Raw genomic sequence first — 71,287 nt, forward strand, 5'->3', positions numbered from 1 at the left:
TGTTGGTACTGCAGTTGTGGTTGCAGGTTTTTCTGCAAAAGTTGTTGATCCTGCAGTTGTCGATGTTACTTCAGCAGTTGTCGTTGTTGGTCCTGCCGTTGTTCTTGCAGTTTTCACAGTTATAGTTGTTGGTCCTGCAGTGGTTTTTGTTAGTCCACCTGTTGTCGTTATTGGTGTGGTTGTTGCTGTTGTGGGTCCTGATGTAGAAGTTTTTGATTCTGAGGCTGTTGTTGTTTTTCCTTCAGTTTTTGTTTTGGGTTCAGCAGTAGAAGTGATAGTTCTTGCCGTTTTTGTTAGTCCTACAGTTGTTGTTGGTACTGCAGTTGTGGTTGCAGGTTTTTCTGCAAAAGTTGTTGATCCTGCAGTTGTCGATGTTAGTTCAGCAGTTGTAGTTGTTGGACCTGCCGTTGTACTTGGAGTTTTCGCAGTCGTAGTTGTTGTTCCTGCAGTTGTTGATGTCAGTTCAGCAGTTGTCTTTTTTTTTCCTATTGTTGCTTTGGGTCCTGCTTTAGTAGTTGTTGGTACAGCAGTTGATGTTGTTGTTACTGTTGTCGTTTTTGTTATTTCTGCAGTTGTTGATTTCTGAACTGCAGTTAAAGTGAGTCCTGCTGAAGTAGTTGTGGGTCTTGCATTTGTAGTTATTGGTCCTGATGTAGAAGTTGTTGGTTCTGAGGCTGTTGTTGTTTTTCCTTCAGTTTTTCTTTTGGGTACAGCAGTAGAAGTGATAGGTCCTTCAGTTTTTGTTGGTCCTGCAGTTGTTGTTGCAGGAATTTCTGCAAAAGTTGTTGATCCTGCAATTGTCGATGTTAGTTCAGCAGTTGAGGTTGATGGACCTGCCGTTTTTCTTGGAGTTTTCGCAGTCGTAGTTGTTGGTCCTCCAGTGGTTTTTGTGAGTCCACCAGTTGTTGTTGTTGTGGGTCCTGTTGTAGAAGTTGTTGGTTCTGAAGCTGTCGTTGTTTTTCCTTCAGTTTTTGTTTTTGGTACAGCAGTAGAAGTGATAGATCTTGCAGTTTTTGTTGGTCCTCCAATTGTTGTTGGTACTGCAGTTGTGGTTGCAGGTTTTTCTGCAAAAGTTGTTGATCCTGCAGTTGTCGATGTTACTTCAGCCGTTGTCGTTGTTAGTCCTGCCGTTGTTCTTGCAGTTTTCGCAGTTATAGTTGTTGGTCCTGCAGTGGTTTTTGTTAGTCCACCTGTTGTCGTTATTGGTGTGGTTGTTGCTGTTGTGGGTCCTGATGTAGAAGTTTTTGGTTCTGAGGCTGTGGTTGTTTTTCCTTCAGTTGTTTTGGGTTCAACAGTAGAAGTGATAGGCCTTGCAGTTTTTGTTGGTCCTACAGTTGTTGTTGGTCCTGCAGTTGTGGTTGCAGGTTTTTCTGCAAATGTTGTTGATCCTGCAGTTGTCGATGTTAGTTCAGCAGTTGTAGTTGTTAGTCCTGCCGTTGTTCTTGCAGTTTTCGCAGTTATAGTTGTTGGTCCTGCAGTGGTTTTTGTTAGTCCACCTGTTGTCGTTATTGGTGTGGTTGTTGCTGTTGTGGGTCCTGATGTAGAAGTTTTTGGTTCTGAGGCTGTTGTTGTTTTTCCTTCAGTTGTTTTGGGTTCAACAGTAGAAGTGATAGGCCTTGCAGTTTTTGTTGGTCCTACAGTTGTTGTTGGTCCTGCAGTTGTGGTTGCAGGTTTTTCTGCAAATGTTGTTGATCCTGCAGTTGTCGATGTTAGTTCAGCAGTTGTAGTTGTTGGACCTGCCGTTGCACTTGGAGTTTTCGCAGTCGTAGTTGTTGTTCCTGCAGTTGTTGATGTCAGTTCAGCAGTTGTTTTTGTTGTTGGTCCTGTTGTAGAAGTTGTTGGTTCTGAAGCTGTTGTTGTTTTTCCTTCAGTTTTTGTTTTGGGTTCAGCAGTAGAAGTGATAGTTCTTGCCGTTTTTGTTAGTCCTACAGTTGTTGTTGGTACTGCAGTTGTGGTTGCAGGTTTTTCTGCAAAAGTTGTTGATCCTGCAGTTGTCGATGTTAGTTCAGCAGTTGTAGTTGTTGGACCTGCCGTTGTACTTGGAGTTTTCGCAGTCGTAGTTGTTGTTCCTGCAGTTGTTGATGTCAGTTCAGCAGTTGTCTTTATTTTTCCTATTGTTGCTTTGGGTCCTGCATTAGTAGTTGTTGGTACAGCAGTTGATGTTGTTGTTACTGTTGTCGTTTTTGTTATTTCTGCAGTTGTTGATTTCTGAACTGCAGTTAAAGTGAGTCCTGCTGAAGTAGTTGTGGGTCTTGCATTTGTAGTTATTGGTCCTGATGTAGAAGTTGTTGGTTCTGAGGCTGTTGTTGTTTTTCCTTCAGTTTTTCTTTTGGGTACAGCAGTAGAAGTGATAGGTCCTTCAGTTTTTGTTGGTCCTGCAGTTGTTGTTGCAGGAATTTCTGCAAAAGTTGTTGATCCTGCAATTGTCGATGTTAGTTCAGCAGTTGAGGTTGATGGACCTGCCGTTTTTCTTGGAGTTTTCGCAGTCGTAGTTGTTGGTCCTCCAGTGGTTTTTGTGAGTCCACCAGTTGTTGTTGTTGTGGGTCCTGTTGTAGAAGTTGTTGGTTCTGAAGCTGTTGTTGTTTTTCCTTCAGTTTTTGTTTTGGGTTCAGCAGTAGAAGTGATAGTTCTTGCCGTTTTTGTTAGTCCTACAGTTGTTGTCGGTACTGCAGTTGTGGTTGCAGGTTTTTCTGCAAATGTTGTTGATCCTGCAGTTGTCGATGTTAGTTCAGCAGTTGTAGTTGTTGGACCTGCCGTTGTACTTGGAGTTTTCGCAGTCGTAGTTGTTGTTCCTGCAGTTGTTGATGTCAGTTCAGCAGTTGTTTTTGTTGTGGGTCCTGTTGTAGAAGTTGTTGGTTCTGAAGCTGTTGTTGTTTTTCCTTCAGTTTTTGTTTTGGGTTCAGCAGTAGAAGTGATAGTTCTTGCCGTTTTTGTTAGTCCTACAGTTGTTGTTGGTACTGCAGTTGTGGTTGCAGGTTTTTCTGCAAAAGTTGTTGATCCTGCAGTTGTCGATGTTAGTTCAGCAGTTGTAGTTGTTGGACCTGCCGTTGTACTTGGAGTTTTCGCAGTCGTAGTTGTTGTTCCTGCAGTTGTTGATGTCAGTTCAGCAGTTGTTTTTGTTGTGGGTCCTGTTGTAGAAGTTGTTGGTTCTGAAGCTGTTGTTGTTTTTCCTTCAGTTTTTGTTTTGGGTTCAGCAGTAGAAGTGATAGTTCTTGCCGTTTTTGTTAGTCCTACAGTTGTTGTTGGTACTGCAGTTGTGGTTGCAGGTTTTTCTGCAAAAGTTGTTGATCCTGCAGTTGTCGATGTTAGTTCAGCAGTTGTAGTTGTTGGACCTGCCGTTGTACTTGGAGTTTTCGCAGTCGTAGTTGTTGTTCCTGCAGTTGTTGATGTCAGTTCAGCAGTTGTCTTTATTTTTCCTATTGTTGCTTTGGGTCCTGCTTTAGTAGTTGTTGGTACAGCAGTTGATGTTGTTGTTACTGTTGTCGTTTTTGTTATTTCTGCAGTTGTTGATTTCTGAACTGCAGTTAAAGTGAGTCCTGCTGAAGTAGTTGTGGGTCTTGCATTTGTAGTTATTGGTCCTGATGTAGAAGTTGTTGGCTCTGAGGCTGTTGTTGTTTTTCCTTCAGTTTTTCTTTTGGGTACAGCAGTAGAAGTGATAGGTCCTTCAGTTTTTGTTGCAGGAATTTCTGCAAAAGTTGTTGATCCTGCAATTGTCGATGTTAGTTCAGCAGTTGAGGTTGATGGACCTGCCGTTTTTCTTGGAGTTTTCGCGGACGTAGTTGTTGGTCCTCCAGTGGTTTTTGTGAGTCCACCAGTTGTTGTTGTTGTGGGTCCTGTTGTAGAAGTTGTTGGTTCTGAAGCTGTCGTTGTTTTTCCTTCAGTTTTTGTTTTTGGTACAGCAGTAGAAGTGATAGATCTTGCAGTTTTTGTTGGTCCTCCAATTGTTGTTGGTACTGCAGTTGTGGTTGCAGGTTTTTCTGCAAAAGTTGTTGATCCTGCAGTTGTCGATGTTACTTCAGCTGTTGTCGTTGTTGGTCCTGCCGTTGTTCTTGCAGTTTTCACAGTTATAGTTGTTGGTCCTGCAGTGGTTTTTGTTAGTCCACCTGTTGTCGTTATTGGTGTGGTTGTTGCTGTTGTGGGTCCTGATGTAGAAGTTTTTGATTCTGAGGCTGTTGTTGTTTTTCCTTCAGTTTTTGTTTTGGGTTCAGCAGTAGAAGTGATAGTTCTTGCCGTTTTTGTTAGTCCTACAGTTGTTGTTGGTACTGCAGTTGTGGTTGCAGGTTTTTCTGCAAAAGTTGTTGATCCTGCAGTTGTCGATGTTAGTTCAGCAGTTGTAGTTGTTGGACCTGCCGTTGTACTTGGAGTTTTCGCAGTCGTAGTTGTTGTTCCTGCAGTTGTTGATGTCAGTTCAGCAGTTGTCTTTTTTTTTCCTATTGTTGCTTTGGGTCCTGCTTTAGTAGTTGTTGGTACAGCAGTTGATGTTGTTGTTACTGTTGTCGTTTTTGTTATTTCTGCAGTTGTTGATTTCTGAACTGCAGTTAAAGTGAGTCCTGCTGAAGTAGTTGTGGGTCTTGCATTTGTAGTTATTGGTCCTGATGTAGAAGTTGTTGGTTCTGAGGCTGTTGTTGTTTTTCCTTCAGTTTTTCTTTTGGGTACAGCAGTAGAAGTGATAGGTCCTTCAGTTTTTGTTGGTCCTGCAGTTGTTGTTGCAGGAATTTCTGCAAAAGTTGTTGATCCTGCAATTGTCGATGTTAGTTCAGCAGTTGAGGTTGATGGACCTGCCGTTTTTCTTGGAGTTTTCGCAGTCGTAGTTGTTGGTCCTCCAGTGGTTTTTGTGAGTCCACCAGTTGTTGTTGTTGTGGGTCCTGTTGTAGAAGTTGTTGGTTCTGAAGCTGTTGTTGTTTTTCCTTCAGTTTTTGTTTTTGGTACAGCAGTAGAAGTGATAGATCTTGCAGTTTTTGTTGGTCCTCCAATTGTTGTTGGTACTGCAGTTGTGGTTGCAGGTTTTTCTGCAAAAGTTGTTGATCCTGCAGTTGTCGATGTTACTTCAGCCGTTGTCGTTGTTAGTCCTGCCGTTGTTCTTGCAGTTTTCGCAGTTATAGTTGTTGGTCCTGCAGTGGTTTTTGTTAGTCCACCTGTTGTCGTTATTGGTGTGGTTGTTGCTGTTGTGGGTCCTGATGTAGAAGTTTTTGGTTCTGAGGCTGTGGTTGTTTTTCCTTCAGTTGTTTTGGGTTCAACAGTAGAAGTGATAGGCCTTGCAGTTTTTGTTGGTCCTACAGTTGTTGTTGGTCCTGCAGTTGTGGTTGCAGGTTTTTCTGCAAATGTTGTTGATCCTGCAGTTGTCGATGTTAGTTCAGCAGTTGTAGTTGTTAGTCCTGCCGTTGTTCTTGCAGTTTTCGCAGTTATAGTTGTTGGTCCTGCAGTGGTTTTTGTTAGTCCACCTGTTGTCGTTATTGGTGTGGTTGTTGCTGTTGTGGGTCCTGATGTAGAAGTTTTTGGTTCTGAGGCTGTTGTTGTTTTTCCTTCAGTTGTTTTGGGTTCAACAGTAGAAGTGATAGGCCTTGCAGTTTTTGTTGGTCCTACAGTTGTTGTTGGTCCTGCAGTTGTGGTTGCAGGTTTTTCTGCAAATGTTGTTGATCCTGCAGTTGTCGATGTTAGTTCAGCAGTTGTAGTTGTTGGACCTGCCGTTGCACTTGGAGTTTTCGCAGTCGTAGTTGTTGTTCCTGCAGTTGTTGATGTCAGTTCAGCAGTTGTTGTTGTTGTGGGTCCTGTTGTAGAAGTTGTTGGTTCTGAAGCTGTTGTTGTTTTTCCTTCAGTTTTTGTTTTGGGTTCAGCAGTAGAAGTGATAGTTCTTGCCGTTTTTGTTAGTCCTACAGTTGTTGTTGGTACTGCAGTTGTGGTTGCAGGTTTTTCTGCAAAAGTTGTTGATCCTGCAGTTGTCGATGTTAGTTCAGCAGTTGTAGTTGTTGGACCTGCCGTTGTACTTGGAGTTTTCGCAGTCGTAGTTGTTGTTCCTGCAGTTGTTGATGTCAGTTCAGCAGTTGTCTTTATTTTTCCTATTGTTGCTTTGGGTCCTGCATTAGTAGTTGTTGGTACAGCAGTTGATGTTGTTGTTACTGTTGTCGTTTTTGTTATTTCTGCAGTTGTTGATTTCTGAACTGCAGTTAAAGTGAGTCCTGCTGAAGTAGTTGTGGGTCTTGCATTTGTAGTTATTGGTCCTGATGTAGAAGTTGTTGGTTCTGAGGCTGTTGTTGTTTTTCCTTCAGTTTTTCTTTTGGGTACAGCAGTAGAAGTGATAGGTCCTTCAGTTTTTGTTGGTCCTGCAGTTGTTGTTGCAGGAATTTCTGCAAAAGTTGTTGATCCTGCAATTGTCGATGTTAGTTCAGCAGTTGAGGTTGATGGACCTGCCGTTTTTCTTGGAGTTTTCGCAGTCGTAGTTGTTGGTCCTCCAGTGGTTTTTGTGAGTCCACCAGTTGTTGTTGTTGTGGGTCCTGTTGTAGAAGTTGTTGGTTCTGAAGCTGTTGTTGTTTTTCCTTCAGTTTTTGTTTTGGGTTCAGCAGTAGAAGTGATAGTTCTTGCCGTTTTTGTTAGTCCTACAGTTGTTGTCGGTACTGCAGTTGTGGTTGCAGGTTTTTCTGCAAATGTTGTTGATCCTGCAGTTGTCGATGTTAGTTCAGCAGTTGTAGTTGTTGGACCTGCCGTTGCACTTGGAGTTTTCGCAGTCGTAGTTGTTGTTCCTGCAGTTGTTGATGTCAGTTCAGCAGTTGTTTTTGTTGTGGGTCCTGTTGTAGAAGTTGTTGGTTCTGAAGCTGTTGTTGTTTTTCCTTCAGTTTTTGTTTTGGGTTCAGCAGTAGAAGTGATAGTTCTTGCCGTTTTTGTTAGTCCTACAGTTGTTGTTGGTACTGCAGTTGTGGTTGCAGGTTTTTCTGCAAAAGTTGTTGATCCTGCAGTTGTCGATGTTAGTTCAGCAGTTGTAGTTGTTGGACCTGCCGTTGTACTTGGAGTTTTCGCAGTCGTAGTTGTTGTTCCTGCAGTTGTTGATGTCAGTTCAGCAGTTGTCTTTATTTTTCCTATTGTTGCTTTGGGTCCTGCTTTAGTAGTTGTTGGTACAGCAGTTGATGTTGTTGTTACTGTTGTCGTTTTTGTTATTTCTGCAGTTGTTGATTTCTGAACTGCAGTTAAAGTGAGTCCTGCTGAAGTAGTTGTGGGTCTTGCATTTGTAGTTATTGGTCCTGATGTAGAAGTTGTTGGCTCTGAGGCTGTTGTTGTTTTTCCTTCAGTTTTTCTTTTGGGTACAGCAGTAGAAGTGATAGGTCCTTCAGTTTTTGTTGCAGGAATTTCTGCAAAAGTTGTTGATCCTGCAATTGTCGATGTTAGTTCAGCAGTTGAGGTTGATGGACCTGCCGTTTTTCTTGGAGTTTTCGCGGACGTAGTTGTTGGTCCTCCAGTGGTTTTTGTGAGTCCACCAGTTGTTGTTGTTGTGGGTCCTGTTGTAGAAGTTGTTGGTTCTGAAGCTGTCGTTGTTTTTCCTTCAGTTTTTGTTTTTGGTACAGCAGTAGAAGTGATAGATCTTGCAGTTTTTGTTGGTCCTCCAATTGTTGTTGGTACTGCAGTTGTGGTTGCAGGTTTTTCTGCAAAAGTTGTTGATCCTGCAGTTGTCGATGTTACTTCAGCCGTTGTCGTTGTTGGTCCTGCCGTTGTTCTTGCAGTTTTCGCAGTTATAGTTGTTGGTCCTGCAGTGGTTTTTGTTAGTCCACCTGTTGTCGTTATTGGTGTGGTTGTTGCTGTTGTGGGTCCTGATGTAGAAGTTTTTGATTCTGAGGCTGTTGTTGTTTTTCCTTCAGTTTTTGTTTTGGGTTCAGCAGTAGAAGTGATAGTTCTTGCCGTTTTTGTTAGTCCTACAGTTGTTGTTGGTACTGCAGTTGTGGTTGCAGGTTTTTCTGCAAAAGTTGTTGATCCTGCAGTTGTCGATGTTAGTTCAGCAGTTGTAGTTGTTGGACCTGCCGTTGTACTTGGAGTTTTTGCAGTCGTAGTTGTTGTTCCTGCAGTTGTTGATGTCAGTTCAGCAGTTGTCTTTATTTTTCCTATTGTTGCTTTGGGTCCTGCTTTAGTAGTTGTTGGTACAGCAGTTGATGTTGTTGTTACTGTTGTCGTTTTTGTTATTTCTGCAGTTGTTGATTTCTGAACTGCAGTTAAAGTGAGTCCTGCTGAAGTAGTTGTGGGTCTTGCATTTGTAGTTATTGGTCCTGATGTAGAAGTTGTTGGTTCTGAGGCTGTTGTTGTTTTTCCTTCAGTTTTTCTTTTGGGTACAGCAGTAGAAGTGATAGGTCCTTCAGTTTTTGTTGGTCCTGCAGTTGTTGTTGCAGGAATTTCTGCAAAAGTTGTTGATCCTGCAATTGTCGATGTTAGTTCAGCAGTTGAGGTTGATGGACCTGCCGTTTTTCTTGGAGTTTTCGCAGTCGTAGTTGTTGGTCCTCCAGTGGTTTTTGTGAGTCCACCAGTTGTTGTTGTTGTGGGTACCTGTTGTAGAAGTTGTTGGTTCTGAAGCTGTCGTTGTTTTTCCTTCAGTTTTTGTTTTTGGTACAGCAGTAGAAGTGATAGATCTTGCAGTTTTTGTTGGTCCTCCAATTGTTGTTGGTACTGCAGTTGTGGTTGCAGGTTTTTCTGCAAAAGTTGTTGATCCTGCAGTTGTCGATGTTACTTCAGCCGTTGTCGTTGTTAGTCCTGCCGTTGTTCTTGCAGTTTTCGCAGTTATAGTTGTTGGTCCTGCAGTGGTTTTTGTTAGTCCACCTGTTGTCGTTATTGGTGTGGTTGTTGCTGTTGTGGGTCCTGATGTAGAAGTTTTTGGTTCTGAGGCTGTGGTTGTTTTTCCTTCAGTTGTTTTGGGTTCAACAGTAGAAGTGATAGGCCTTGCAGTTTTTGTTGGTCCTACAGTTGTTGTTGGTCCTGCAGTTGTGGTTGCAGGTTTTTCTGCAAATGTTGTTGATCCTGCAGTTGTCGATGTTAGTTCAGCAGTTGTAGTTGTTGGACCTGCCGTTGTACTTGGAGTTTTCGCAGTCGTAGTTGTTGTTCCTGCAGTTGTTGATGTCAGTTCAGCAGTTGTTTTTGTTGTGGGTGCTGTTATAGAAGTTGTTGGTTCTGAAGCTGTCTGTTGTTTTTCCTTCAGTTTTTGTTTTGGGTTCAGCAGTAGAAGTGATAGTTCTTGCCGTTTTTGTTAGTCCTACAGTTGTTGTTGGTACTGCAGTTGTGGCTTGCAGGTTTTTCTGCAAAAGTTGTTGATCCTGCAGTTGTCGATGTTAGTTCAGCAGTTGTAGTTGTTGGACCTGCCGTTGTACTTGGAGTTTTCGCAGTCGTAGTTGTTGTTCCTGCAGTTGTTGATGTCAGTTCAGCAGTTGTCTTTATTTTTCCTATTGTTGCTTTGGGTCCTGCATTAGTAGTTGTTGGTACAGCAGTTGATGTTGTTGTTACTGTTGTCGTTTTTGTTATTTCTGCAGTTGTTGATTTCTGAACTGCAGTTAAAGTGAGTCCTGCTGAAGTAGTTGTGGGTCTTGCATTTGTAGTTATTGGTCCTGATGTAGAAGTTGTTGGTTCTGAGGCTGTTGTTGTTTTTCCTTCAGTTTTTCTTTTGGGTACAGCAGTAGAAGTGATAGGTCCTTCAGTTTTTGTTGGTCCTGCAGTTGTTGTTGCAGGAATTTCTGCAAAAGTTGTTGATCCTGCAATTGTCGATGTTAGTTCAGCAGTTGAGGTTGATGGACCTGCCGTTTTTCTTGGAGTTTTCGCAGTTGTAGTTGTTGGTCCTCCAGTGGTTTTTGTGAGTCCACCAGTTGTTGTTGTTGTGGGTCCTGTTGTAGAAGTTGTTGGTTCTGAAGCTGTTGTTGTTTTTCCTTCAGTTTTTGTTTTTGGTACAGCAGTAGAAGTGATAGATCTTGCAGTTTTTGTTGGTCCTCCAATTGTTGTTGGTACTGCAGTTGTGGTTGCAGGTTTTTCTGCAAAAGTTGTTGATCCTGCAGTTGTCGATGTTACTTCAGCCGTTGTCGTTGTTAGTCCTGCCGTTGTTCTTGCAGTTTTCGCAGTTATAGTTGTTGGTCCTGCAGTGGTTTTTGTTAGTCCACCTGTTGTCGTTATTGGTGTGGTTGTTGCTGTTGTGGGTCCTGATGTAGAAGTTTTTGGTTCTGAGGCTGTGGTTGTTTTTCCTTCAGTTGTTTTGGGTTCAACAGTAGAAGTGATAGGCCTTGCAGTTTTTGTTGGTCCTACAGTTGTTGTTGGTCCTGCAGTTGTGGTTGCAGGTTTTTCTGCAAATGTTGTTGATCCTGCAGTTGTCGATGTTAGTTCAGCAGTTGTAGTTGTTGGACCTGCCGTTGTTCTTGCAGTTTTCGCAGTCGTAGTTGTTGGTCCTGCAGTGGTTTTTGTTAGTTCATCAGTTGTCTTTATTGGTCCTGTTGTTGTTTTGGGTTCTGCTTTAGTAGTTGTTGGAACAGCGGTTGATGTTGTTGGTACTGTAGTTGTTTTTGTTATTCCTGCAGTTCTAGATTTCTGTACTGCAGCTGAAGATAGTCCTGCTGAAGTAGATCTGGGTCTTGCATTCGTTGTTATTGGTCCTGCAGTTGTCATTGTTCGTCCTGCTCTCGTTGTGGATGTAGATCCTGCAGATGTTGTTGTTGCTACTGCAGTTGTCACAAGTTCGGCAGTTGTTGTTTTTCGTCCTTTTGTTGATGGTCCTGCAGTGTTTTTTGTTAGTCCACCAGTTGTTGTTGTTGTGGGTCCTGTTGTAGAAGTTGTTGGTTCTGAGGCCGTTGTTGTTTTTCCTTCAGTTTTTGTTTTTGGTACAGCAGTAGAAGTGATAGTTCTTGCAGTTTTTGTTGGTCCTCCAGTTGTTGTAGGTACTGCAGTTGTGGTTGCAGGTTTTTCTGCAAAAGTTGTTGATCCTGCAGTTATCGATGTTACTTCAGCAGTTGTAGTTGTTGGTCCTGCCATTGTTCTTGCAGTTTTCGCAGTCGTAGGTGTTGGTCCTGCAGTGGTTTTTGTGAGTCCACCAGTTTTTGTTGTTGTGGGTCCTGTTGTAGAAGTTGTTGGTTCTGAAGCTGTTGTTGTTTTTCCTTCAGTTTTTGTTTTGGGTTCAGCAGTAGAAGTGATAGTTCTTGCCGTTTTTGTTAGTCCTACAGTTGTTGTTGGTACTGCAGTTGTGGTTGCAGGTTTTTCTGCAAATGTTGTTGATCCTGCAGTTGTCGATGTTAGTTCAGCAGTTGTAGTTGTTGGACCTGCCGTTGTACTTGGAGTTTTCGCAGTCGTAGTTGTTGTTCCTGCAGTTGTTGATGTCAGTTCAGCAGTTGTTTTTGTTGTGGGTCCTGTTGTAGAAGTTGTTGGTTCTGAAGCTGTTGTTGTTTTTCCTTCAGTTTTTGTTTTGGGTTCAGCAGTAGAAGTGATAGTTCTTGCCGTTTTTGTTAGTCCTACAGTTGTTGTTGGTACTGCAGTTGTGGTTGCAGGTTTTTCTGCAAAAGTTGTTGATCCTGCAGTTGTCGATGTTAGTTCAGCAGTTGTAGTTGTTGGACCTGCCGTTGTACTTGGATTTTTCGCAGTCGTAGTTGTTGTTCCTGCAGTTGTTGATGTCAGTTCAGCAGTTGTCTTTATTTTTCCTATTGTTGCTTTGGGTCCTGCTTTAGTAGTTGTTGGTACAGCAGTTGATGTTGTTGTTACTGTTGTCGTTTTTGTTATTTCTGCAGTTGTTGATTTCTGAACTGCAGTTAAAGTGAGTCCTGCTGAAGTAGTTGTGGGTCTTGCATTTGTAGTTATTGGTCCTGATGCTAGAAGTTGTTGGCTCTGAGGCTGTTGTTGTTTTTCCTTCAGTTTTTCTTTTGGGTACAGCAGTAGAAGTGATAGGTCCTTCAGTTTTTGTTGGTCCTGCAGTTGTTGTTGCAGGAATTTCTGCAAAAGTTGTTGATCCTGCAATTGTCGATGTTAGTTCAGCAGTTGAGGTTGATGGACCTGCCGTTTTTCTTGGAGTTTTCGCAGTCGTAGCTGTTGGTCCTCCAGTGGTTTTTGTGAGTCCACCAGCTGTTGTTGTTGTGGGTCCTGTTGTAGAAGTTGTTGGTTCTGAAGCTGTTGTTGTTTTTCCTTCAGTTTTTGTTTTGGGTTCAGCAGTAGAAGTGATAGTTCTTGCCGTTTTTGTTAATCCTACAATTGTTGTTGGTACTGCAGTTGTGGTTGCAGGTTTTTCTGCAAAAGTTGTTGATCCTGCAGTTGTCGATGTTAGTTCAGCAGTTGTAGTTGTTGGACCTGCCGTTGTACTTGGAGTTTTCGCAGTCGTAGTTGTTGTCCCTGCAGTTGTTGATGTCAGTTCAGCAGTTGTCTTTATTGTTCCTATTGTTGCTTTGGGTCCTGCTTTAGTAGTTGTTGGTACAGCAGTTGATGTTGTTGTTACTGTTGTCGTTTTTGTTATTTCTGCAGTTGTTGATTTCTGAACTGCAGTTAAAGTGAGTCCTGCTGAAGTAGTTGTGGGTCTTGCATTTGTAGTTATTGGTCCTGATGTAGAAGTTGTTGGTTCTGAGGCTGTTGTTGTTTTTCCTTCAGTTTTTCTTTTGGGTACAGCAGTAGAAGTGATAGGTCCTTCAGTTTTTGTTGGTCCTGCAGTTGTTGTTGCAGGAATTTCTGCAAAAGTTGTTGATCCTGCAATTGTCGATGTTAGTTCAGCAGTTGAGGTTGATGGACCTGCCGTTTTTCTTGGAGTTTTCGCAGTTGTAGTTGTTGGTCCTCCAGTGGTTTTTGTGAGTCCACCAGTTGTTGTTGTTGTTGTGGGTCCTGTTGTAGAAGTTGTTGGTTCTGAAGCTGTCGTTGTTTTTCCTTCAGTTTTTGTTTTTGGTACAGCAGTAGAAGTGATAGATCTTGCAGTTTTTGTTGGTCCTCCAATTGTTGTTGGTACTGCAGTTGTGGTTGCAGGTTTTTCTGCAAAAGTTGTTGATCCTGCAGTTGTCGATGTTACTTCAGCTGTTGTCGTTGTTAGTCCTGCCGTTGTTCTTGCAGTTTTCGCAGTTATAGTTGTTGGTCCTGCAGTGGTTTTTGTTAGTCCACCTGTTGTCGTTATTGGTGTGGTTGTTGCTGTTGTGGGTCCTGATGTAGAAGTTTTTGGTTCTGAGGCTGTTGTTGTTTTTCCTTCAGTTGTTTTGGGTTCAACAGTAGAAGTGATAGGCCTTGCAGTTTTTGTTGGTCCTACAGTTGTTGTTGGTCCTGCAGTTGTGGTTGCAGGTTTTTCTGCAAATGTTGTTGATCCTGCAGTTGTCGATGTTAGTTCAGCAGTTGTAGTTGTTGGACCTGCCGTTGCACTTGGAGTTTTCGCAGTCGTAGTTGTTGTTCCTGCAGTTGTTGATGTCAGTTCAGCAGTTGTTTTTGTTGTGGGTCCTGTTGTAGAAGTTGTTGGTTCTGAAGCTGTTGTTGTTTTTCCTTCAGTTTTTGTTTTGGGTTCAGCAGTAGAAGTGATAGTTCTTGCCGTTTTTGTTAGTCCTACAGTTGTTGTTGGTACTGCAGTTGTGGTTGCAGGTTTTTCTGCAAAAGTTGTTGATCCTGCAGTTGTCGATGTTAGTTCAGCAGTTGTAGTTGTTGGACCTGCCGTTGTACTTGGAGTTTTCGCAGTCGTAGTTGTTGTTCCTGCAGTTGTTGATGTCAGTTCAGCAGTTGTCTTTATTTTTCCTATTGTTGCTTTGGGTCCTGCATTAGTAGTTGTTGGTACAGCAGTTGATGTTGTTGTTACTGTTGTCGTTTTTGTTATTTCTGCAGTTGTTGATTTCTGAACTGCAGTTAAAGTGAGTCCTGCTGAAGTAGTTGTGGGTCTTGCATTTGTAGTTATTGGTCCTGATGTAGAAGTTGTTGGTTCTGAGGCTGTTGTTGTTTTTCCTTCAGTTTTTCTTTTGGGTACAGCAGTAGAAGTGATAGGTCCTTCAGTTTTTGTTGGTCCTGCAGTTGTTGTTGCAGGAATTTCTGCAAAAGTTGTTGATCCTGCAATTGTCGATGTTAGTTCAGCAGTTGAGGTTGATGGACCTGCCGTTTTTCTTGGAGTTTTCGCAGTCGTAGTTGTTGGTCCTCCAGTGGTTTTTGTGAGTCCACCAGTTGTTGTTGTTGTGGGTCCTGTTGTAGAAGTTGTTGGTTCTGAAGCTGTTGTTGTTTTTCCTTCAGTTTTTGTTTTGGGTTCAGCAGTAGAAGTGATAGTTCTTGCCGTTTTTGTTAGTCCTACAGTTGTTGTTGGTACTGCAGTTGTGGTTGCAGGTTTTTCTGCAAATGTTGTTGATCCTGCAGTTGTCGATGTTAGTTCAGCAGTTGTAGTTGTTGGACCTGCCGTTGTACTTGGAGTTTTCGCAGTCGTAGTTGTTGTTCCTGCAGTTGTTGATGTCAGTTCAGCAGTTGTTTTTGTTGTGGGTCCTGTTGTAGAAGTTGTTGGTTCTGAAGCTGTTGTTGTTTTTCCTTCAGTTTTTGTTTTGGGTTCAGCAGTAGAAGTGATAGTTCTTGCCGTTTTTGTTAGTCCTACAGTTGTTGTTGGTACTGCAGTTGTGGTTGCAGGTTTTTCTGCAAAAGTTGTTGATCCTGCAGTTGTCGATGTTAGTTCAGCAGTTGTAGTTGTTGGACCTGCCGTTGTACTTGGAGTTTTCGCAGTCGTAGTTGTTGTTCCTGCAGTTGTTGATGTCAGTTCAGCAGTTGTCTTTATTTTTCCTATTGTTGCTTTGGGTCCTGCTTTAGTAGTTGTTGGTACAGCAGTTGATGTTGTTGTTACTGTTGTCGTTTTTGTTATTTCTGCAGTTGTTGATTTCTGAACTGCAGTTAAAGTGAGTCCTGCTGAAGTAGTTGTGGGTCTTGCATTTGTAGTTATTGGTCCTGATGTAGAAGTTGTTGGCTCTGAGGCTGTTGTTGTTTTTCCTTCAGTTTTTCTTTTGGGTACAGCAGTAGAAGTGATAGGTCCTTCAGTTTTTGTTGCAGGAATTTCTGCAAAAGTTGTTGATCCTGCAATTGTCGATGTTAGTTCAGCAGTTGAGGTTGATGGACCTGCCGTTTTTCTTGGAGTTTTCGCGGACGTAGTTGTTGGTCCTCCAGTGGTTTTTGTGAGTCCACCAGTTGTTGTTGTTGTGGGTCCTGTTGTAGAAGTTGTTGGTTCTGAAGCTGTCGTTGTTTTTCCTTCAGTTTTTGTTTTTGGTACAGCAGTAGAAGTGATAGATCTTGCAGTTTTTGTTGGTCCTCCAATTGTTGTTGGTACTGCAGTTGTGGTTGCAGGTTTTTCTGCAAAAGTTGTTGATCCTGCAGTTGTCGATGTTACTTCAGCCGTTGTCGTTGTTGGTCCTGCCGTTGTTCTTGCAGTTTTCACAGTTATAGTTGTTGGTCCTGCAGTGGTTTTTGTTAGTCCACCTGTTGTCGTTATTGGTGTGGTTGTTGCTGTTGTGGGTCCTGATGTAGAAGTTTTTGATTCTGAGGCTGTTGTTGTTTTTCCTTCAGTTTTTGTTTTGGGTTCAGCAGTAGAAGTGATAGTTCTTGCCGTTTTTGTTAGTCCTACAGTTGTTGTTGGTACTGCAGTTGTGGTTGCAGGTTTTTCTGCAAAAGTTGTTGATCCTGCAGTTGTCGATGTTAGTTCAGCAGTTGTAGTTGTTGGACCTGCCGTTGTACTTGGAGTTTTTGCAGTCGTAGTTGTTGTTCCTGCAGTTGTTGATGTCAGTTCAGCAGTTGTCTTTTTTTTTCCTATTGTTGCTTTGGGTCCTGCTTTAGTAGTTGTTGGTACAGCAGTTGATGTTGTTGTTACTGTTGTCGTTTTTGTTATTTCTGCAGTTGTTGATTTCTGAACTGCAGTTAAAGTGAGTCCTGCTGAAGTAGTTGTGGGTCTTGCATTTGTAGTTATTGGTCCTGATGTAGAAGTTGTTGGTTCTGAGGCTGTTGTTGTTTTTCCTTCAGTTTTTCTTTTGGGTACAGCAGTAGAAGTGATAGGTCCTTCAGTTTTTGTTGGTCCTGCAGTTGTTGTTGCAGGAATTTCTGCAAAAGTTGTTGATCCTGCAATTGTCGATGTTAGTTCAGCAGTTGAGGTTGATGGACCTGCCGTTTTTCTTGGAGTTTTCGCAGTCGTAGTTGTTGGTCCTCCAGTGGTTTTTGTGAGTCCACCAGTTGTTGTTGTTGTGGGTCCTGTTGTAGAAGTTGTTGGTTCTGAAGCTGTCGTTGTTTTTCCTTCAGTTTTTGTTTTTGGTACAGCAGTAGAAGTGATAGATCTTGCAGTTTTTGTTGGTCCTCCAATTGTTGTTGGTACTGCAGTTGTGGTTGCAGGTTTTTCTGCAAAAGTTGTTGATCCTGCAGTTGTCGATGTTACTTCAGCCGTTGTCGTTGTTAGTCCTGCCGTTGTTCTTGCAGTTTTCGCAGTTATAGTTGTTGGTCCTGCAGTGGTTTTTGTTAGTCCACCTGTTGTCGTTATTGGTGTGGTTGTTGCTGTTGTGGGTCCTGATGTAGAAGTTTTTGGTTCTGAGGCTGTGGTTGTTTTTCCTTCAGTTGTTTTGGGTTCAACAGTAGAAGTGATAGGCCTTGCAGTTTTTGTTGGTCCTACAGTTGTTGTTGGTCCTGCAGTTGTGGTTGCAGGTTTTTCTGCAAATGTTGTTGATCCTGCAGTTGTCGATGTTAGTTCAGCAGTTGTAGTTGTTAGTCCTGCCGTTGTTCTTGCAGTTTTCGCAGTTATAGTTGTTGGTCCTGCAGTGGTTTTTGTTAGTCCACCTGTTGTCGTTATTGGTGTGGTTGTTGCTGTTGTGGGTCCTGATGTAGAAGTTTTTGGTTCTGAGGCTGTTGTTGTTTTTCCTTCAGTTGTTTTGGGTTCAACAGTAGATGTGATAGGCCTTGCAGTTTTTGTTGGTCCTACAGTTGTTGTTGGTCCTGCAGTTGTGGTTGCAGGTTTTTCTGCAAATGTTGTTGATCCTGCAGTTGTCGATGTTAGTTCAGCAGTTGTAGTTGTTGGACCTGCCGTTGCACTTGGAGTTTTCGCAGTCGTAGTTGTTGTTCCTGCAGTTGTTGATGTCAGTTCAGCAGTTGTTTTTGTTGTGGGTCCTGTTGTAGAAGTTGTTGGTTCTGAAGCTGTTGTTGTTTTTCCTTCAGTTTTTGTTTTGGGTTCAGCAGTAGAAGTGATAGTTCTTGCCGTTTTTGTTAGTCCTACAGTTGTTGTTGGTACTGCAGTTGTGGTTGCAGGTTTTTCTGCAAAAGTTGTTGATCCTGCAGTTGTCGATGTTAGTTCAGCAGTTGTAGTTGTTGGACCTGCCGTTGTACTTGGAGTTTTCGCAGTCGTAGTTGTTGTTCCTGCAGTTGTTGATGTCAGTTCAGCAGTTGTCTTTATTTTTCCTATTGTTGCTTTGGGTCCTGCATTAGTAGTTGTTGGTACAGCAGTTGATGTTGTTGTTACTGTTGTCGTTTTTGTTATTTCTGCAGTTGTTGATTTCTGAACTGCAGTTAAAGTGAGTCCTGCTGAAGTAGTTGTGGGTCTTGCATTTGTAGTTATTGGTCCTGATGTAGAAGTTGTTGGTTCTGAGGCTGTTGTTGTTTTTCCTTCAGTTTTTCTTTTGGGTACAGCAGTAGAAGTGATAGGTCCTTCAGTTTTTGTTGGTCCTGCAGTTGTTGTTGCAGGAATTTCTGCAAAAGTTGTTGATCCTGCAATTGTCGATGTTAGTTCAGCAGTTGAGGTTGATGGACCTGCCGTTTTTCTTGGAGTTTTCGCAGTCGTAGTTGTTGGTCCTCCAGTGGTTTTTGTGAGTCCACCAGTTGTTGTTGTTGTGGGTCCTGTTGTAGAAGTTGTTGGTTCTGAAGCTGTTGTTGTTTTTCCTTCAGTTTTTGTTTTGGGTTCAGCAGTAGAAGTGATAGTTCTTGCCGTTTTTGTTAGTCCTACAGTTGTTGTCGGTACTGCAGTTGTGGTTGCAGGTTTTTCTGCAAATGTTGTTGATCCTGCAGTTGTCGATGTTAGTTCAGCAGTTGTAGTTGTTGGACCTGCCGTTGTACTTGGAGTTTTCGCAGTCGTAGTTGTTGTTCCTGCAGTTGTTGATGTCAGTTCAGCAGTTGTTTTTGTTGTGGGTCCTGTTGTAGAAGTTGTTGGTTCTGAAGCTGTTGTTGTTTTTCCTTCAGTTTTTGTTTTGGGTTCAGCAGTAGAAGTGATAGTTCTTGCCGTTTTTGTTAGTCCTACAGTTGTTGTTGGTACTGCAGTTGTGGTTGCAGGTTTTTCTGCAAAAGTTGTTGATCCTGCAGTTGTCGATGTTAGTTCAGCAGTTGTAGTTGTTGGACCTGCCGTTGTACTTGGAGTTTTCGCAGTCGTAGTTGTTGTTCCTGCAGTTGTTTGATGTCAGTTCAGCAGTTGTTTTTGTTGTGGGTCCTGTTGTAGAAGTTGTTGGTTCTGAAGCTGTTGTTGTTTTTCCTTCAGTTTTTGTTTTGGGTTCAGCAGTAGAAGTGATAGTTCTTGCCGTTTTTGTTAGTCCTACAGTTGTTGTTGGTACTGCAGTTGTGGTTGCAGGTTTTTCTGCAAAAGTTGTTGATCCTGCAGTTGTCGATGTTAGTTCAGCAGTTGTAGTTGTTGGACCTGCCGTTGTACTTGGAGTTTTCGCAGTCGTAGTTGTTGTTCCTGCAGTTGTTGATGTCAGTTCAGCAGTTGTCTTTATTTTTCCTATTGTTGCTTTGGGTCCTGCTTTAGTAGTTGTTGGTACAGCAGTTGATGTTGTTGTTACTGTTGTCGTTTTTGTTATTTCTGCAGTTGTTGATTTCTGAACTGCAGTTAAAGTGAGTCCTGCTGAAGTAGTTGTGGGTCTTGCATTTGTAGTTATTGGTCCTGATGTAGAAGTTGTTGGCTCTGAGGCTGTTGTTGTTTTTCCTTCAGTTTTTCTTTTGGGTACAGCAGTAGAAGTGATAGGTCCTTCAGTTTTTGTTGCAGGAATTTCTGCAAAAGTTGTTGATCCTGCAATTGTCGATGTTAGTTCAGCAGTTGAGGTTGATGGACCTGCCGTTTTTCTTGGAGTTTTCGCGGACGTAGTTGTTGGTCCTCCAGTGGTTTTTGTGAGTCCACCAGTTGTTGTTGTTGTGGGTCCTGTTGTAGAAGTTGTTGGTTCTGAAGCTGTCGTTGTTTTTCCTTCAGTTTTTGTTTTTGGTACAGCAGTAGAAGTGATAGATCTTGCAGTTTTTGTTGGTCCTCCAATTGTTGTTGGTACTGCAGTTGTGGTTGCAGGTTTTTCTGCAAAAGTTGTTGATCCTGCAGTTGTCGATGTTACTTCAGCCGTTGTCGTTGTTGGTCCTGCCGTTGTTCTTGCAGTTTTCGCAGTTATAGTTGTTGGTCCTGCAGTGGTTTTTGTTAGTCCACCTGTTGTCGTTATTGGTGTGGTTGTTGCTGTTGTGGGTCCTGATGTAGAAGTTTTGATTTTGAGGCTGTTGTTGTTTTTCCTTCAGTTTTTGTTTTGGGTTCAGCAGTAGAAGTGATAGTTCTTGCCGTTTTTGTTAGTCCTACAGTTGTTGTTGGTACTGCAGTTGTGGTTGCAGGTTTTTCTGCAAAAGTTGTTGATCCTGCAGTTGTCGATGTTAGTTCAGCAGTTGTAGTTGTTGGACCTGCCGTTGTACTTGGAGTTTTCGCAGTCGTAGTTGTTGTTCCTGCAGTTGTTGATGTCAGTTCAGCAGTTGTCTTTATTTTTCCTATTGTTGCTTTGGGTCCTGCTTTAGTAGTTGTTGGTACAGCAGTTGATGTTGTTGTTACTGTTGTCGTTTTTGTTATTTCTGCAGTTGTTGATTTCTGAACTGCAGTTAAAGTGAGTCCTGCTGAAGTAGTTGTGGGTCTTGCATTTGTAGTTATTGGTCCTGATGTAGAAGTTGTTGGTTCTGAGGCTGTTGTTGTTTTTCCTTCAGTTTTTCTTTTGGGTACAGCAGTAGAAGTGATAGGTCCTTCAGTTTTTGTTGGTCCTGCAGTTGTTGTTGCAGGAATTTCTGCAAAAGTTGTTGATCCTGCAATTGTCGATGTTAGTTCAGCAGTTGAGGTTGATGGACCTGCCGTTTTTCTTGGAGTTTTCGCAGTCGTAGTTGTTGGTCCTCCAGTGGTTTTTGTGAGTCCACCAGTTGTTGTTGTTGTGGGTCCTGTTGTAGAAGTTGTTGGTTCTGAAGCTGTCGTTGTTTTTCCTTCAGTTTTTGTTTTTGGTACAGCAGTAGAAGTGATAGATCTTGCAGTTTTTGTTGGTCCTCCAATTGTTGTTGGTACTGCAGTTGTGGTTGCAGGTTTTTCTGCAAAAGTTGTTGATCCTGCAGTTGTCGATGTTACTTCAGCCGTTGTCGTTGTTAGTCCTGCCGTTGTTCTTGCAGTTTTCGCAGTTATAGTTGTTGGTCCTGCAGTGGTTTTTGTTAGTCCACCTGTTGTCGTTATTGGTGTGGTTGTTGCTGTTGTGGGTCCTGATGTAGAAGTTTTGGTTCTGAGGCTGTGGTTGTTTTTCCTTCAGTTGTTTTGGGTTCAACAGTAGAAGTGATAGGCCTTGCAGTTTTTGTTGGTCCTACAGTTGTTGTTGGTCCTGCAGTTGTGGTTGCAGGTTTTTCTGCAAATGTTGTTGATCCTGCAGTTGTCGATGTTAGTTCAGCAGTTGTAGTTGTTGGACCTGCCGTTGTACTTGGAGTTTTCGCAGTCGTAGTTGTTGTTCCTGCAGTTGTTGATGTCAGTTCAGCAGTTGTTTTTGTTGTGGGTGCTGTTATAGAAGTTGTTGGTTCTGAAGCTGTTGTTGTTTTTCCTTCAGTTTTTGTTTTGGGTTCAGCAGTAGAAGTGATAGTTCTTGCCGTTTTTGTTAGTCCTACAGTTGTTGTTGGTACTGCAGTTGTGGTTGCAGGTTTTTCTGCAAAAGTTGTTGATCCTGCAGTTGTCGATGTTAGTTCAGCAGTTGTAGTTGTTGGACCTGCCGTTGTACTTGGAGTTTTCGCAGTCGTAGTTGTTGTTCCTGCAGTTGTTGATGTCAGTTCAGCAGTTGTCTTTATTTTTCCTATTGTTGCTTTGGGTCCTGCATTAGTAGTTGTTGGTACAGCAGTTGATGTTGTTGTTACTGTTGTCGTTTTTGTTATTTCTGCAGTTGTTGATTTCTGAACTGCAGTTAAAGTGAGTCCTGCTGAAGTAGTTGTGGGTCTTGCATTTGTAGTTATTGGTCCTGATGTAGAAGTTGTTGGTTCTGAGGCTGTTGTTGTTTTTCCTTCAGTTTTTCTTTTGGGTACAGCAGTAGAAGTGATAGGTCCTTCAGTTTTTGTTGGTCCTGCAGTTGTTGTTGCAGGAATTTCTGCAAAAGTTGTTGATCCTGCAATTGTCGATGTTAGTTCAGCAGTTGAGGTTGATGGACCTGCCGTTTTTCTTGGAGTTTTCGCAGTCGTAGTTGTTGGTCCTCCAGTGGTTTTTGTGAGTCCACCAGTTGTTGTTGTTGTGGGTCCTGTTGTAGAAGTTGTTGGTTCTGAAGCTGTCGTTGTTTTTCCTTCAGTTTTTGTTTTTGGTACAGCAGTAGAAGTGATAGATCTTGCAGTTTTTGTTGGTCCTCCAATTGTTGTTGGTACTGCAGTTGTGGTTGCAGGTTTTTCTGCAAAAGTTGTTGATCCTGCAGTTGTCGATGTTACTTCAGCCGTTGTCGTTGTTAGTCCTGCCGTTGTTCTTGCAGTTTTCGCAGTTATAGTTGTTGGTCCTGCAGTGGTTTTTGTTAGTCCACCTGTTGTCGTTATTGGTGCGGTTGTTGCTGTTGTGGGTCCTGATGTAGAAGTTTTTGGTTCTGAGGCTGTGGTTGTTTTTCCTTCAGTATGTTTTGGGTTCAACAGTAGAAGTGATAGGCCTTGCAGTTTTTGTTGGTCCTACAGTTGTTGTTGGTCCTGCAGTTGTGGTTGCAGGTTTTTCTGCAAATGTTGTTGATCCTGCAGTTGTCGATGTTAGTTCAGCAGTTGTAGTTGTTGGACCTGCCGTTGTACTTGGAGTTTTCGCAGTCGTAGTTGTTGTTCCTGCAGTTGTTGATGTCAGTTCAGCAGTTGTTTTTGTTGTGGGTGCTGTTATAGAAGTTGTTGGTTCTGAAGCTGTTGTTGTTTTTCCTTCAGTTTTTGTTTTGGGTTCAGCAGTAGAAGTGATAGTTCTTGCCGTTTTTGTTAGTCCTACAGTTGTTGTTGGTACTGCAGTTGTGGTTGCAGGTTTTTCTGCAAAAGTTGTTGATCCTGCAGTTGTCGATGTTAGTTCAGCAGTTGTAGTTGTTGGACCTGCCGTTGTACTTGGAGTTTTCGCAGTCGTAGTTGTTGTCCCTGCAGTTGTTGATGTCAGTTCAGCAGTTGTCTTTATTGTTCCTATTGTTGCTTTGGGTCCTGCTTTAGTAGTTGTTGGTACAGCAGTTGATGTTGTTGTTACTGTTGTCGTTTTTGTTATTTCTGCAGTTGTTGATTTCTGAACTGCAGTTAAAGTGAGTCCTGCTGAAGTAGTTGTGGGTCTTGCATTTGTAGTTATTGGTCCTGATGTAGAAGTTGTTGGTTCTGAGGCTGTTGTTGTTTTTCCTTCAGTTTTTCTTTTGGGTACAGCAGTAGAAGTGATAGGTCCTTCAGTTTTTGTTGGTCCTGCAGTTGTTGTTGCAGGAATTTCTGCAAAAGTTGTTGATCCTGCAATTGTCGATGTTAGTTCAGCAGTTGAGGTTGATGGACCTGCCGTTTTTCTTGGAGTTTTCGCAGTCGTAGTTGTTGGTCCTCCAGTGGTTTTTGTGAGTCCACCAGTTGTTGTTGTTGTGGGTCCTGTTGTAGAAGTTGTTGGTTCTGAAGCTGTTCGTTGTTTTTCCTTCAGTTTTTGTTTTTGGTACAGCAGTAGAAGTGATAGATCTTGCAGTTTTTGTTGGTCCTCCAATTGTTGTTGGTACTGCAGTTGTGGTTGCAGGTTTTTCTGCAAAAGTTGTTGATCCTGCAGTTGTCGATGTTACTTCAGCTGTTGTCGTTGTTAGTCCTGCCGTTGTTCTTGCAGTTTTCGCAGTTATAGTTGTTGGTCCTGCAGTGGTTTTTGTTAGTCCACCTGTTGTCGTTATTGGTGTGGTTGTTGCTGTTGTGGGTCCTGATGTAGAAGTTTTTGGTTCTGAGGCTGTTGTTGTTTTTCCTTCAGTTGTTTTGGGTTCAACAGTAGAAGTGATAGGCCTTGCAGTTTTTGTTGGTCCTACAGTTGTTGTTGGTCCTGCAGTTGTGGTTGCAGGTTTTTCTGCAAATGTTGTTGATCCTGCAGTTGTCGATGTTAGTTCAGCAGTTGTAGTTGTTGGACCTGCCGTTGCACTTGGAGTTTTCGCAGTCGTAGTTGTTGTTCCTGCAGTTGTTGATGTCAGTTCAGCAGTTGTTTTTGTTGTGGGTCCTGTTGTAGAAGTTGTTGGTTCTGAAGCTGTTGTTGTTTTTCCTTCAGTTTTTGTTTTGGGTTCAGCAGTAGAAGTGATAGTTCTTGCAGTTCTAGATTTCTGTACTGCGGCTGAAGTGAGTCCTGCTGAAGTAGATCTGGGTCTTGCATTCGTTGTTATTGGTTCTGCAGTTGTCATTGGTCGTCCTGCTGTCGTTGTGGATGTGGCTCCTTCTGTTGTGGATGTAGATCCTGCAGATGTTGTTGTTGATGCTGCGGTTGTCACAAGTTCTGCAGTTGTTGTTTTTCGTCCTTTTGTTGATGGTCCTGCAGTGGTTTTTGTTAGTCCACCAGTTGTTGTTGTTGTGGGTCCTGTTGTAGAAGTTGTTGGTTCTGAGGACGTTGTTGTTTTTCCTTCAGTTATTGTTTTGTGTGCAACAGTTGAAGTGATAGGTCTTGCAGTTTTTGTTGGTCCTATAGTTGTTGTTGATCCTGCAGTTGTTGTTAAAGGTATTTCTGCAAAAGTTTTTGATCCTGCAATTGTCGATGTTAGTTCAGCAGTTGTAGTTGATGGACCTGCCGTTTTTCTTGGAGTTTTCGCAGTCGTAGTTGTTGGTCCTCCAGTGGTTCTTGTTAGTCCACCAGTTGTTGTTGTTGTGGGTCCTGTTGTAGAAGTTGTTGGTTCTGAAGCTGTTGTTGTTTTTCCTTCAGTTTTTGTTTTTGGTACAGCAGTAGAAGTGATAGATCTTGCAGTTTTTGTTGGTCCTCCAATTGATGTTGGTACTGTAGTTGTGGTTGCAGTTTTTTCTGCAAAAGTTGTTGATCCTGCAATTGTCGATGTTACTTCAGTAGTTGTCGTTGTTGGTCCTGCCGTTGTCCCTGCAGTTTTCACAGTTGTAGTTGTTGGTCCTGCAATGGTTTTTGTTAGTCCACCTGTTGTCGTTATTGGTGCGGCTGTTGTTGTTGTGGGTCCAGTTGTAGAAGTTGTTGGTTCTGAAGCTGTTGTTGTTTTTCCTTCAGTTTTTGTTTTTGGTACAGCAGTAGAAGTGATAGATCTTGCAGTTTTTGTTGGTCCTACAGTTGTTGTTGGTACTGCAGTTGTGGTTGCAGGTTTTTTCTGCAAAAGTTGTTGATCCTGCAGTTGTCGATGTTAGTTCAGCAGTTGTAGTTGTTGGACCTGCCGTTGTTCTTGCAGTTTTCGCAGTCGTAGTTGTTGGTCCTGCAGTGGTTTTTGTTAGTTCATCAGTTGTCTTTATTGGTCCTGTTGTTGTTTTGGGTTCTGCTTTAGTAGTTGTTGGAACAGCAGTTGATGTTGTTGGTACTGTAGTCGTTTTTGTTATTCCTGCAGTTCTAGATTTCTGTAGTGCAGCTGAAGTGAGTCCTGCTGAAGTAGATCTGGGTCTGGCATTCGTTGTTATTGGTCCTGCAATTGTCATTGTTCGTCCTGCTCTCGTTGTGGATGTGGCTCCTTCTGTTCTGGATGTAGATCCTGCAGATGTTGTTGTTGCTACTGCAGTTGTCACAAGTTCGGCAGTTGTTGTTTTTCGTCCTTTTGTTGATGGTCCTGCAATGTTTTTTGTTAGTCCACCAGTTGTTGTTGTTGTGGGTTCTGTTGTAGAAGTTGTTGGTTCTGAGGCCGTTGTTGTTTTTCCTTCAGTTTTTGTTTTTGGTACAGCAGTAGAAGTGATAGATCTTGCAGTTTTTGTTAGTCCACCAGTTGTTGTAGGTACTGCAGTTGTGGTTGCAGGTTTTTCTGCAAAAGTTGTTGATCCTGCAGTTGACCATGTTTGTTCAGCAGTTCTAGTTGTTGGACCTGCCGTTGTTCTTGGAGTTTTCGCAGTCGAAGTTGTTGGTCCTGCAGTTGTTGATGTCAGTTCAGCAGATGTCTTTATTGGTCCTGTTGTTGTTTTGGGTCCTGCTTTAGTAGTTGTTGGTACAGCAGTTGATGTGATAGTTCTTGCCGTTTTTGTTAGTCCTACAGTTGTTGTTGGTACTGCAGTTGTGGTTGCAGGTTTTTCTGCAAATGTTGTTGATCCTGCAGTTGTCGATGTTAGTTCAGCAGTTGTAGTTGTTGGACCTGCCGTTGTACTTGGAGTTTTCGCAGTCGTAGTTGTTGTTCCTGCAGTTGTTGATGTCAGTTCAGCAGTTGTTTTTGTTGTGGGTCCTGTTGTAGAAGTTGTTGGTTCTGAAGCTGTTGTTGTTTTTCCTTCAGTTTTTGTTTTGGGTTCAGCAGTAGAAGTGATAGTTCTTGCCGTTTTTGTTAGTCCTACAGTTGTTGTTGGTACTGCAGTTGTGGTTGCAGGTTTTTCTGCAAAAGTTGTTGATCCTGCAGTTGTCGATGTTAGTTCAGCAGTTGTAGTTGTTGGACCTGTCGTTGTACTTGGATTTTTCGCAGTCGTAGTTGTTGTTCCTGCAGTTGTTGATGTCAGTTCAGCAGTTGTCTTTATTGGCCCGGTTGTTGTTGTCGGTAGTCCTGATGTAGAAGTTGTTGGTTCTGCGGCTGTTGTTGTTTTTCCTTCAGTTTTTGTTTTGGGTTCAGCAGTAGAAGGGATAGTTCTTGCAGTTCTAGATTTCTGTACTGCAGCTGAAGTGAGTCCTGCTGAAGTAGATCTGGGTCTTGCATTCGTTGTTATTGGTTCTGCAGTTGTCATTGGTCGTCCTGCTCTCGTTGTGGATGTGGCTCCTTCTGTTGTGGATGTAGATCCTGCAGATGTTGTTGTTGCTACTGCGGTTGTCACAAGTTCTGCAGTTGTTGTTTTTCGTCCTTTTGTTGATGGTCCTGCAGTGGTTTTTGTTAGTCCACCAGTTGTTGTTGTTGTGGGTCCTGTTGTATAAGTTGTTGGTTCTGAGGCCGTTGTTGTTTTTCCTTCAGTTATTGTTTTGTGTGCAACAGTTGAAGTGATAGGTCTTGCAGTTTTTGTTGGTCCTATAGTTGTTGTTGGTCCTGCATTTATTGTTGCAGGTATTTCTGCAAAAGTCGTTGATCCTGCAGTTGTCGATGTTAGTTCAGCAGTTGTAGTTGTTGGACCTGCCGTTGTACTTGGAGTTTTCCCAGTCGTAGTTGTTGTTCCTGCAGTTGTTGATGTAAGTTCAGCAGTTGTCTTTATTGTTCCTATTGTTGCTTTGGGTCCTGCTTTAGTAGTTGTTGGTACAGCAGTTGATGTTGTTGGTAATGTTGTCGTTTTTGTTATTTCTGCAGTTGTTGATTTCTGAGCTGCAGTTAAAATGAGTCCTGCTGAAGTAGTTGTGGGTCTTGCATTCGTAGTTATTGGTCCTGATGTAGAAGTTGTTGGATCTGAGGTTGTTGTTGTTTTTCCTTCAGTTTTTCTTTTGGGTACAACAGTAGAAGTGATAGGTCCTTCAGTTTTTGTTGGTCCTGCAGTTGTTGTTGCAGGTATTTCTGCAAAAGTTTTTGATCCTGCAATTGTCGATGTTAGTTCAGCAGTTGTAGTTGATGGACCTGCCGTTTTTCTTGGAGTTTTCGCAGTCGTAGTTGTTGGTCCTCCAGTGGTTCTTGTTAGTCCACCAGTTGTTGTTGTTGTTGTGGGTCCTGTTGTAGAAGTTGTTGGTTCTGAAGCTGTTGTTGTTTTTCCTTCAGTTTTTGTTTTTGGTACAGCAGTAGAAGTGATAGATCTTGCAGTTTTTTTTGGTCCTCCAATTGATGTTGGTACTGCAGTTGTGGTTGCAGGTTTTTCTGCAAAAGTTGTTGATCCTGCAGTTGTCGATGTTACTTCAGCAGTTGTCGTTGTTGGTCCTGCAGTGGTTTTTATTAATTCACCTGTTGTCGTTATTGGTGCGGCTGTTGTTGTTGTTGGTCCAGTTGTAGAAGTTGTTTGTTCTGAAGCTGTTGTTGTTTTTCCCTCAGTTTTTGTTTTTGGTACAGCAGTAGAAGTGATAGATCTTGCAGTTTTTGTTGGTCCTACAGTTGTTGTTGGTACTGCAGTTGTGGTTGCAGGTTTTTCTGCAAAAGTTGTTGATCCTGCAGTTGTCGATGTTAGTTCAGCAGTTGTTGGACCTGCCGTTGTTCTTGCAGTTTTCGCAGTCGTAGTTGTTGGTCCTGCAGTGGTTTTTGTTCGTTCATCAGTTGTCTTTATTGGTCCTGTTGTTGTTTTGGGTTCTGCTTTAGTAGTTGTTGGAACAGCGGTTGATGTTGTTGGTACTGTAGTCGTTTTTGTTATTCCTGTAGTTCTAGATTTCTGTACTGCAGCTGAAGTTAGTCCTGCTGAAGTAGATCTGGGTCTTGCATTCGTTGTTATTGGTCCTGCAGTTGTCATTGTTCGTCCTGCTCTCGTTGTGGATGTGGCTCCTTCTGTTGTGGATGCAGATCCTGCAGATGTTGTTGTTGCTACTGCAGTTGTCACAAGTTCGGCAGTTGTTGTTTTTCGTCCTTTCGTTGATGGTCCTGCAGTTGTCGATGTTACTTCAGCAGTTGTAGTTGTTGGTCCTGACGTTCTTGGAGTTTCCGCAGTCGTAGTTGTTGGTCCTGCAGTTGTTGATGTCAGTCCTCTTTTTGTCGATGTGACTTCTTTGGTTGTGGATGTAGATCCTGCAGATGTTGTTACTACTCCTGCAGTTGTCACAAGTTCGGCAGTTGTTGTTTTTCGTCCAGTTGTTGATGTTCCTGCATTGGTTTTTGTCAGTCCATCAGTTGATGTTATTGGTCCAGTGGTTGTTGTTGTGGGTCCTGCTTTAGTACTTGAATGTTCTGAGGCTGTTGTTGTAGGTCCTTTAGTTGTTGTTTTGGGTACTGCAGTAGAAGTGAATGGTCTAGCAGTTTTTGTGTTTGGTCTTCCTGTTGCTGATCCTGAAGACGATGTTGCAGGTTTTGCTGTCGTAGTTGTTGGTACTGCAATTGTTGATGTTGGTTCAGCAGTTGTCGTTGTTGGTCCTGATGTTGTTCTTGCAGGTCCTGCTTTAGTAGTTGTTGGTACAGAAGTTGATGTTGTTGGTACTGTGGTCGTTTTTGTTATTCCTGCAGTTGTTGCTTTTTTTGGATCAGCAGTGGTCGATATTTGTTGTCGAGTTGTAAGTTCAGAAGTTTTCGTTGTTGTTACATTTGCTGCTGATTTTGGTTCAGCATTTGCCGTTGTCGATCCCATAGTCAGTGCTGCTGTTGCTGCAATTGTTGATCCTGCAGATGTTGCTGCTGATCCTGTAGTTGTCGTGGTTTGTCCTACCGTTGATGATGTTCCTGAAGTTGTTGTTATGGGTCTTTCAGTAAAAGTAATGGGACCTACAGTTGATGTTCCTGCAGTCGTTCTTGGTCCTGCAGTTGTTGGAAGTTCGGTAGTTGTTGTTTTTCGTCCTTTTGTTGATGTTCCTGCAGTGTTTTTCGTTAGTCCACCAGTTGTCGTTATTGGTCCGGTTGTTGTTGTTGTGTGTTCTGATGTAGAAGTAATTGGTTCTGAGGCTGTTGTTAATTTGTCTTCAGTTTTTGTTATTCCTGCAGTGGTTGCTTTTGTTGGTTCAGCAGTTGTCGATTTTTGACCAGCACTTTTAAGTTCAGAAGCTCTCGTTGTTGCTACCCTAGCTGCTGATTCTGGTTCAGCAGTTGCCGTTGTCGATAGCGCAGTCAGAGCTGCTGTTGCTGCAATTGTTGATATTGCAGATGTTGTTGTTGGTCCTGCAGTTCTTGTTGTGGGTCCTGGAGTTGTTGGAAGTTCGGCAGTTTTTGTTTTTATTCCAGTTGTTGATGGTCCTGCAGTGGTCTTTGTTAGTACACCAGTGGTCGTTTTTGGTCTTGCTGTTGCTAATGTTGTTGGTCCTGCTTTAGTACTTGTTGGTTCTGAGGCTGTTGTTGTTGTATGTCCTTTAGTTGTTGTTTTGGGTACTAGTCTTTCAGTTTTTGTGTTTGGTCTTCCTGTTTTGGTTGGTCCTGAATACGATTTTGCAGGTTTTTCAGTCGTAGTTGTTGGTCCTGCAGTTGTTCTTGCGGGTTCTGCTGTTGTAGTGGATATTGCAGTTTTTATTGGTCTTACAATTGTTGTTGGTCCTGCAGTTAACGTTTTAGGTTTTGCTGTCAAAGTTGTTGGTCCTGCAGTTGTTAATGTCAGTCCAGCAGTTGTCGTTATTGTTCCTGTTGTTGTTGTTGTGGGTCCTGCTTTAGTAATTTTTGGTACAGCAGTTGATGTTGTTGGTTCTGTCGTCGTTTTTGTTCTTCCTTCCGTTGTTTTTTTTGTTGGTTCAGCAGTTGTCGATTTTTTTCCTGGAGTTTTAAGTTCAGAAGCTGTTGTTGTTGGTCCATTAGCTGCTGATTTTGGTTCAGCAGTTGCCGTTGTCGATCCCGCAGTCAGTGACGTTGTTGCTGCAATTTTTGAATCTATAGATTTTGATGCTGATCCTGTAGTTGTCGTGGTTTGTTCTGCCGTTGATGTTTCTGAGGTTGGTTTTGGTCCTGCAATTGTTGTGGCAGGTTTTGCTGCAGTAGTTGCTGGTCCTTCAGTTCTTCTTTTTTGTACTGCATTTGTAGTGATTCCTGCCTTAGTAGTTGTGGGTCTTGGATTTTTAGTTGTTTGTCCAGCAGTTGTTGATGTTGGTTCAGCAGTTTTTGTTGTTGGTCCTGCAGTTGTTCTTGCAGGTTTTGCTGTTTGTATTGGTTCTACAGTAGTTTTATGTCCTGCCGTTGTTCTTGCTGGTTTTGCTGTCGTAGTTGGCTGTCCTGCAGTTGTTGATGTCAGTTCAGCAGTTGTCGTTATTGGTCCTGTTGCCGTTTTGGGTCCTGCTTTCGTAGTTGATGGACCTGCAGTTTTTGTTCTTGGTCCTGAAGTTGTTTTAGTTGTTGTTATTGTCCTTACAGTTTTAGTTGTAGGTCCTGCAGTAGTTGTTGTTGTTTCTAAAGTTTTTGGGGTTTGTCCTGAACTTAATGCACTTGCTCCGGCAGTTGTTTGTTCAGCAGTTTTTGTTGTTGGTCCCGCTGTGGTAGTTGTGGGTCCTTCAGTTGTTGTTATTGGTCCTGCAGTTGTTGTGGTCAGTCCAGCAGTTGTCATTGTTGGTCCCGCAGTTGTCTTAGTCGGTCCTGCTGTTGTTGTTGTTGTTGTTGTTGGTCCTGCAGTTGTTGTTAAGGGTCCTGCTGTAGTAGTTGCATGTCCCTCAGTAGTTGTTGTTGGTCTTACAGTTGTTAATGCAGGGCTTTCAGTTGTCGTTATTGCTCCCACAGAATTAGTTGAACGTCCTGCTCTAAAAGTTGTTGATCTTTTATTTGTTGTTGTGGTTCCAACGGTAGCAGTTGTTGTTATTGCCGTTGTCATTGTTAGGCCTGCAGGACCCATTGTTGGTGCACTAGTTTTTGGTGCAGCAGTTGTAGGTGTGGGTCTTTTAATCGTTGTTGTGGCTCCTGCAGTTGTTGTTATGGGTCTTGCATTAGTTGTTTTGGGACCTACAGGTGTTGTTTTTTGTACTGCAGTGGTTCTGTTTGGTCCTGTAGTTGTTGTAGATGGTTCTGCTGTTGGCGTTGTTAGTCCTGCAGTTATCATTGTTGGTGCAGCAGTTGTTGATGTTGGTACAGCAGTTGTTGTTGAGGGTCCTGCTGTAGTAGTTGTATGTCCCTCAGTAGTTGTTGTTGGTCTTACAGTTGTTATTGCAGGTCTTTCAGTTGTCGTTATTGCTCCCACAGTATTAGTTGAACGTCCTGCTCTAAAAGTTGCTGATCTTTTATTTGTTGTTGTGGTTCCAATGATAGTAGTTGTTGGTAATGCCGTTGTCATTGTTAGGCCTGCAGAACCCATTGTTGGTCCTGCAGTATTAATCATGGGTCCTGCAGTAGTATTGGTGGGTCCTACAGTTTTACACAGTTTTAGACATTTACACATACACGTCGTACACAATTTTGGTGCAGCAACTGTTGTTGTGAGTCCTTTAGTTGTTGTTGTTCTTGTAGTTTCGGGTTGGGTTATTTTTGATGGTATTGGGGTGATGGGGGTTCCCATTGTAATAGTCTTGGTTTCCTCAGTAGTCGTTGTTGGTCTTTCAGTGCCAGAGGTCGGCCCTACATTAGTTGTCGTGTGACCCTCTGCTGTAGCATTTGTGATTCCTAAAACTGCATGGGTTGGTAAATGTGTTTGTTTTAGATTTTTCTTTTTAAAGTAAACTATAAACGTGAAAATATATTCATTGTTACAAGACTTACCAATAAATATTATTCCGAATGCCTTCATATTTAAACGTATTACTTTTGAACCTAAGGACAGAAACAAATGTTATTCAATGTTTGTAGAAATATGTATCAATAACGTAATAATCATAAAGCATGTGTTAACAATTAAAGTAGTTAAAGTAATGCATTACATTCCCCGTGGATTTTTAACTATTTTGTTCTTACTGTTAATATGTATCCATTTTACAGCCTATGTTCAGCGACGACTACAATTTCCCTTAATTGGTAAGTAATTTAGCTGTGTCTTCATTATTTAGCCCCGAATTTCTAAATTATTAATGGAATAGACTTAATTAAATACCCATTGTCACTTCATTTCTTTATGTAATTTATCATCAATATTGTCTAAGTTTTGTTCTAAAAAAAACAAACACACAGTCAGTCAACATGGATGAGGTAAAGATTATGTGCATAGCTATTTCCCGCAGGACATTCTAGTCATGAAACATCTATAAGCCAACATTTATACGTTTTTCAAAGTGATTACACATCGCACCATTTTTACAAAATCAACCAGAGATAAGCGGTATAGCGACGGCATATCAAACTTCAAGCGATTGAAAGGTAATATGCAAGTTTCTGCCGGCGACCCACCACCCACTCTCACGGGAGTCTCGGGTCACGCAAAGTAACAAATTGCTTTACGCCACTACAGACCTTGTCCCCCCCTACAGACCCACAAACACGGAACCGGCTCTGTATAAACACAAGTAGCGAAGGGATTGTAAAAGAGATGGAGAAACTCAATGTCGGAGGAACAGAATAAGAAAAAAGGGAGACTGCCCGACAGAGAGGCCAGACATTAGTAAACGTTGGGCGAGCTTCTCAGGAATAGCGTGAACTGAAAGAAAAAGACAGCAAATCGGGGGCCGAATTGACCTTGTCCCCCTTGAATTGTGGCTTTCTCTGTAAAAATGTGTTTGCTCAACCGTTTTGTTGTGAGCCCTGTAGGTTTCTAGCTTGCTTGCTTGCTGGGGTGTTAGCGTACTCGCTACCAAACATGTCTGTTTCATTGGTTGTTTTGCTGTTCATCTGTCTCGTCCCCCAGATAGAGGCTAAATCCCAGAATCCAGGTTCTTGTTTATTTAGATCACTAGACTAGTCAAGGTCCGCTTCTGATTTTCCCGTTCACCTGCCTGCCAAGCTGATCGCACCTAATTCACCTTCACCTGCTTCCTCTATATCAATCCTCTCTCTCTACTTAGTCTCGACCAGATCGTCTCTCGTTACTCACAGAGCTTTCCGGCAACTCCAGAACTTTTCTCCAACGCTGATCCTGCCTGTTCCCGAACCCTCGCCTGTCTGACCACCCGCCTGTTGTCGAGTCCCTGCCGGCCTGTCTGCTCCCGTTTCCTGCTCCTCGCCTGCCTGTCTGCCCTCCTGATACGACCCCTCGCCTGCCCGACTACCCACCAGGGATTAAAATTAACGTTGTCCCGTCGTCCCGGGGACGTAATTAATTGTCATCGGGAGGATTCTTATTCTCTCCCGGGTCGACCTCAGGACAAAGAGTATTTTGCGGGCACTGACTTCATTTTTCTGTTTAAGATTTCAACACTCTGCGAACCAGAACGTGTTCGCGATCGGTGGAAAATACTTATTTAATGGAAAGGGCTTCGTTCAATTGGCTGGCGCGCTCGCGTTTGTGTTGTTCAGTGAGACAGAGGGGGTAAAATCCCCCGTTCGTCATGGCGCAGGCTTTCTTGGTTTACTGGAGAAGGCGGGGCTGCGCACAGAGTCAAGAAAAAAAAAGTGGACCAGCCCACCGGGAGACTTCCCGATCTCCAGCCTATGCTGCAGAGCGAATTTAAATCGCCGGCAGAACGGCCTGGGGGTCTAACACCGTCATTTATCTAAATTTCATATATATATAGTAGAGCTGTCAAGCGATTAAAATATTTAATCGTGATTAATCGCATTAATGTCATAGTTAACTCACGATTAATCGCGTTTAATCGCAAATTATTTTTCTATGCTAAATATCCCTTGATTTTTTTGTCCCATAATTCTTCTCATTTTAATTATCTTATCAACATGGTGAAGTGCATTGGCTTGCCTTGTGCAAATGATTTTTTATTGATAACAACATTGGCATATACTTATCAAAACAGGACGATACAAAAAAAGAGCCTATAGTGCAATTAAACAATTAATTTTTTTATTTTTTTTAAATAAAACAATTGCGTTAATCGCGCGATAATTTTTTTAACGCCGTTAAAATTGGTTTGCGTTAACGCCGTTAATAACGCGTTTAACTGACAGCTCTAGTATTTCACATTAATCGCAATTATTACACGGGTCTTCTCAATGCCATGTATGGGCCCTTCACAACTTCCGGCGGTGAATTATATTTGATAATTCACCGTTGTTAAGTATAATCATGAGTATAATTGACCGCTGTCAAGGAAAACAACTGATTTTTCGCCTCTAATGAAGTCTTTGGTATCACTTATGGAAGAAATTAATGATTATATTCTATGGTAAACCATGATTATTATTAGGCCTAAATATCTAATGGTGGAAAGCAGAGAAACCACCTCTGGACTCAGAGCTGGGCCTCATACAGAGCCAGGAAGTCTGGGGCTAAGGCGTATTGACGTCCTCCCATCGTTTAGATTGACTGCAGGCGATGACCACATGCTTAAAGGAATGTATGGCTGACTGTCCTTATCAATAAGGCAATTCTGAGCATGTACCGAGGGCGGTCATACGATATGCAACACAGTTCAGTTTGAAAGATTAAGAAAGACCGGGATCGGATGGCCCGGCAGTGTCTTTGCAAACCTCACTCGGCTTTATTGTTTCTCGTTTGCGGGTTTCAATGAATTCTCCATCAATACTTGATCCGGACTCTCCAATTCCTCATGCGTTTAGCAGCTAGTTGAAGTGATAGATGATTCGGTTATAGTTTCTACTACACACTCCGCAAGTACCGGTAACTTGTCAACCCCAGCGTCTTCGGATGCTAAGCGACGTCAACATCTCTGGAGGACTATTTCTCTGCTGATCAACACTACGAATGCTGGTATCAAATAAATTGTAAAAAGACACACCATGTGAAGTTATTTTTTCGTTGTGGTAAGTAGCAGTGTAATAAGCGGGATATGTAGAGAACATCGCCGGTCATGATCTAAAATAAGCAAGTTCGCCCTGTCAGGGCTTATTTTTCAGATAATTACCGGCGTTCTATACATTACATTATCCCTTACATATCCTGCTGCTTCGGGTTTGCCTTTGTAGGCGCATTGAGAGGAGGAGCGGGCGAATCCGCTGTCAGTGCGTGTGCATGTATGATACGCAGTTTTATCCAATAAGTGGTAGTGTACCCGCGCACCATGACATGCATGTGCGCTTGTCTCTGTGTGCGTGCTTGTCTCTGTGTGCGTGTGTGAACGAGAATGACAGGGAGAAAGATTGCTACGCGGAGATGAACGAACGGAACGATATTTATATTTCAAAATCGCTAAAACATAAAAAAATAAAATTGTGGCGCTCGGTGTTGATTCTGTGGCACTGCGTCACACATTGTTCTATGTATGGGAAACACTACTCCCGAATGTTTTTATGAATGAAGAAACCCGCATGCAAGAATGAGTTCAAGTCTGAGTGTAGGCTACAAGTGCAATTAACTATTTACAAGTGAAAAAACGCAACATATTATTTATCTTGCTGACCACTTGCTTTTTATCCCGACAAAAGCCTCGTAAGGACAGTTCCTCTGGTCTCCTTGTAGATCGCACCATCTTTCTTTGTTTAATGCGACTGCATCACCTTCTCTTACATGATCAGCTGCTCGCGGATTCCTTTCTTTTCAGCGTCACAAATATATTTTTACATTTTGTTTTGCTTTTTTGTAACTTTTTTCTTTTCTTTTTACATAATTTATACTTTATTCAGAATCAACTGTTAAATTTTATACCCACTTCATATATTTTCAGTTGGTCTCATTGATTTACGTTGAGGCTAGAGCGTGAGAATTCCACCCGCTCTAGCCCAAGGCAGCTATCACAAAAGCTAACCATTTCGGACAATGCAGAGTCTAACAATGTCAATATTTAAGCTAGAAACAAAATGTTAAGCTTAAACGGTTACGGTATTTCTTGTTTCACTGGTGCTAAAATTATTAATCGATTCAAAGTATGATTGTTATATATCAGCCGTTTGTATGCGGGGAGCCTCACTAATATGGTCAGAGGCAATGTGCTTCCTAAATATATCTGGGGTGCTTCCGGAAGAAGCTAAATGCTAATGTATAAAAAAATACAAAATTTTTCACGTCATTCATTACAAATGAAAGCTGAGACTCAAAGTAGTCCAAAGTTATCCATGGGCGTAAATCCAGCCTCATTATTTTGTGAGCTTATCTCGATTAACTAGATGTGAGGGAATAACGTCAATAATTCACACACACTCTCAAATACACACACACTGACTTTAGTCAACCATTTGGAACAGCTCAGCTATTCTATATTTCAAATGTATTCAATATTCTTTATCACTTTAGATATTTGTTTAACTCTTTACTTAATTTGTTTCCAACCATTTTAAATGTTTTAATTTGTGTGCATCTTAACATTGCTTGCTCCATTTAAACTTTTGAGCCCCGTTCAAATCTATTCACTTGATTTCAGCCATCAACATTTCTTTATGTCTTAAACTATGTGGCTTCTTTGCACCACAACACTCACTGCATTTTCTGCAGGAAATGCATTTTTTAGTTCCCATTAATATGCAACTTGGCATGATTAGTGCATGAAAAATAACCTCTCACATATTAGGGGGCCATTGCACTACTAACATAGGCACTACTCGTCTGGCGCACCTTAGAATAACCTGTATTAAATAATATGAATATGTGCGTGCGGGTTACAGAATAGAATAGATAATGGCCGTAAATCGTGAAAAACAGCTGTGGTTTGGGGATTTCGAACAGAATAGTAGCAAATGGTTCCACGTTGAAATACGTGTTGTGAATAGTAGAATATAACTTCCGTGTGTTTCAGCCTTTGAAAAACCTACTTGTAATTGTTCATAAGGGGACAGCGAACATTCATTAGTCCCTCTCCCTCTCTCTCACACGCACTAACACAAACACACAGACACACCCACACACAGCAGTAGAAGCACAAACATGCCCAACCCGTATGCATTCTAGAAACGTAGTCCTACTACTCACAAGGTTGGTGGTGGTGTTGTTGGAATGCAAAATAGAAAAACGTATCCTATTTGGGCCAATTATGTGGTCATTCTTGACTTACAATGCGGTCAACTTACTTGATATTACTTTACGTTAATGTATTTTCGCTAATTTTTTTTCACTGTTTAACATTGATACCCCATGGATTACAAACTCATATAGTGTGTAACATCATTTGGCTTACCTTATCAGTTCTGTAATTAGGAATAGGCTGCAGTAGCTCAGGAGGTAGTGCGGGTTGGCTGGTAACCTGAAGGTTGTTGGTTCGATCCCCGGCTCCTCCTAGCTGAGTGTCGAGGTGTCCTTGAGCAAGGCACCTAACCCTGACTGTTAGCTCACGTCCTGTGAGGACTAGAGGCAGGTGGGATCAGTAACCCTCTCCTCGAAATCTACTACTGAAGATGAATGAATTTCATCGCTGGATCGACAATTGGGCCGGTCCAGCAACTCCCAACGGCTAGCCGTTATAGGAGCATATAACTGTACTGTGCTACACAATTGTTTCCTATCGCAATATATATTTCAAAATGTCCTTTTTCAAATCTGAATACACTTGCTAAGGCTCATCCGTCTGCAAAATTCACGCTCTTCCCTCCGACAGAGTTGTTAACGTTATGCTCTTAAAATACCTGATATTAGAGCATCACGCATAACTCAATGCAGTGCAGTAAGACTGCATTCCAATGTCTGGTATTAGTCCAATCAGCGGAGACCGAGCTCAAAGATGATATAATGCAATACATAACTATTGCTATTCTGTGTTGTAGGTCATTAATGCATTATACAAAATAAATAACTGTATTCAATATTAGGCCTAAATTCAAAACATTTAGGCATATTGAAGCTTAATCAAGACTTGCCCGAACTCTGACCCCTTTTAAAACAAGTCACAAGACTTTCTACAATGCATTTCTTAACTTTGCTATTTTATTATATTATATAATTTGATTGTATGCATTCTTTTTTATTTTGCCTTTGTTTTCTTTTACTTACATATTTTCATTTCATGATATGATAAAATAATATGTCATGAAACGAGGCAGTACTTTGAATATGCCTCGTGTATGAATAGTGCGACATAAATAAAGTTGCTTTGCCTTGCCTTGCCTAATCTAAGCAGAGCACAATGCACTGTATGCCTACTAATCTATATTGGGAAACTCTTAAGAGAGGTGTCTTTGCGATTATATTGCTTTTAGTTCTAATTTCAAACTAATTTGGTCTAATTTGGTATTTTAAACAAGCGAATTACCACACGCATTTATTCACTTTAACGAATTCAGGTTACATCGCAGCTGTCTGTCTAGCTAAAGTAGTCTACTACACGTAACCCAAAAATTTTGAAATTACGCTGATGCACTGAGGTTAGTCAGACATTAGACATAGCCTATACGCTTACTAGTCTGTATTTAGCGCGATGATTGTAGCGCGCTTAGCCTGCAACCATCGGCAGGTCCATGATAGTTTGGGATAAGAGGCGAGGACAGTGTCAGGTGCCTTCCAATCTCCCTCTCCTCCACGCTGAATGCTATTGAAGTAAATATTAAATAAATAAAACACATACAGCAGACTACTATTATACAGTGAAATGTTATAGTACCGTACATTAAACAATGTTTCCTAAAGACACTCAAAATTAAAAGCCTAGAATATGGAAAAATGTCAGTCTAAAAGGGAGGATAAAGGCTACTGAAACGTAACCGCTCTGCTTGGTGTAGCCATCTCTATCTTTACATCTGAAATTGCTCGCTGGATTACCCTGGATTAACCTTTATTTCAATATTGTATGCCGTTTAAACATTCTTTCCTTTGAATTGGCTTATGGGGAGACACACATTCACTGTTTAACATGATACCACATGGTTTTACAAACACATAGTGTGTATCATAAAATGATATTTAATGTTAATCATTAGGCTTACCTTATCAGTCCTGTAATTCTGTATAGGCTGCAGCACAAATACCTGATATTAGAGCATCACGCATAACTTAATGCAGGGCAGTAAGACTGCATTCCAATGTCTGGTATTCAAAGATGATATAAAGTAATGTAGAACTTTTGCTTTTCTTTGTTGCACTGTAGGTAATTAATGCATTATCTAACATATATAACTGTATTAAAGGCCTATCTTTAATTCAAAACACGTAGGCATATTGAAGCTCAATCAAGTTGAGCTTCAATATGCCTACTACGCCCTACTCTGACCACTTTTTTACACCGTGGCAGCCAATCATACTTGACAGCAAAGCCGCCTAACAGGAAGTAAGCCTGTTCTCAGCAACTCTTTAACATATCATAGTCAAACATGCTTCACAGACTCATGACATCATTCTGGGGACAGTCAAACAATTTGGTGTCCTTTCACTTCAGGGGGACGTCAAACAACAATGACTTTATTTAGCAATCCGCCCAATTACAATAAAAACTGCAATTCTTGCAGCGTACTCGCATAACACTGTAGTTCATTCCACCAGCTGTCGTTATTACCGATTACGTCCGTCAGGCAGACTTAGCTTATCGAGTCCCATTATGCTTGACACCCACATTGCTGCATGCAGCTATATTTGGAAACGTTTTCTTCATAAAACGTGCCAGACAGATTTTGTATACATTTTATTCCTTAGTAATTAACTACATGGGTATGCCGTCTTTCAGAACCTTTCATTACCGGCACTAAAGAGAGAGTGCATCCTCATTGTACCCAGCACTTATAAAAATTGACTTCTGAATGCATCTCTTTCCCCAGCCCATTTCAAACCAAACTGACGCCCATGGCCATAGTGTCACCAGACTCTTATTTTACTGGTTGCACAACAAATGCTACCATAGAGAGGAATGTAGGCCTACGTAGGCTACATGATACAAAGTAACTGGCTGCGGTCAAGGGCAGACCTGCGTGAGCTGTTCAATGTTAATTTGTTATTTGGCAACATCCCAGCCCTAGTCCAGTTGCGGAACTGATTGTGTTTGGGGAGCCATATAAATGGAAGTAAAGAAATCAGAATCTGTCGACAATTGGTAGCTTTTTCCTCTTGTTGATTGGAGCGATATGATAGGCTATTTATCACTCCTGCACGAACTTCAATGAAGTAGCACTCTGATCCAGAACATATCATCTTGCATCCCTCGCAATTTCACTTACATTTTTGTTTGTGTGTACACATCATAGGAACTGATGAATTTGCGGGTAGGTTGTGTCTAGAAAAATACCAGCAAGCCAATTGACTTGTAATTAGTCTGCATCGTGTCTGATTGTGAATCTCTCCGTCACCTCTCTTTTGTTCTCCTTCAGGCGCGCTGCGTACCGGAGGACACCAACGCATATTTACTCGAAAGTACATTACCGTGGTGAAGTTAGTTTGATGTTGGGTGTTCGACAGATATTCGGATATTCATTTCCTATGGTTAAATGTTTTTTGCTCAAAAGCTTCCAAGTTATGGGACCCAGACACCCCAGACCAATGCAGACCTGTCCTGCTATGTGGTACTAACGAGACGCACCTCACTAAAAATTCCTATATTGCACCTCCTATCTGTCTTTTGTTTTAAGAATCCCATTTATTTCCTATGGAAAATGACTTTTTGCTCCATAGCTTCCAAGTTATGGGACCCAGACACCCCAGACCAATGCAGACCTGTCCTGCTATGTGGTACTAACGAGACGCACCTCACTAAAAATTCCTATATTGCACCTCCTATCTGTCTTTTGTTTCCCATTAATTTCCTATGGAAAATGCCTTTTTGCTCCATAGCTTCCAAGTTATGGGACCCAGGTAATAACAAGACAAACCTCACTAAAACTATTTTATTTAAATATTTTAAGAATCCCATTCATTTCCTAGGGAAAACAGCTTTTTACTCAATAGCTTCCGAGTAATTTGACCCACACACCAAGTCCAATGCAGACCTTTCCTGCTATGTGGTACTAATGAGCAGGGGCGGACGGTGAATAGGGGCGATTTGGGCGATGCACTAAAAAATTCTATCACAGAAAAAGTAGTTTTCAGTGTTCTAGACATATTATGTCATTGTCCAATCAGAATCATCAGATTCAAGTCGCGTGCCAAATGTCCCGCCTCTATGGGCGAATTCATTGACGTGGAAAATCGCCCAAGCCTTCTCCGTTAACTGTCATGTTAAAGCTTTTTTTTTTCGTAAAATTGAGCCTTCAATGCATTTTCAATGGGGATTTGGGACTCGCCTTAACGTGCTTGCGTCGTACGTAACTGAGCAAAGAGCGCGAAGGGATATCTTCGATCAAGTCACTTGCTGATTGCAACATCGCTGCAAATGTGCGCAATTCTGTTTCGTCTGAAAGAAGTTGCTTTTAGTCGACGATCCAATTCAGAAAAATTGGCATTAAAGCAATCAGGACCTCCTAGACCAAAATTAATGATTAAACAAATTTCTACAAAGGGGGGAAAGTCCTACACCCGAGGATTTTCAACAAATTGGTACGAGAAAAAAAGCTGGCTAGCAGGTTGTGAAGGAGCTAACGCAGTCTTCTACTACCACTGCCTACTCTTCCACCCTGACACCCTGACGAAGACAGCACTGTTTGGATATCGACTGGTGTGACAGATATGCACCATCTGTCTGAGAAAATCAAGAAGCATGAGATGTCAAAGATCCACATGGATAGCGGCTTGAGATTTGCGACTATTGGGAGGGTGAACATTGCCACTCAACTGGACGAGGGATACCGGCTAGCTTTTCGTCACCACAACAATGAGGTTAGCAAGAACCGGCACATCCTCGACCGGCTCATCCAATGTGTGAAGTTATGCGTGTGTTCGAGTTGGCTTTGCGAAGAAAGGATGAGACGGAGGGCTCCACAAACCCAGGTATTTTTCCTTGATTGGTGGACTTCGTGGCACAGTTGGATGAAGTTTTTGATGACCACTTAAAAAATGCCACGGTGTTCAAGGGCACATCAAAGATGGTGCAGAACGAGCTTTTGGAATGTATGCTAGCGGTCGCACGGGAAAGGATTGTGGAGGAGGTCAAGTCAGCTCGCTATCTGGCCATCCAAGCTGATGAAACTATGGACGTCTCCACACAAAAACAGCTGGTGCTTGTGCTTAGATACATTGATGACAACCATGCAGTGCAGGCATGTTTTTTATTTGTTTATTCCCATCTTGGAATCAACATCAGTTTCAATTGCCAGTGTGCTTTTGGAGACACTGAACCAGCTTTTGGCCGACGACAACGAAAAAATGAAACTCGTTGCACAAGCTTACGATGGTGCGAGTGTGATGAGGGGAGAGAAGGCTGGTGTGCAGCAAAAGGTGCGTGAACAATTTAAGAATGCCCATTATGTGCATTGCTATGCACATCAGCTTAATTTGATCATGCAGCAAGCTACCTCCCGCATCAATAAAGTCAACGTTTTCCTTTCCGATCTGAGCGGTATTGCGTCATTCTTTTCCCGGTCACCGAAACGGTGCAGCATTCTGGACAAGATTTTTTCACGAAGACTGCCCAGAGCTTCATCTAAAAGGTGGAATTTTAACAGCAGGATCGTCAACACTGTGTACGAGAACCGAGATGACCTCCTTGAATGTTTTGAAGCCATCAAGACGGGTTCACTTGGTCCATTTGACCAGCTCAGCGTGAGAGAGGCATCTGGCTACGTGAGGATGCTACAGGACGAAGACTTCGTTTTTTTCCTGTGTTCTTTTCACAACATCATGCCCCACGTCGACATTCTGTACCAGAAGCTCCAGAAGAAGGACATTGATTCCGCTTCATCAAAAGGGCCCTCGAGAGCTTCACAAGCAGTGTGCAGACCATTAGGTAAGATAACATTGATATTATTTGATCCTTCTCAAAGCAAAGCTTTGTTATGAGAACATATGCATGAAAGGAGACTATTTGTGTTCTTTTTTATAATATTGTTCTTTTCTATAATATATTGCCAGTGGTGTAATCTAGCTTGCTTTACTCTGTGCTGGACATCCTGGTTAGGCGAGGCACAACATTATGCATCCCTTCCCATTTTAAGTGGGTGTACTGACATCTTTGTACTGGATAAAGTGTGAACTTGTGCATCATGTAGACTACAGTACTGTACACAGCCTAACAAAAACATTATTGGTTTGTTTGCATTCAGAGACTCTGACCAGCTGCAAGAGCCATCAGGAACCGACAGACCAAGGACGGCTTTGACAGAGGAGGCGAAGCAGAGGCTGTCTGAAGAGGTCTGTGACACCATCCTCGCTCAGACCAAAGCGAGGTTCTCTTTCACTGGCCACCTTGTGAGTGCTACCTTAGTACAAGAAAATATGTTTGACAGGTACCGCGATTCATTTCCTGCTGATGCTTTGAATGCCACTGTGAAGGCATATCCAACGCTGAACAAGGCAAAGCTCAAGACGGAACTGTCTCTGATCTATGAGAATCCTGAATTCAAGGCTTGCTGTGGTGCACTGGCACTGTACCAGGTCATCATGAGCTACAACCTCCAGGATACATTCTCTGAGACTGTGAGTTTGTTGAACATTCTCATAACTACTCCTATGCCAACAGCTGAAGCTGAGAGATGTTTCTCAACCTTGAAAAGAATCAAGACATTCCTGCGAAATTCAATGGGCCAGGAACGTCTAAATGCACTGGCCATGCTCTCCATGGAGAGGGAACTAGTCCTCAACATGCGTGATTTTAATGAGAAAGTCACCGCTTTGCTGCACTGAAAGAGAGACAAGCAAAGTTTCAGTACAAGTAATGTAGTCTCTCTCTCTCTCTCTTGTCTCTCTCTCTCTGTCCCCCAACCCCCCCTTCTCGTGAGGATGGACACTGGGTTACAGCGGCCCTCACAACTCCCCCCCCTTTCCCCTGAGGATGGACACTGGGTTACAGCGGCCCTCACAACGCCCCACAAGTGTATATTGTATATAGTTCTCTGCAAACCTATGGTGGCATCATGCCTTCAGTGTGTCTTGAACAACCACACATAAAAGGTTGCACATATTATATCGTATTTGTCTAAATGCATACTTAACTGTAGATAGATCTATGAGTGAAGTTACCAATACAATAGATTGTCCGTAACACACTCACCCCTTTTAGAATCACATTCTCTCACTATCACTCTCCCACAAACACACATACAGATAGAGACAGAGAGAGAATGTTAACTTGTGTATAATTCCCAATTATTATTGATGTATTTGTACTTTTAATCTTACTGAATTCTATAAGGCAAATAAATTAAGTAAACTCCATTCATCTTTGTAAGGAAATGTTCTATTTTGTCTTTATTATTATGTCAGAATGCACCAGAATGGTTAGGGATAGGGTGAGAAGCTCAGCCATCCGTGAGGAACTCGGATTAGAGCCGCTGCTCCTTTACTTAGAAAGGAGTCAGCTGAGGTGGTTCGGGCATCTGGTAAGGATGCCCACTGGGCGCCTCCCTTGGGAGGTGTTTCAGGCACGTCCAGTGGGGAGGAGACCTCGGGGAAGACCCAGGACTAGGTGGAGAGATTATATTTCAACACTGGCCTGGGAACGCCTCGGGATCCCCCCGTCAGAGCTGGTCAATGTGGCCCGGGAAAGGGAAGTTTGGGGCCCCCTGCGACCCGACCCCGGATAAGCGGATGAAGATGAGATGCACCAGAATGTTTCGTTTTTATATGAAAAACACAAAAACATCTTCGGGGGGGTTTACAAACTTTCTGCCCCCCCCCCCTAAAATAAAATTCACCCGCCGCCACTGCTAACGAGACACACCTCACTATGAAGTCATATTTTGCACCTCCCTTTTTTTTCAAATATTTTAACTAGCTTCCAGTTAAAATATTCCATGTTATGGGACCCAGACACCCCAGACCAATGCAGACCTGTCCTGCTATGCGCTACTAATCGAGACGCACCTCACTAAAAATTCCTACATTGCACCTCCTATTTGTCTTTTTTTTTTTCAAGAATCCCATTCATTTCCTATGGAAAATGCCTTTTTGCCCAATAGCTTCTGAGTTATGGGACCCAGACACCCCAGACCAATGGAGACCTGTCCTGCTATGTGGTAATCACAAGACAAACCTCACTAAAAATTCGTATTTTGCACCTCCTATTTTATTTAACTGTGCAATCCCATTCATTTCCTAGGTAAAACGGCTTTTTGCTCAATAGCTTCCGAGTAATGGGACCCACACCCTAGTCCAATGCAGACCTGTCCTGCTACGTGGTACTAACGAGACACACCACACTATGAAGTCATATTTTGCACCTCCCTTTTTTTCAAATATTTTAAGAATCCCATTCATTTCCTATGGAAAACGGTATTGCAGAGTTCTTCAAAGAAAGGGTTCCAATCCAGGATAGCTTTTAACAGTTACTTTATTCAGGGTGACCATATTTTGATTTCCAAAAAAGAGGACACTCACCCCGGCCACGAGATAGCCTACTTAAATGATACTCGCAGTTTACCCAAAGATTCCCTATAATTTTAATATATATATGTATGGATAGAATATTTTTATTATATTACAAAATAATATCTCTCAAAGACAGAAATTCAGATAGGCTTCATAGAGGTTATTGAACTTTCTTTATTATGCCTCAATTGTAAAAAAAATATATATATATATAAATGTAAAATAAATGTAAAATCTCTGGAATAAAATAATGATAGAAATAATGTCTCTTCTGTGTTAGAAAAATGAACTAGTAAAATAATAGCTCTCTTTCAAATCTTAGTGGACAAATAAATAAATAATATGAAATAATGTTCTAAATGATACCTCTTCTGTATTAGAAAATCCAACTTTAACAATATATTTCTCACTAAATGTTCAGTGTAATGTAAAATAATAAAAAGTACCCTCACAAGATATTACTTACAAAAAACAAATATATTATTAACAAAAAACATATGGATATTAACAAAATAGATATTAACAAAAAACAAAATCTTTAGTTATCTTCTTCATCCTCCTTGTCTACCCATCCATATTTTGCATAATTACCAAGTCATAACATATGAGTATATTAATATTATACATGACTCAGGGCATCAGCTAATCAGGTGGTCTGCATTTATAACTACTACAGTCATTAGTTACCCACGCAGCCCGACACAAAATACAGAAGTTAGCCTAACACACACAAATATCAAACATTGATTATTATTATTTTTAACAGAGTCTCATGTTCCTATGCCTACAGGAAAATCACATGTTACCAAAGCAGTCTTCCACCTCCCCCTCTTCCAAAACAGGGCCACATACAATGTCATCACCTGGTAATCTCATGCTAACGTTAACGTTACAGCGTCACTAATGAGAGATATGAAAACATTGTCATAATGTTAACGTCCACTGACTTTTATAACGTTACGTTAGGTCTTCAATTCAGACCTAACGTCCAAGTCTACTGCCAATTCACACAAAATAAATAAGTTCATATACACAACATACCATTTATGACCGCTGGTCTTCTTTTCTTTCCTATTTGCCGCCTCTAGATTGTTGTTGTTGACTCTGCCGCGTCTGGTCGTACGTCCTGATTAACGTCTGTACGTCATACGACGTCTTCTCTGGCGATGCGTTAAATGGCTACTGTAATAACGCTAACCCACAATGACAACCGGGGGAGGGGGGGCACACACATATACACGCACAGAAGGAAAACCGGACATTATCATCAATTAATAAAAAAAACCCGGACGCCCCGGACGGGACGTAAAAAGTGGACATGTCCGGGGAAAAGAGGACGTTTGGTCAAAAGTATTTCGGTATTGTATTGTATTGTATTGTATTGTATTGTAGTACTTAACTGTGTAGCAACTGCAGTAGCTGCTATCATGGCTGTAACACGGGGAATTGATTGACCTAGCGATTGTGGTACTTGCACTTGGTTCTAAGAACATCCTTTCTGTACCGACAGCGATATATTGATGCACTTCTTATGACAAATGTACTTATTGTAAGTCATTTTGGATAAAAGCGTCTGCTAAATGCCCTAAATGTAAATGTAAATGTAAAATGTAACTATGGAGCAAAAGGAGAGGAAGCGTGTTGAACACGTGTGAGAGAAATAACGTGAGCTACTTCGAGCCACGGGCAAAGGCCCATGTCTCTCAGCGGGTGTGTACCTAAAGGTACGGCCACGCCAACCGCGTTACTCGCGTTATGGTACGGCCACACCCAGAGCCGGCCCTAGGCATAGGCAGTATAGGCAAATGCTTGGGGCGCCGTCATCCGCGGGGGGCGCCGAAAACGGGGAAAAGATAAAAATAAAAATAATAATAATAATTTATATATATATATATATATATATATATATATATATATATATATAAATATAAATCAGGAGCAAAATTGTCAGTGCCATTACTACTATTATTTCGAAATATTATTTATGCCCACAGCAACATAAAGTCATAGCAAAGGCTATTAAATAATGGAGAAGCCTTTTTTCTGGGTGCCTGCCTGGCTCGTTGCTCTGTACCTGCCCTCTGTGAAGGGGGCAGGGTCAAGAGTGTGCAGTTAGTGTATTAATGTTAATATTTCACACCTTAGCTTTCACATATCATTCATAGGCTATATATACATTCATTTCACTGCACTTTACTGTTTTTTGCACTGTGGTTAGACTGAATTGCATTGCAATGACAATAAAGTTGAATGAATCTCATCACATTTTCATTAGTCTATATTAGTCTCATGTATAGCACACCAAGCATCTGTTTTTTTATTAAAATGTAACATGCAGTCGTCACATATACTTCTCTTCTCCCTTCAGAAGCACTTTTAAAATATTTCAGTACCACCCCCATTGACACAGCATCAGGTGCTGCTGTCCCGTCTACCTCTGCACAGCCCTAATTTTGTATTTTTTTTAGACTTCAGTTGAGTGCTTGTTTAATCTCTGGTTAGAACCAAACTAGATAAACCATACTACATTTAATTGTATTTACAATAATTTGAATCTGAACTCCATCTATTATTTTGCTTATGAATGCCTTTAGTAAACATTATGCATTTCTTTGCAATATTTTGTGCATACTTATTGTATGAGTGATTCATTGCTTGTTACTTGGTTTGTAATACGTTTCGTGTGTTTAATTTTCTATCTAAAATCAAAGAGTCTCAAAGACAAAGCTTTGTAGCTTCTCTGAGTTTATGAACATTGGTAGTCGAATTTACTGTGCGATCCAACGGGGTAGGGGGCGCCAGCAAAAATCTTGCCTAGGGCGCCAAATTGGTCAGGGCCGGCCCTGGCCACACCAACCGCGTTGCTCACATTTTTGCATAGGGAACCATTGGTCTAGGCGCGGTACACGCGTTGAAGCGTTGCGTTGGGGGCGTTAGGCGCGGCAGTTGCACGTAATTACGCACGTAAACGCAGTAACGCCCCGTGCCCACTACCTCCTTCAGTCAACGGAGGTGGGAAGGCGTTGCTGACTGATGGGGGAGTAGTCTTTGCAGAGGCATCCGTCAGCCAATCAAATCGCTTCGCCGGGTTCTTCCCGCTACTTCCTGCTTGTTGCGATGCAAGATGAGCCGCTTTCCCGCTTTCCAGTATCGTCAGAGCCCGAGTCGCGTCACAGTGCTTAAATTTGCAGTCGCGATCTGATTGGATGACGGATCCGTCGCTGCCGATAAAGTTGAACATTTTTCAACTTCTTGACTGAGCCGAAGGCTCCAACGGAACGGACGGATCCACAATGCATTGCGCGTCCGTCCCCATTAAAGTCAATGGGGATCACGCAACGCCCGGAGTTCAGAAAATTGAACTTTCAACGCTCCAACGCGTGACGCTTAGCCGCGGTAGCCAATCAGCGTGGAGCTTGACCCGAGGTCACTGGCAGAGAGTAGTGAGCTTGCACAGAAGCATACGGCCGACATCTTTCTTTATTCTGGGTGGAAATAGTAAAGTAGTTACGCCATTAAATGCGTTTATGGAAACATTTCTAGCGAGAAATGTGCATTTTACTTTCATAACGTTCACTCGGTGAATGTGAAGGATGTTTGGTTTGATAGTTATGACGAAGAGGGAACGCTCCGTTCACTTGCATGGACAGAGTCTCTGGTTGCTAAGCAACCTCAACGTCTTGGCGGACTATATATCTGCTGATCAACCCTACGAATGCTGGAAACACACCAGACACACCATGTGAAGTTATTTAACCCGATTATTGTTATTTATATCCGAGATTATTTAATCTAACCCGATCTAAACTCTATCATGCACCCAAACACGGCGGCGTTTGGGTTTCCTACCTCGGACTCCAGCGCAGCCACGGCCGACTTTCTTTATTCTGGGTGGAAATAGTTACATAGTTACGCCATTAAATGCGTTTATGGAATTACTTTCATAATGTTCGCTCAGTGAATGTGAAGGATGTTTGGTTTGATAGTTATGACGAAGAGGGAACGCTCCGTTCACTTGCATGGACATGGACTCATCTAGCTGCGTTGACGCGTTGGAAGCGTTGAACCACCACACACTGGTCAAGCGTCAGATTAGGCGGTTACTGGCGTTATCCAACGCGAGTAACGCGGTTGGTGTGGCCGCACCATTAGGGGCGTCCAAACTCGGCATTTTTGCATAGGGAACCATTTGTATAGGCGCGTAGACGCGTTACATGCATTGAAGCGTCGCGTTAGGGGCGTTAGGCGCGTCAGACGCACGTAATTACGCACGTAAACGCAGTAACGCGCCCAACGCACCAACGCCCGGAGTTCAGAAATGTGAACTTTCAACGCTCCAACGCGTGGCGCTTAGCCGCGATAGCCAATCAGCGTGGAGCTTGACCCGACGTCACTGGCAGAGAGTAGTGAGCTTGGACAGAAGCATACGGCCGACATCTTTCTTTATTCTGGGTGGAAATAGTAACATAGTTACGCTATTAAATGCGTTTATGGAAACATTTTTAGCGAGAAATGTGCATTTTACTTTCATAATGTTCGCTCGGTGAATGTGAAGGATGTTTGGTTTGATAGTAGGGCTGTAACGATACGCGTATCAAACCGAAAATCGCGATACTCAAAGCCACGAACCTGTCTCGCGGTGTGAGAAGGCAGAAGCGCGATATGCCCTTTCTAACTCTTCGGTCAAATTGTCCGATTGAAATTTGCTAATAATTAGCAAACTAAATAATAGTCTGCTGACAGCGCCCCCTCCTATCGATGCCGTAAATATGCGACGAGATGCCCTCTATGTGATCACAGCTCTCCGTGGCTACGGAGGATTGCATTTCTCCACAGCCGTCGAAGTCCTCATTTGCGATATGAACGACATTTATCCAGAGTGGGCAAAGCGCGAAAAAAATTGCCTGTGTGATCCTGTCTCTATTGTTTTGTGTGATTTGACTGGCAGTTTGTCTGCTTATAGGTCGGAATGAAGCGGCCACCGATTATTGACAGGATGGGTACTTTATTCTACCGGACTCGTTCGCTTCTTCACTAGACACACGCGCTACCGCTCGCTCTCCTCGCTCGTCCACTCACTCGCTGACGTCACTCACACACGCATACGCACACTGCCATTCTCGCGCATACACATATGCTACTCGTAACACTATGCCTCGTTATTGCGACGTTCATGTTTTTCCTCATCTATTGAAAGTTAGGCTATTAAACATGTTGCATTCTATACGGCCTGATTATGTCATTATTTAAGCTACATAGCCTAATAAGAAGCGCTAATAAGGATATTTGAATAAACCAACCAAACAGTTAAAGGGGCCCTATTATGCCTACCAGCAAAAAGCATCCTCCAACTGCAATCTTTGGTTATTTCTTTATTAATTTATCTATACTTTAATAGTATTCTTTCGGTTCAAATCTGTTCAGTGTTTCAAATTATTTGTTATTAAATGTTACGTTAAGATAATTGGTATTTAAGTGTTGTTTAAATAAAATGCTTTTTAAATTTAAAAGAATCGTTGGATGTATCGAACCGTGGGTCAAAAATCGTGATACAAACCGAATCGTGAATTTGTGTATCGTTACAGCCCTATTTGATAGTTATGACGAAGAGGGAACGCTCCGTTCACTTGCATGGACAGAGTCTCTGGTTGCTAAGCAACCTCAACGTCTTGGCGGACTATATCTCTGCTGATCAACACTACGAATGCTGGAAACACACCAGACACACCATGTGAAGCTATTTAACCCGATTATTGTTATTTATATCAGAGTTTATTCAATCTAACACGATCTAAACTCTATCACCCAAACACGGCGGCGTTTGGGTTTCCTACCTCGGACTCCAGCGCAGCCACGGCCGACAACTATCTTTATTCTGGGTGGAAATAGTAACATAGTTACGCCATTAAATGCGTTTATGGAAACATTTTTAGCGAGAAATGTGCATTTTACTTTCATAATGTTCGTTCGGTGAATGTGAAGGATGTTTGGTTTGATAGTTATGACGGGGAGGGAACGCTCCGTTCACTTGCATGGACAGAGTCTCTGGAGCAGAATTCTGGTGTTTAGGTCTGTCGTAGATTCCCCTGCTCCATGGAAATCATTATGCACAGTGTTCAGTTTGTCCAGATCTTGAATTGATAAAAAAGTCTCTTGCAAACAAACCACATCCGCATTCTCAAAGAGTTTGTCAATAACAATGCGTTGGGCTCTCACTCCAGCGCCCTGTCCAAGTCGCAGACCACGGGAGTTATAAGACACAACTCTCATAGTAGTTCATCATTGTTTATCATGCACAGGAACCCTAGGCTCAGGCGCACTCGTCCCTGTGCCATGTGGTGCTATAACACCTGCCCCTACCGCAGCCCTAGGCTTGCGATTCTCATAGAAGCGCCTTACATAGGTCCCTTCTGGCCACAGCTGTGGTGCATACAACTCTCCTACTTCCTTGCACTCAGCTGTAACTTTGAAAGAGCTGTACCGAGTATACAGTGTCAATCTTCTGACAAGTCACATCTCTGGAGAGTTGTTCTTTTAGATAACTAGCCAGAGTCTCTGAGTCTAGGTCAGGAGCAAGCTTTTTCGCGAACACACTCACCAGCTTAGTTGTCACTGCATGTATGTTCCCCACAGCACCGGTTCCAACTATGTCTTCTTCTCTCTGTGAGGGTTCATACTAGTCTTGCTCTGTACTGCAGTAGATCGTTTTCCCGGACGTTGCTTGTGCTTGGAGGCACAATGACGATGTCCCCTCCATGGAGGGGACATCGTCGTGGCACTCCCCCCGCCCGCCGTCTCCTCAGCGACGGCCAACGCCGAGGGCCCGGACGCAGGCTTCCTGTGACTTGGTCCGTGGAACTGGGCCCCCTCACAGGCCATAATAGTGGCTGCATTCCCCTTGCTGGAACTTGGTTGCTCAATCACACTCAGGCGTTGGTTAATGTCTGTGGTTATTCAACAAAGGTTTTCACATGCAGTCGACTGCTCACTCACAGCATTTTTCATGGAGGCTATCTCTGCAATTAGGCGTTCAATCTTACTAACCAGGCAAGAGACATCAAGGCTATTAAAAGTCACTGGTGGTAAATCATCCAAGTTATAGGACACAAAGCGAGGAACATCCTCACCAACCTCATTCAGTAGTTTCAGACAACTCTTAACATTTTTGGCATCTTTCTGTTGTCCTTTGTGAGCTACACAACGCTGCCCCGTGCCAGGACACAGTTCAAACAGGACCTTCTTGGAGCTTTCAATCCACTCTGATCCAAAGTGATTTACAGCCATCAGGATAATTTTATCCTGAGGCACAGTCTTCAGTTTGACAGCAAGGAAACTTAACAGTTCATCTTCAACGATAGTTTTGCCATCAATAGTGGTGTAGATCTCAGGTTTAATCCTTTGTTTGATAAGACGCAGTCCTGCTGTGTCAACATCGGCGACCATCTTGTATATATATATATGACCCTATTGCATAATACATATACTAGAGTTTTCGAGCACACGTTGCGCGTGCTCAACCTCTACTTAGAAACAAATTCCTGAGCACATAATATAATAACATTTTGCCTATAATTTGCCAACTTATAAAGTCACTTTTGGTCGTTGGTGGCAACAGGCTGATTATCATTTGGGGGGCCACTCAATGACATGCAGAAGCGTCATCAACACTCCCACTGAAGTGGTGTGAGGAATACTGACTTTCTACTCCCTCATTCATCTATAAGGTAATTTACATTTCCTACAGAGAAAATTCTACCTCAGGGGTTGTTAGGGTAGCGTTAGCTGCTGGACCCAAGAGCAGAACATAGAGACAGGACAGGAGTTGGAGTGACGGTGAACAGGTTTATTTAGTACAGCTAGGAGTGAAGCAGGAGGTAGGTTGGAGTGGGGCGTATCAGGCTGGAGGGAGTGAAGACTGCAGGCTGGAGGTGACGATCCAAAAACTATAGGTGAGAGAAACCAAAGGTGAGGCACGAGAATTCCACAAGGGAGAACACTAGAGAGTTTGCACTGGAGCCAGGAACGAGTAACTACCACGGTAACACAAAGTACGATCTGGCGATGACTGCAGGGAGACCAGGTGTATTTGAAGGGGAGTTGATGAGTTGATGCAGGCCAGGTGTGAGCAGTTGAGTGGCAGGCAAGGCACAGAGACAGACAGGGGGCGTGACCAACACACTCTGTAAAAATAAAAAGTTGAGAAAACGCAAATTATCAAGGCAACCTGATGCAACCACATTTTTGAGTTCTCTCAACTTTTGACTACTATTGTTGACTTGACTAAGAAATACAAGTTGACATAAGAGTTATGCCAACTTGGATCCTCTTGTTCACCTAATTGTGATATTTACGTCGGACCAACAATAAAATCCATGCTTCAATTCGATGTATTTTTACCTTCAACAAACTCAGAAATTATTGTTGAAACTTTGACTACTGTTGTTGACTTAACTAAGATTTCCGAGTTTATATACGAGTTATGCCAACTCGATCTTGTTCACCTAATTATGATATTTATGTCGGAACAACAATAAAATCCATGCTTCAATTCAATGTATTTTTACCTTCAACAAACTCAGATATTCATGTTACTTAAGTGGGAAAATTCCTTTATAAATCAAGTAACATTAATGTTGCTGTAATTATATTTAAGAAATGCTAAATTAATAAATAGCACACATCAAAAGGTATCCGAAAACTTTGTATTTCTCTTGTTCAGAAACATGTTCAACACCATCATGGAACTTGAAACATTGAAGCACATTAAATCAAGGAACTTGACTTTATAAAAAACAAAACCAATGAGAATCCAGAGCTTTGTGCTTAAAATGAGAACACATCGAGCGTGTACAGACACGGAGGTGTTACTAAAGCAATCACAAATTTGAACAGTTGACAGTGGATATATGCACCTCTTGCAAACTGGTGCCTGAAACAATTTTGAAAATAAAAATATATTACTTTAAGTTTTCCGTGAGGACTTGCAAGTTTTAAATCACTGGCTGTGAATATTTACAAGCACCAACCACAATGCACTAGAACAGGCATAAAACAAAGGTTGGCTTCCACATTAAGAGTCACAGCAAAAGCTTTGTTTTCAGAGACCTTCTGCGCTGGGAGCACTGAGAGCCAAGTTCGAAAAAGATGGTCTGAATTGCTTCCAAGGTGTACTTCATCTCCTTCGGATAATCAATGTTCATTGCATACAGTAGGCTAAAGAGGTATGCAAAGGCAGTGCCAAGATCTGGCAGGTCATGTAGCACGATGGAACCTTCCAACACAACAGCCCAGTCCCGCACGTTTGATGAAACAGCAGGATCATCTTCTTCACGGACAGCAAGGAGGCCAACAGACACGCCCCTGAGCACTTTTTCATCAGGGTAAGTTTCCTGAGGACAAGTAACAGATGCATGATTGAGAGCTAGGTCGATCAAAAGGATGTAATTAGGCCCCGACTGATATGGATTTTTTGGGGCAGATTAAATTTAAAAATTTTCCAAAAAATATTTTTTAACCCCTAAAGATCCCATGCCATGCTATTTTATGGATGCTTTAATGTAGGTATTAGTGGGCCACAAACACAGTATTCAAAGACGTCCCCGAAATTCAGCCGTGGTGCAAAGTTACAGCCACTCCGAGCCAGTCGCACATTGAGCTTCCCCCAAATGCGCTGTTTCGGTGGGCGTGTCAAGGCAGGTCAAGGAGGGGGGTGGGGGTGTGGCCCTGAGCAGCTTGTAGCCATGGTACCATGCGCTGTTTACGGTGGATGTATCGCAATGGCTTGTAGAAACCCATATTATACATTGATATCTATGTCACGGCAACAGCACCGGAGGATCTAATATAGCGCCGCCGCCCCGTTGATTCAGTCAGTCAGTCACGTCGTTTTTTTGGGGGATCTCTTGTCGCCTTCGTGAAGTGGAAAGGAGCACCGTAAACACGAGGGTTTTTGGAGAACTAAAACGGACCGTCCCGGACGTCTGATTCACAAAGAAGTAAACACTTCCGGGTTTGTGTCAGACTGTCCCGTATCCATGGAAGAATGGAAAAAGATGAAAGATGAGTTGGACCACATCAACCTGAAATCCCTGGAGACAAAAGATATGAAAACTATTGAGACAGCAGAGAAACCAGAGCTCTCATGTTCACAGCTATCAAGGATTTGTTCGCTTTCTCCATGAGAGCTCTGAACCTTTGTAAAACTATTGCAGATACTAAAGATGTCACAAGTTCTGTCCCACAGGATTTCCCCAACTTTGAAGAGATAATAAAGAAGCAGCCCCATGATGTAATACCTGATTTATTGAAAGCAGCTATGGCTACATTGCCTACTACAGGACAGGGCAACCCTAAAGAGACCAAAGAAGACAAACAGCTCCTTGTCAGACATACTCTCACCGTTGAAAGGATGGTGGATGGGGTCAGTGGAGACCAAGAGGATCCAGCGCCTATCACGGATGTAGATTGGATTGCGATGAAAAGGGACGTTAAAGGAACCCTAAAAAGGTTCCGGTGAAGAAGGCCTCAGTATCTGGGGGAACTGCAATCCTCAACTTCGCTTCAAAAGCGCACCTGGATGAAGCCAAAGAAGCCCTCTCCTTGAAGTACAAGGTTTCCTCGAAATCTGAAGACAGAAAGAAGTTGGATCCCAAACTAACTATCCGGGATATTCCAACTGACATAATCAGCAAAGAGACCCTTGAAGAGAAGCTCCTGGAGAAGAACGAGAATATGAAATCCATCAAGGTTGTGTTCTTTGATGACAAGCAGAGATACGCTGTAATCCAAGTCAGTGCAGAAACCCGGGAGTCAATAAGGCGAAATGGAGACTGTGTAAACATTGACCTCAGTGAGCACTATGTTACAGACCGTTTTCATGTCATCCAGTGCTATCACTGTCAAGAATTCGGTCACATGGCTAACTCTAGGTACTGTAAAGACAAAGACAAAGACCCTACATGTTTCTACTGTGGGGGGAGTCACACCTCAAGGGACTGCATGAACAAGAAAGACAACAAGATCAAGAAGATGAAGTGCTCCAACTGTTGCAAGAGCAGAAATCCCTCCGAGAAGAACTCAGCCGCAACACACAAAGCCTCTGACAATTTGTGTCCCTCGTTTGTAAGAGAGCGAGCAGCCATTATGTCTAGGACAGCCGGATGTGAACAGACAAAAAACTCCTACATACAGAGGATCAAAGAGGCCAAAGCACGCCTCGGACGAGTTTAAGGATAGCAACATTTAATGTCCGATCTCTAGTCAACAAGACAGTAGGAGTCCTAGAACATCTTCAAGATGTTGACTGTGACATTTGTTTTGTGCAAGAGACCTTCCTTCGAGATGGGAACAAGGCCAAGCTGATGGAAATCAAAGACTATGGATGGGATGTCATATCGGACCCGAGGAAACACAGGAGTGGTGGAGGAATAGCCATGCTTTACCGGGATACTGTTCAGTTAAAATCCAACAGCAAAGTCACGAAGTACAAGTCTTTTCAAGTCATGGAGTCAGTCTTGCACTCTGAACAAGATACTGTAAGACTGGTAAACATCTATCGACCTCCGTACACCAAGAAAGCTCGTTTCACTGAGTGTGCTTTCCTAGAGGAATTTGATGAGTATCTCAAAGACCTCTCAGGGAAACCTGGTTCTCCTATCATCGCTGGGGATTTCAACTTTCATATGGAAAGACCCGAAGAACACTACCCCAAGAAGTTTTACCAACTCTTGGAAGGCCACGACCTGTACCAGCACGTTCCACTTGAGCCAACCCATGACCAAGGTGGAACTCTGGACCTTGTAGTTACCAACAAAGCCCTTAGAAGGAAACTGAGCTTGTTTAAGATCTGCCCCTCAAGGACCAAATCTGACCACTTCCTTGTACTCTTTGATGCTGATATTAAGCCAAAGATCCCTAAAGACAAGTTTATGACCTACAGAAATTTTAAAATGATTGATGCAGAACAATTCCAAGAAGAACTAATTGACTCAAAATTAGCGGACTTCCCTGAAGACATGCCAGCAGACGATGCTGTCATTCTCTACAACACTGTGCTTACTCAGCTAATGGATAAGCACTGCCCTTTCATCAAGAAGAAGATAAAGAAGAACCCGATACCCTGGTTGGACTTGGAACTCCGCATTCTCAGGCGCAAAAGAAGAGTGGCTGAACGTGCTTGGAGGAAGAGCAAAGAAGAAGAAGACCTTGCAAGATCGGAGTTGCCTTATGTTATACAGTCGCCAGGACCAAAACAGCGTGTGGCAAGATCGGAGTATGTTAGAGCTAGGGATGAGTTCACTTGTTTCGAGTATGTCAAGAGATGTGCTCTACAAGAAGCTCAATAGACTACTTGGAAATTATGCTCAAGACCTTCCAAACTACAAAGATCCCGTTAAACTTTCTGAAGATTTCAAAGATTTCTTCGCAGACAAAGTTACTACCGGGATGGTATAGAGAAGGAAAAGAGTATAACTCCTACAGCAGCTGAGGAACCCTCTTTTGCTACTGACAAAGACCAACCCCTCAACAAAGACCCTACTCTTGATGAAGACTGCAGATTCTACAGTTTCTCTGAGATAACAGCTGATGAACTCAAAGACTTACTCTCTAAGATGTCCAACAAGTTTTTTTGCCTGGATCCAATCCCAACATTTCTTCTTAAAGACTGTGTAAAAGAGCTGACGCCTGTTCTACTCCACATCATCAACTCCTCGATAAAGACCGGAACTTTTCCATCTGACATGAAGAAAGCAGTCATCAAACCAACTCTGAAGAAGGACAATGCTGATGTTGACATCCTTAGCAATTATCGACCAGTCTCCAACCTTTCTGCTATTTCGAAGATTCTTGAGAAAATTGTGCTGAACCAACTCAACGTCCATCTCTCAAGACATAGTCTCTACTCAGAGGTCCAATCTGGATACCGCCCTAATCACAGCTGTGAAACACTGCTGGTTAGAATGTGTGATGATATCAACAGGGAGATTGGAGCTGGCAATGTTGTCATTGTTGTACTGCTTGACCTCAGTGCAGCGTTTGACACCATCGACCACACAGTATTGCTGGAAAAGCTACTGAATGACTATGGTGTCACCGGAAGCACCCTGCAGCGGATGAAGTCCTACCTTGAGAAGAGATATTTCTGTGTAAAGATTGATGATACGCTCTCATCCTTCTTGGAGTTTTGGTTTGGAGTCCCCCAAGGATCACTCCTGGGGCCGATTCTTTTCATTCTTTACATCAAAGCCCCCCAGAAAATCGCAGGGAAATATGGACTTGATATCCAACTATACGCAGATGACTCTCAGCTTTACATCTCGTTTCATCCAAATCGTGCATCTCAGTGAAACTCAACGAATCAAAGACCGAGCTGTTGGTGCTAGGCAAGAGTCATGTCCTCAAACAATGTGAACTCAATGTCAGCCTGCAGTTTGGAAGCACGACAATTCTATCAACTGAGTGCAAAGGGGATAGCTGGAAGAGCCTTTGAGTGAAGTTTGACAAATCCCTCAACATGGAAAGACAGATCAACAGTGTGAAGAAGAAATGCAGCTGGACAATGATGAACCTGAGAACCATTGGTCGCTATCTTGACGAAAGTATCAAGCTCATGATGGTGAAGCAATTAGTCATATCTAAGATAGATTACTGTAACACTCTTTACATGAACCTACCCAAGACCAAATTAAAGAAGCTAAAGTCCATCCTAAATGGGGCGGTACGTTTCATCTATAAAATCCAAGACAGAACTACTGACCTGGTTCCCTTCTACAAGAAATCCCACATTCTCCCAATAGATCAGAGGATTTTCTTCAAGGTCTGTCTACTGACCCACAAAACAGTTCATGGTAATGCACCTTGCTACCTTAAAGAACTTGTTGAGATGGAGGTAGCATCATACACTTGCAACACCAGATCGAAGATACCAGGTGACAACTTCAAGCTGAAGATATCCAGAACGGCAAAGACGAAAGTAGATGCCAGGAGATTCTCTAATTACGCACTAGTTGCATGGAACTCTCTACCTCTAGAAATAAGATGCATTAATTATACTGACTGTTTTAAGAGAATGTTGAAGAATCATTTATATAACCAGTTCTAAAACCATTTTCATTTTTCTTTATAAATATAATGATGTCACGGTAATATCAGTTTCTTACCAACTTGAAAGTCTACACCACATTTTGTGCACATTCCACAGCCAGCCGCTCTGACATGGTTAGCTGCCTTCCTTGCGTTGGCTTGCTAATCATATGAGCGGGATATAAATGCCTCATTTCATTTCATTTCATTTATATCATATAATATATATTATCACCTGGCCCTGAGCAGCTTGTAGCCACGGTACAATGCGCTCTGTTTACGGTGGATGTATCGCAATGGCTCTTAGAAACCCATATTATGCATAGATATTAGGGATGGGCACGAGTAGTAAATTCCAAACGCGAGTGATCGAAGGAATTCCTCGAGGATCAATCGAGTACTCGTTAAATCAAATCTATTTTTAGAATGCAACGCATCTGCAGCAGGAATAGGCCTGATGATGAACGGCAATATTACCAACCAAACATGTAATGCTTATTCTCGAACAAAACAGTCAGAGTTATCAGAGTATTTATTATTTATTTTTGCAAACGTTCAAAACTATGGAAGCCCGTTTCCGCCACGTAAAAGAAAAAAAATGCAGGTTAAGTATCTCATTATTTTGAGATAGTATCTCGTTATTTTGACATAGTATCTCGTTATTTTGAGATAGTATCTCATTATTTTGAGATAGTATCTCATTATTTTGAGTAGGGATGTGAAGAATGTGTCGACTCAACGGTCGATTCTCGACTCGTGCTCTAAACGACTAAAAATAGAAATCGATTAATCGTTTTTTTTTTTACTTTTTTACCCATTTCTGCTTTCAAAATAACCAATTAAAAATTATCAAAATACAATAAATCCTTCTCTTTTTTTCCAAATGGGAGACGTAGCTGTGTTGTTTTTCTAACGGTCACTTCTGTTCTGCTACACCGCTACATCTCCCAAGAGCGATCTCTTCATTTGTCCTTCCATGACAATGGCATCTTCACTTAAAAGTCCGGTGTGGGATAGTTTCATGAAGATTGATGACAGAACAGTTCAGTGTAAATTATGCCTCATTTTGCGTACCATTCATCCACAACCGTGATGTTGAATCACCTGGCAAGGAGGCATCCCAAGCCTTCCAGCCAGCAAGGCAGCATCGCAAACTTTACGGTGAGATCCTGTGATAGCCGCCGGGCTGAAAGAATCAGCGGGTTGCTAGTAGGGCTGTCAAAATTGCTCAAAAATGACATTCGAATGTTCGTTTGGAAAAAAATCAAGAATTCGAACTATTCGAATATCTGGTTGCCTATTTTACGCAGTTGCCGTCAATATGTCAATAATGCGACAAAACCATGGTTCAAATTAGTGGGATATATATATATCCTTTGAACAGCCCAGTAACGTGGAGGCCTAATCATGAAAAGCCACAACTTTGTATCGCTTGCATTTCACCACCACACCTGCAAGCGCGCAAACTATAGTAATCTGAAGAAGACGCCCGCTTCTGAATGTTACAAAGTATGCTAGTGGTAACGTTCCTTGCTTTGCTTACCATTTATCGCGAAGGCCTATTAAAATCGATAAAGAAAAAATGCATGTCGCCTACGTCTTCCACCATGCCAGCGAAAGGGCCAGCACTATGCACCGTTCGGATTCATGAAAAAAAAGCTGTCTCGGACTTTGCCGAGAACATTGCGTTATAGCAGCTTTCACCAGCCAGACTACTAGCTCCCTGAGCTCTACTTCGGATGCTTATTGAATGGCATAGCCGAGCTGGAATACCTATATCCAAGTACGGAAACCCCGAGGGGATAAAATACATTTGCTCTTCACAATACTAGTCTGTTACACTTGTACCGCGGGAGTGTTTTTACACATTCGGATATTATGAGGGACATCGCGAACAGACAGAGGCTCATTCACAAAGCAGATAGAGGCGCTTGTACCGCGGGAGTGTTTTTTCACATTCTAATATTAATTTTCACGTTCGAATTCGCGTTTTTGGATACATTTCGAACGAATATTCGAACTTCGAATATTCGTTGACAGCCCTAGTTGCTAGCTAAGATGATAGCCGGAGATATGCTGCCCATGAGCGTAGTAGAGGGGACTGGGTTACGCAATCTGATTTCACTTCTCGAGCCAACCTACACAGTGCCATGTCGCCAAACGATGACTGTGAGGCTGGAGAAAATGTAGCCTACCGCGAAGCAGCAGCCTCCCTCCGCGAGATCCTGTCCTCAGCTGACAAAGTTGCTATCACCACTGATGCCTGGACAGCTTTGACGACTGAGTCGTACGTGAATTTTCGTTTACAAATATTTATTTAAAAACGAAAATATCTGTTTTAGTGGGTGTAGCCTCTGTTAAATTAAATGGTTTCATGTCCGACTTAAACAATTTCGTTGCAAATAGGAGGCGCGCATCATCAACTGCCGTTCCTAATTAAAACAACGCCGACACATTTTGCCTATTGGGAATTTACAGGTTCACAATCCTGCTCTTTGATATTTTGTTTATCATCATTTTTATATCAACTTAACTTCATAAAAAAAATGCATTATTGGTGTGCTCCTGATAGCAACTTTTGAAATAGGACAGGTGGGCCAACTGGGCCGCTGTCTTAAAGGAATGCGCAGATCCTTTGAGCTCTGCATAGGAATCTGCTGTGGCGAAGACGCAATAAGGCGGACATCGGAGAAGTAGCCGATTTCATACATCGCCAATTACAGTCCTCTGGCCAACAACATGGCTACAGGTGGATGCAACAGAAGTGTTGGATGGCAGGGATCATCACGGACAGAGAGACCGTTCGTCTCTTGCTGCGTCAAATGGATGGTGGTGGCGTGGATCTCCGTGCACGGCACCGTCTGAGACGTAGAGTCTATGTCAGTCGTGGCCCGAATTATGTGTGGCACATAGATGGATATGACAAATTGAAGCCGTATGGGATATGCATCAGTGGTTGCATTGATGGGTTCTCGCCAAAGATGATCTGGCTAAACGCCCACTCAACTAACAGCGACCTACGTCTTATAGCGGGGTATTTCATTGATTCAGTGATGCAGCATGGTCGCCCATTGAAAGTGAGATTGGATCGCGGGACGGAGAACACACACATTGCCGCAATGCAAAGTTTTATTCACGGCAGTGAAAACGGCATTTCCCCAGACTGTGTCACTCTAGGTCCAAGCACGGGGAACCAACGTATTGAACGCTGGTGGTGTACGGCTGATTTCTATGAAGCACTCTTTCTAGAGTTCTTTAACTAATGTTTATGTTGTGCTCCATAGATAATCGAGCCAAAATTTCAGCATTTGTATACCTCCGTCTGAAATAATCTTTAATAATCGAGTTCATCATCTCCAGCTAATCTACTGTAATAATAGGCTATATGTAGCACCTATGGATAAGCTACAATTAGGCTACAATGACTGGTCTGGTCCTGTTGAGAAGTTATCTCATTATAATGAGATAGTATCTCAAAATAACGAGATACTATCTCAAAATAACGAGATACTATCTCAAAATAACGAGATACTATCTCAAAATAATGAGTTGTGACCTGCATTTTTTTTCTTTTACGTGGCGGAAACGGGCTTCCATACAAAACACATTTTCCTTACAAAAATAAATATGCGTCTCACAATTTAAATCACGTCGAGCCAAGGCCTGTTTCAACAGTTTAAAAAAAACGAAACAAGTAGCCTAACCATTGCAAATAAATGCTTAAAGCTGCAAATAAAATGGCAGCAAATGGACTATGGAAATACTCAGCGTTGTGATCTTCTCTACACGCCCGGGATTACAGCTGCGTCTTGCGGCGGTGAAAATAGCCGACACACTTTCACTTTCACCGTTGCTGTGGGTCTGCTTCCCGAACTCACCGTTGTGTTTCAGGAGCATATGTTGCCGCATAGTACTTTCTGGTAGCTCGATTTCTCTTGGCATATTTTACATTTCACCTTATGATCTCCTATTTCTTTAAAGTATTTCAATTCTTCGCTGCGGTTTGCTTTAACCGCCATCTCTTAACTTTTTGAATTCTGGCCTGCCTGCACACGGCACGGAACGCGCCATGGAAATGGATGCATTTAATTTTCTTTGTGCCCACGTCATGCGTTAGTGGCGCCGACAGAAAATTGATACATTTGCTTCAGAAAACTTTGTTTGTGTGTGTATATGCAAACTCGAGTTTGCCTGTCCACCAACCGAGTTCATTTGTAACGAGGAGTACTCGAGTAATCGATTCCTCACGCCCATCCCTAAAACGGACATGTTCTGACTTCAATTAATCTTTGTCACATGTGTTTGATTCATAATATCGTCTGGAGGCGCACACAGCTTTTGGCCGTGACAATATGTATTATATGATATAGATATCTATGTATTATATGATATTATTTAGATATAGAGCTCCAGGACTGTGACGCAAGTGTTGTACACCTCCTTGTTATTTGGATAACCGTTCTGCTGTTTGTGTTATGGCGCATAACACGTCAGACTCTCGTCTCTGGTATTTCTACAATGAGACTCGTAGTGGGGCTTATCTCAGCCATGGTTGAGAATGAATTGGGGGAAAAACTTGGTGGACAAAAACAGGGAGGCATCTCAGTGCTGCAGTCTTTCGTGAGACAGAATGTCTGATGTCTAAAGAGTATACAGTGGAAAATATAAGCATATAAATGAGTGAAGTGCCATAGTGGATTTATACAAATTGCAAAATCAGAAATTATTTTTAGTAATGGAGGATAAAGTGCAGGTCTGACCAGCCGCACGCTTTAGAAAATAAAAAAAATAAATAAAAAAAAACACAGCAAGTCTTCGGACTATTTTATTTTCTAGTGTTGCAAATAAAAAATACTGTTATAATTATCAAATGTAAAAAACTAAGAACATAAATCCATGACTCATAACATCCATTTTACTGTCCATCACTCACCTGTTCATCAAGCTTATCCAGGATGTCTTCCATTTGCTGACCAAAAGCTCCCTTTCTTGCCCGGTACAGTCTGAGCAGGCGAGGAACATATTTGTCAAGGGACGCATTGAAAGTCTCCAGGAGGTCTTTGCTGGTGATTCGACGAAATTCTTCAGATATCTGAAAAACAATCAGCGGAACAATGTAATTTAACTTTAATCACAATGCGAGGTTTTGACTTCAAATTTCAGGACTGATGGTATAGTGGTATAGTTGTGTTGTAGGAGTATGTATTGGAGTGGTAGTGCAGGGAATAGTAGAGTGTCAATATATGTATCAATGTAATACACTCCTTCACCTATTAAATACAGTGCAATGAACATATTATTAAGACAGTTACTTAATAAATGACAGCCTTACCTCTTCACAGGTAAACAGTGCAGGCCATCTCTGCTGGACCTCGGATACCATAGGCTGCACCTCTACTACCTCTCTCCGCCTAAGGGAAAATGTCAGCTCCATCTTCTGCCGTATCAATGATGTGGTTTTTTTTTCTTTTTAGTTTCATCGACCAGAGCAACTCTTTCCCCTTCAAGAGTAGAATCGTCATGGTGTTGTGGATAATCTGGAACATGGTTGACCTCTCCACGTTTTGGCCTTTTCAGGGTGAATGGAGTGTCATCCTCATCTCCTGCTTTTCTTTTCCTGTTAACATCCACTTCATTACAGCCCGCCTCGCTCAGCTTTGACCTGAAGTTTCCGAGCTTGTACTTGATGCTTGTTTTCCAACCATCGTAGCCTGTGATGCTACCTGGCTCCTTCAGGCACGGATACTTGAGAACCACTGAAGAGGCAACCGATTCAATTTCAACTTCCTCAGGGTAGCTTTTGATTTCAATAATCGCCTGTGCGATTTTATCCAAGATTTCCATTTTTATGTCTCTTGTCAAATCAAAGCCCTTGTTGGACTTTTCATATGTTGCATTGCCTTTACGCAATTTCAGTTCAACATCCTGTTTAAACTTAGAAAACGGAATGGGCCACTTAGCAACATGCCTTAAATTGCTCTGGATATAATCTGGAGACCTATCCCAGAAATCTTCAGAGTGAACACTCTGAAGAACACACCTCTCTGTATCCAGAGAGGAGACTGAAGCAATAGAGGACTGGTTAACAGATGAATCACTGTCCCACACAATATGCAAGACTGCACGCTCAGCTGATAACTCAGACATTGAGGTCAAGTTGCATAGTGCATTTCCAAACTCTGGATCCTCAAACTGTAGTGAGAAGTCATTTTCAAGTTCGAGTCTCTCTCTAAGTATTTCTATCAGATTGTTCACAGATTCCGGTACTTCGAAAAGCTGGATTCTTCTGGCATTTTTGGAAGAGACAACGACCCGAAGTAACAAAGTCTGAAAGAGAAAAGAGGTGGAAAATATATGTAAAACTTGAGTTAGAACATTTACTTGATAAATCCTCAATAAAATCATCATTGAATCGACCATTTTAGGAGAGACGCCGAGATCGTTTAATGGCCTGTGGCATGTGCCACCGCGACCACTGACATACCATGGCATATGCCGTTCTGGAACGGTAACTGCCGTTCTGAAACGGTAACTGCCGTCGCGACTACTGACATACCATGGCATATGCCGTTCTGGAACGGTAAATGCCGTTCTGAAACGGTAACTACCGTTCTGAAACGGTAACTGCCGTCGCGACCACTGACATACCATGGCATATGCCGTTCTGGAACGGTAACTGCCGTTCTGAAACGGTAACTGCCGTTCTGAAACGGTAACTACCGTTCTGAAACGGTAATGCCATGGCATATGCCGTTCTGGAACGGTAACTGCCGTTCTGAAACGGTAACTACCGTTCTGAAACGGTAATGCCATGGCATATGCCTTTCTGGAACGGTAACTACCGTTCTGAAACGGTAACTGCCGTTCAGGTGGAACGGTAACTGCAGTTCCCAACAATGGTATGTGACACCAGCATAACTCCTCCGTATAATTTCAAGACAGGTATTGCCATAAATGTAAAGGTATATATATTTGGTATTTATTGACACAATATCACAACATAACGCCGTAAATAAAGGGATTTACACGTTTCTCTCGTCCGTGCTGTTGTAAGGATATTTCCGATCTGTTTGTTGTTGCTTTTGTAATGACAGATGCTTTTGAAAACAGCCGGACTTGCTCCGGTGACGGTAGTTATAGCCTAGCCTTCTAGGTGGCCATAGAGCTATAGTCTATTGCTTTGTTCCAATATCCATACTATCCGCAGTCATTATACTTTATTTTAGTATGACTTATTTTTTATATAGTTTGAGTACGTAGTGCGTTGCCAGTTTCTACTGGCACCTACCGTTTTTCCGCTGGCATGCCACTCATGTAAAATGGTATTACCAGTTTCTACTGGCACCTACCGTTTTTTCCGCTGGCATGCCACTCATGGAAAATGGTAATTACCAGTTTCTACTGGCACCTACCGTTTTTCCGCTGGCATGCCACTCATGGAAAATGGTATTACCAGTTTCTACTGGCACCTACCGTTTTTCCGCTGGCATGCCACTCATGGAAAATGGTAATTACCAGTTTCTACTGGCACCTACCGTTTTTCCGCTGGCATGCCACTCATGGAAAATGGTAATTACCAGTTTCTACTGGCACCTACCGTTTGCCAGTAGATATTCCTTTCCTGTGGTATTTGCCCGTTCATACACGCATACCACTCATGATTCACAGCTACACAATCATTCTTATAAAAACGGTAGGTGCCAGTAGAAACTGGTAATTACCATTTTCCATGAGTGGCATGCCAGCGGAAAAACGGTAGGTGCCAGTAGAAACTGGTAATACCATTTTCCATGAGTGGCATGCCAGCGGAAAAACGGTAGGTGCCAGTAGAAACTGGTAATTACCATTTTCCATGAGTGGCATGCCAGCAGAAAAACGGTAGGTGCCAGTAGAAACTGGTAATACCATTTTACATGAGTGGCATGCCAGCGGAAAAACGGTAGGTGCCAGTAGAAACTGGTAATTACCATTTTCCATGAGTGGCATGCCAGCGGAAAAACGGTAGGCGCCAGTAGAAACTGGTAATACCATTTTACATGAGTGGCATGCCAGCGGGAAAACGGTGGTTCCAGTAGGAAATGGAACTTCCGATTAACATAATTGGCTTGCCAGCGGAAAAACTTTTGGCCTGTATGCCATGATACCACTGGATCATGTATATATAGAAAGGTTTATGACACTGGATCAGGGTTAAATGATAGGAACCTATAGGCCTACTTAAAATATTTGGTTAAACACCAATAAGAACAAATGCAAAACTTAATATTTGGCCTATTGAATAGTTATGAGCTGAAGCAGTCATACAGTAGGCTTTATTATAGGCTACGCTACTAGAACATCTTGATAAAACACGAGTGGAAAAATGGATGACTGTCTAGCCATAGCCTACAGTGCCACCCCTATAGGGACCTGGCTCTGGTACACTAACCGGAAACTACGATCGCAACCGCAATAAACATCTCGCTTTGAACGGTGAACTCTTTACACATAGTAGTTATAAAGCTATTAAAACTACAAAATGAATCCATTAATGCAGGATACGTGGAAAATGCATGGACCTATTAAAGAAAATGCGCCGACGTTGGCTCAGCCTGGCTCCGCCTCTTCAGCTACGTAGCTAAGATCGCTGCCGTGGAGCACGAAAGGTGTACATCAATCCACACTCATCGGTTTGACCGTTTTGAGTATACCATTCGGGTCCTTTCACTACACTTCCTTTCGCCCTGATCTTAATTGCAACGAACTACGTACTCAAACTATATAAAAAATAAGTCATACTAAAATAAAGTATAATGACTGCGGATAGTATGGATATTGGAACAAAGCAATAGACTATAGCTCTATGGCCACCTAGAAGGCTAGGCTATAACTACCGTCACCGGAGCAAGTCCGGCTGTTTTCAAAAGCAACTGTCATTACAAAAGCAACAACAAACAGATCGGAAATATCCTTACAACAGCACGGACGAGAGAAACGTGTAAATCCCTTTATTTACGGCGTTATGTTGTGATATTGTGTCAATAAATACCAAATATATATACCTTTACATTTATGGCAATACCTGCCTTGAAATTATACGGAGGAGTTATGCTGGTGTCACATACCATTGTTGGGAACTGCAGTTACCGTTCCACCTGAACGGCAGTTACCGTTTCAGAACGGTAGTTACCGTTCCAGAAAGGCATATGCCATGGCATTACCGTTTCAGAACGGCAGTTACCGTTTCAGAACGGCAGTTACCGTTTCAGAACGGCAGTTACCGTTTCAGAACGGCAGTTACCGTTTCAGAACGGCAGTTACCGTTCCAGAACGGCAGTTACCGTTCCAGAACGGCATATGCCATGGTATGTCAGTGGTCGCGACGGCAGTTACCGTTTCAGAACGGCAGTTACCGTTCCAGAACGGCATATGCCATGGTATGTCTGTGGTCGCAACGGCAGTTACCGTTTCAGAACGGTAGTTACCGTTTCAGAATGGTAGTTACCGTTCCAGAACGGCATATGCCATGGTATATCAGTGGTCGCGACGGCAGTTACCGTTTCAGAACGGCAGTTACCGTTTCAGAACGGCAGTTACCGTTCCAGAACGGCATATGCCATGGTATGTCAGTGGTCGCGGTGGCACATGCCACAGGCCAATAAACGATCTCGGCCCTACTGCATTTTAGTGTAAACAAAAAGCATACCATTTTTGGCTTCTTTAATGGAGAATGAATGATCTTGTGGTGACCATCAGCTTTCCACCAACTTTGTACGCTGTAAGAGGGCGTTAATCTGTCAGCACATCTGGATCAAGGGCCACTAATTCTGCACAGTGGGGTTCAACAAGCTCGTAAGACCTTAGATGTTGAATGTACTAGGATGAAAGTAGTTTACAAATGAATGTCACATCATTGGAGTTGACAAGAACAGTCACAATCTTATGGAATTCTGGGAGGCCACTGCACTGCCCTGCAGATAAATCATGCCCTCCGCATACTGTGTTCCATGCAGGTGAACAGATTTGGACAGAGACACACTGTCTAGATGTGGGTACTTCTTTTGTATTGCACACTTTAGTAGTGGATCCAATTCGGAGACCCTGATGACTTTCACCTTTTCAACATACAGTTTTGTCTTGAAAAGGTTCTCATTATCCAGATGGTAGGCCATCATTTGCTGGTGCTTTGAGGAAAGAGTGAGCAGCACATTTTTCCAATTGTGAGTGTCGTGGATGACTTTTTTAAAGAAGCTATGCTTAGCTTCGAACCTCATCGTCCACAACTCCGTTAAAGGCCCATAGCAGCGAATGAGATGTGGGTAGTGGTCTATGAAGTGATGTTTTGGCCTCAATCTGAAGTCCGGAAAGGTAGTTGTGAGCAACTTGCGATGATCCAGTAGTTTACAGGATAAATAACACAATGCTTCCTCTGAGAGTCTGTTGGACACAACAATGTCAACAATTTCCTTAAGGTCCATTAAAATCTCCCATGCAGGCTCCTGTTCTGGTATCTTACATCCAATTATAAAAGGAAGTGGGCGCATTAGAGTCCAATTTTCATGTCCGTTACCACCAACAGTTCCTTTAACAAAGCTCGCTCTTGGAATTTTTTGTGGTTTGTTAACTTTGTCTGAGTCCTTGTATGGGAATGAATTAATACAGTCGTTTAATGTATCAAATGTAAAGAAGCGTCTTGAGATCAGCTTTTTTAAACCCCAAGACAATTCGACAGGTATGACACCTTCAAAAAGGTCATGCAAGACATCTGGAGGAAATCCAGTGACTGGATGAAAGAACGCCAGATGTTTGCTCAGAACACATTCATGTTTCACCCCATTAATGCTTTGGAGGTTGTCATTTTGCCTAAGCTCTTCCAAAAAGGTGTCATGTTCATCAATATCCCTCAATTGAAAATCATTCACTTCAGTGGTTGCAATTTGGTCCCGACTTATCAAACAAAACCCAACAGAACTTTTCAACATTAAAACTTTCATAGAAGCCTGCAAGACTATGTGCTCCAAGGTTATCTGCAGACACACAAAATATCGCACCCTTAACAAACTGACCTAAAATTTCAACAAAGATTCCTTCTTGTTCTAGACACTGTATATCTTTGATCAATGGCGCTAGAAACTTTTCATAACCATGTTGTTTGACATCCTCACTTTTACCAAAGAGAGCTAGTTGTATTGAAGTGAGACTTGAACAGTATTTGGCTGGTAAATTTAGAACAACCCGATATACTGCAGTTATTTTTTACTGCAGTTTTCTAGATGAACCCAGAGGGTTACAAATTTCAAAATCATCGATATACAATGCCAAACTTATGCATATGTTTTGCTGTCCCAGTAACTTATTGTCTTTGTAATACTTGCCGTCTTGAAAAGACTTAAAGTGTCCGGATAAACTTTCTTGATCAAATACAATTTGGTCCAAATAATCTCCCCTTCCTAGTAAAGTCTCAAGTACCTTAGTGACAGGAACATAAACACAAATCATTTTTATGATCTCTGTTATAAAGATATTCTATGGGTTCTATAACACAACATTTTTTCCTTGAAATATGAATTCCTTCTGTAATCTGTAGATAGCAAACCTTTCTCTGATGTTGTTAGAAGGAGTGGATTAGTTTGAACTATAGCATTAGAAATTTCTTGCAGAACAGAATCATTTACTTCAATGTTATGCTTCGAAAGGATCTTTCACACTGTTGAGAGTATGAATGTTAGAAAAAGACAGCAGGTTATGCAAATCCTCTACAATCTTTTGTGTTGAACTCCTTGACACATGTAAAAGAGTTTGTATACATAGAAAAAGAGAGGCCAATTTATGCTGACGTGTCTCACTATCCACATCTTCTGGAAACTCTTCAACCTCTGTTGGTCTCACACTATTGTGCAATGCAGTCCCAGTTTCACCATCAGATTGTTCACCATCATTTCCAACATCTTCAGTATCAGCTCTTGCTATTGATCGAAAATCCCTAAGCGTACAATTCTTATGGTTTCGACTTCTGTGAGAACTGAAGGTTGAGCGAGTGTTTGTTTTAAAGTTGCACCTTAGAATGGGACATGGTACAGTTTCTCGTTGCTTTATATGATGCCCGAGGTGGTTCCAAAAACCTTTTTCACTGCAAATCTCTTTAAAATCGCACAATTCACATTGAAATGTTTAATTTTCCTGGATTCTCACA

The 71,287-nt window shown here is 42.2% G+C and overlaps 1 pseudogene; it reads right to left on the minus strand.

Moving 5' to 3' along the window:
* Positions 1-23,890: 23,890 nt before the first annotated feature.
* LOC115540291 (zinc finger protein 853-like) lies at positions 23,891-34,803 on the minus strand (annotated as a pseudogene).
* Positions 34,804-71,287: the final 36,484 nt, after the last annotated feature.

This window comes from Gadus morhua, chromosome 3 (genome assembly GCF_902167405.1).
Source record: "Gadus morhua chromosome 3, gadMor3.0, whole genome shotgun sequence".
Taxonomy (NCBI): domain Eukaryota; kingdom Metazoa; phylum Chordata; class Actinopteri; order Gadiformes; family Gadidae; genus Gadus; species Gadus morhua.